At 42.2% G+C, this 72,089-nt stretch overlaps 1 protein-coding gene across 1 annotated transcript; it reads right to left on the reverse strand.

Annotated features, from left to right (window-relative positions):
- Positions 1-10,038: 10,038 nt before the first annotated feature.
- Positions 10,039-28,622, reverse strand: LOC102003877 (chromosome unknown open reading frame, human C16orf47). The gene is given in 5 exon segments (XM_005415398.1): positions 10,039-10,079; positions 10,082-10,242; positions 16,517-16,612; positions 27,206-27,285; positions 28,566-28,622. Coding segments are annotated over 5 exon segments (435 nt in total).
- Between the last annotated feature and the right edge of the window lie 43,467 nt (positions 28,623-72,089).

Raw genomic sequence — 72,089 nt, forward strand, 5'->3', positions numbered from 1 at the left:
AGCAAGGGAGCAGAGGAAAGGAGACAGGAAAGAAGGGAGAAGGAACAAGGCCCGGAGGCCGGGGAGCTGGTGGAAAGACAGGAAGGGAAGGGCGGACAAAAGGCATTTTGTACTCCTAGGGAGGAATAATATAAGCTATTTCACTATATCCTGGAGGTCAATAAACTGGGCTGGGAAATTAAGAACAGGTTCTAATTGAGGGTTAGCAATAAGCCTGAGGAAGTACAAAATCTTCTGCCAGTTTCCAACAAGCTGCCTCTCAGAAATTAAACATCACAAGCCATGATATATATGGTTCATGTCTACCCACACCCATGTTCACATGATAGCCTGTAGAATGAGGTAGCATCCAAGGCGTTGCTTTAATGTGAGTAATTATAATTAAGCAAGAATTACCACAGGCTATAATCACATACACCCACTATGTGAACTAACTGGAAGAGGCAAGGGGGTGAGTCCTGCCACAAATGCATAGGAAAGAATGTTCTAGAAGAGATAACAGGAAATGGGATCAAACAAGAGAGGGGGTAGAATGTGTGCATTTTTGTACTTTAAGCATAGAAGGTTTAGAGCAAGCAGTTGTCCCTATAACCAGGACTCTGTTTTTCAATACTTTCAGTGGGAATGAATTATTGTTATTCATTTGCTAAGGCTATTTGGGTGATGGTTTCATACTGTGGTTGAAGGAAAGTTGGGATTTTATTAGCTAAAGTTGCATTTTAGATATTCTTCATTAATCACCCCTAAGTTATTATAAAAAATTAGGGAGGCTCATTTGGTGATTTTCTGTAAGGATCTAAGCTTTGTCACCTCCTGTGATGGATGGATGGCCTATCATTGGTCATGAGGCAAGTCACAGGCAAAGGGTTGCTATGGTTTCCACTCTGGGATTCTAGGTCCTGCTCTAGCTATTCCAGAAGAATCCACTTTCACAGGAGATGCCTTCTGCCTCTCGCTGTAGGCCCTTTTTTATTGGCCACAAGTTTGGTGTAGGACTTTTCCTTTAGGGAGCCAATGCCTAGAGGTTCAGGACCAACTGCTGAAGAAAGCAGACCTTGAACTTGGTGGCCCCTTATGTCCAAGTCTGTTTGAGGGAGACAACTGGATGTGACTCTAGGGTCTCAGGTCTACTCCTTCCTCCAAGGTTATAAGATCCAGGAGCCCATTAGCCATACCTGGCTTCCTTCAGCAATGCCCACTTCCTTTCAACTAGAATGGGATATTTACAGTTTTGTGGGGAGGGCATCCATTCTCTGGCAAATAGAGTGCTGGATGCCTTGCACCTTTCATTTAGTCCTCAGAAGCACAGGAAGCATTTTTACTTACAATTTTGCAAATGAGGAAACTGAAGCTTACAAACGTAACTTATTTAAGTTCATATCCTTTGTGATAAAGCTCATTCTCAGATCCAGGGCTGCCTGGCTTCAAAGGACTTGTTCTCCTCCTCCCCTCCATCATTGAGCTTCGTTCCTGATGTCCTGAGAGTCTTGGAGACTGCACCTGCATGAACCCGACAATAAAGGCTCAGAGAAGTGAAGATAATTCTCAGGTTGAGAAATGAAATTCTGGGCCTTGAGTTACTTGCCAAATTGTGGCATTGCATGAGGAAAAGGTTGGAGTGTTCAACGGTAGAGCCAGACCCAGACTGGGAAGGTTCTGGTCTCCATCCTGCAGAGGGTACAACTGTGACTTTCTGTACCTAGGATGCAGACCAAGTGCTTATCAAAGATTAATTTGAAAGAAAGAATTCAAGATGTTGGAGTGGGTTGGGTGCTTCTGGCAGTCTTCACTAAAGTACAATCAGAGGCAGGCTGAAGGCCTAGCAGTAAGCGAAGGGACCAGGGCTTTGCTAAGACAGGTCCTCTCCATCTGTGACCTGCGATTTGAAAGGATGAAAGTCCTGAACCCAGGGCCTGCAGGGCTGGGAAAGCCACATTTTCTATTCCAAATCAAGATTAACACAAAGATGAGACTGGAACACAGAAAAAGATGGACCCACTTCCTCCTCAGCTCTCCTGTCCTGTTAAACATTCTCTAAGAAAGGGATATGCAGGTGCTTGGTGAAGTGGGTTAAGGTTGATACAAACTTATAAAATCCTCACCACTCAAGGCAATTGTCTTCATTCCCTTCAAGGAGAGAGTAAAAGCAAGGGAGAGGCCTGAACTCAAGATAGTGCTTTCTAAGTCTGGGTGTGACCCATTAGTAGGTCCACTAAATTGCCAGGCAATTGAATGGATTGTGACTGGCTTTGTTTTCCCTTTACTTTCTTTCTTTCTTTCTTTTTTTTTTTTTTTTAATTCTTTTTTAAAAATGAAATAAAATAGAAAATCACAGCATGTACCACACGCACTGAGGGTAAATGGTGATTATGTGAGATTTGTGATTTGGTTATACATAAGTATATGTTAGTACATACACATGAATAATTACATACTGGGTCATGAAATAAAATTAATTTCTTGTTATGGGTCATAGCCAAAAACATTTTAAGCGAGTAGTCTAGGCAGATAGACAAAGCATAGGTGTTTGGGGCCAGTTTTAAAAGGCATAACCAAGCAAAATCTCTGGTTTTAGTTACTACTCAATAGAACTGTCCAGAAGCAAAAAAGTGAAAAACCAATGAACATTTTGTAAGATGTTTATTGCTAAAGAAACTCCAAGAAATGGTGAGAACAGTGTGAGATTGCTCAAATCTTAGCGCAAACTTGCTAGAGACTGGATGTGTCCCGCTAAACTTCATATGTTGAAATCCTAATCCCCACTGTGAGGGTATTAGGAGGTGGGGCCTTTGGGAGATGATTAATGGGTAATGGCAAAGACTTCATGAATGGAATTGGTATAAAAGAGGCCTGAGAGAGCTCCCTTGCCTCCTCTGCCATATGAGTACACAGTGAAAGGGTGGTCACCTGTGAACCAGGAGACAGGCTCTGTTAGACACCAGATCCTTTGGCAGTTTGGTCTTGTGCTCCAAAACTGTGAAACAAATGCCCGTTGTTTATAAACCACTCAATCAGCAGCCTGAACAGACCAAGATCCTACCAAACCCTCACCAAATGGTGGAGATGAGCTAGAATGCTATTGTTTCAGGGAGTACATCCTTCCAATGCCTCTTTCGCATATGTCTGTGGAGCATGATGGATAAGGATGGTCTTTCCTGTTCTATATTGGATGCCAGGAATTCTTTCTGCTGCCAGGAGTATTAGTTACAGTACCCCTGATCTGTAGGATTTGATATGTCCTATTTTCCATTTTTCCAAACCACTTTTATTGTATACATCCTGTTCTTTCTCTGTTGCGTTGGGTGTATTGGGGTAGATAACATCATTTAATCTCAGGTTAGTGGACCACAAGGAATTACTTCTGGATTTCAAGAAGGATTAGTAATTATAGAAGCCTTTAGGTTTTTTTCCATTTGAGTTGCATGCATTATTATGTGGTCATGAGCGTTTGTGAAAGTGTTTCTATGGAAGATAAGCATGAATGGATGCTGAGTAGCCAAAGGGGTGGATTGTAGTTGACATTTGTTGGTTGCAACCAACATCCAGGTTCCCTTCCCCCATCTTAGCATGTCTGGATTTTCCCTTAAGTAATTAAAACCCCATGTAACCGGTGGACTTTGTGGGCTGCTCCAGCTATGAGCCTTGAAAGACTTCAGCCAGGGAGCACATTTTATTTTCCTGGTTGTAGTCATTCCTTCATGGGCAGGCTTATGTAACACAGGACTTTTGATTCTTCTGGAGCACTCCAGGTTCTTAAGGGCTGTCCCTCGCCTACCCCACCTTTGACTCATTTTGCATCACTAGTTATGGCCACTATGCCACAGGAATATTAAACTGCTTCAAATTCTAAACCCTGTAAATTTATGTGCCTTATTGGGGTTTTGTTTCTCTGCCCTATCCCCTCTACCTTCTTTGCTTCATATCTATGCATCCTTTTGTACCTCTGCTCCCAAATATGGCAGCACTAGCCGCACAAGGATATAGAGCTCTTGCAATGTGACTAGTGCTAGTAAGGAACTGAATTTTCTACTTTATTTAATTTCAATTACAAATTTTAAACCGAAGTAGTATAAAATATGTTTCTGTTAAACACAACTTAATTGCTTTGATGGGACTACATTTTACTTTAACTGTTGAAAATTTGGCATCCAAATTGAGATGTGCTGTAAGTGTAAAATATGTTACTGGATTTCAAAGACTTAGTACAATAAAAAGAATGTCAAATATCTCATTAATAATTTTTATATTGATTGCATAGTGAAATGGTAATATCTTGAGCATATCGGGTTGAGTGAAATACATTATGAAGCTTCTTTGTACCTGTTTGTTTTTACTTTTTAAAGGCGGCTATCAGAAATTTTTGAATTATATAGCTTATACTGTATTTCTAGTGGGAAGTTCTGCACTGAACAATATCAGGTAGCATTTCCTTGAGCAAGTCTTTGTAAGTCATCTAGGGTAAGTGCAATGGCTTCCTAACATCTTTCATGACCCTGTTACATAATTAATTGACATTCTCATCTTTTTTTTTTTGTCTTTTTGAGGCAGGGTCTCGCTATGCAGTTCAGGCTGGCTGTGAGCTCACTTTGTAGCCCAGGCTGGTCTCGAACTTGCAATGATCCTCCTCCCTCAGACATTCTCTTCTTGTGTGTCTCTCCCACTCAGCCACAAGTTTCTCACAGGGCATGGCACAGTCGGTACTTCATAAATACTTATGATATGAATTAATCAATGGCTAGTCACGTAGGTTCCCAACTGTCTTTAAATGTAATTTCACATACAACTACTTTTTAGATTAATTTTCAGTCTTGTGGATTCCTAGAAGTCCAATCTCCTGGCTATATCTCTAGTCTAAACTGTGCAGTGCCCAGCCTGGGGTGCTGTGCAAGGCAACCCTACAGGTAAACCTGTTAGTTCTTCCTCACTTCCTGCTCCTAGAAGACCAGCAGAGGGGTACAGGTCGGGAGTGAGCAGATAAGGGTAAGCTCCGGGAGGAGTGTAAGGGAGAAGGGAGGAAGTGAGGAGCAAGGGAAGCAAGACCGCTCCCTCCTCTTTCTGCAGCAATGTGAGCCCAGCATGGCAGCCAAGCAAACAGTGCTGTGGAAGGGTGGGAAGGAAAGCGGGCTGGCTGTGGTGTGCCACTGGGTGGAGTTAAAATTTATAACAAGGGAGAGGCAGCTGAAGAAAAGAAAGTTTCTTTTAAAAATTCTGCTGAAGCCTAATTAAAAAAAATTCCACTCCCTCATGCTAAGTTTTAAGAGACTACTTTGTCAGAATTATTTTCGGTCTCATGGTAGCAGGCAGGAAGAGAGTCAGATATTCACCAAACTATAAAGAAGGTAGTCCCCAGCCCGTAACACACAGAGGTGGTTCACCCTGCCTTCCTGGCCTGGGTTATGAGGATACAGAATGTGAAGTTGTCAAGGCATAGATCTTTCTGGAAAAATATGCATCATCGGATAGGTTAAAAAAATGGTTGCAGTCTTTTGCAGCTCCTGCTGTCAAGAGATGTGGGTCGGTTTTGGCAGTCCTTGGCTATACCCATGGGACACTAGCAAAGCTGATGCAAGCAGAGGCTTGAAAAGTGCTTGGACACTGGGGTTTGCACTCTTTTGCTGACTTTGGGATCCAGTCAGGCTAGGTTAACTTGCTAGATAAGGCAGCCCTGGTCACCCTTGTGGGTCCCCTTCAGCTGCCGGACATATAAGTGACACCAGTCAGGACCTCCAGGCATCAGCTAGACCTTAAGCTGATTGTAGCCATATAAGCAAGTTTGGTGAGCCTAACAGAAGAACTTCTCAGCTGAGCCCAGCCCAACTTGCCACCAGGAAGGTGAGCTAATAACTGGTCACTGTCTTAAGCATCTGTATTTTGGAATGTATTCTTTTCTTTCCTTTAAAATTTTTTTAACATTATTACACAAAAATTTCAGCTTTAGAGAGCTAGTTAAAAAAACTTCATTGTGGGGCTGGGGATTTAGCTCAGTGGCACAGGGCCTGCCCGGCAAGCGCAAAGTTGTGAGTTCAATACCCGGTACAGGAAAAAAAACCAAAAAAACAAACAAACAAAAAAACAAAAACCTTCATTGTTGTATATCTCATTTTTGTATTTCTGTGACAAAATAAAAACTCTGAAGTTACATAGAAAAAAGTCAAAATATTTTTGTCAAGGGCTGATAGTCCACTGAAAATTTATTCACAATTCCACTGTACATATTTTGCATAATTGTGTGCTCAAAAGTCCTATAAAACGTGGAAGACTTATTACCACTGTCGTTTTCAGTCAACTATACTTCCATTCACAATTTATTTTGTCTCATTTACACCTTTAAACCTGGGCACACTGCTGAACATAGACTGTGGAGGTTCTGAATAGCAAGTGCTCCCCCCACCAAAAAAAAAAAAAAAAAAATCAACACATGAAAAACACAAAACACAAACCCTCTATGGAGTACATTCTTAATGTGGCACCGTGGTCTGAATGTTTGGTCCTCTTGGAATTCATATGTCAAAAAGGAATTTCCCCATATGGTGATATTAAGGGAGGGTCTTTGGGAAGTAGTTAGCTCATGAGAGCTTTGCATTCATGGAGGGAGAGTGGGAGGGGCCAATGCAAGGCATCTGGCTCAAGGACTATAATGCATTTGTAAAAGAGGCCTAAAGGAGCTTGTTTACCCAGGCTTCTATCAGAAGGTACTGGGTTCAAAGTACTGGGTTCAATCCCCAGTACTGCCAGAAAAAAAAAGAGCTCAAATTTTGATTATTCTATTTAAAAGCTGCTTCCCTTCAGCTGCATTATCTTCTCTCTCCCTTGATTCCTCGCCTGTGAAATGGGAATAATAATCGCATCTACTATTAGCAAATATGAGAATTAACCAAATCAACATATATAAGGAAATCAGAATAGTAGCTGCACATAGTAAATTTAGAAGCTTCTTCTGCTAAGTGCTATGTGTGAGAAACGGGTCTCACCAGATACCGAATGTGTTGGTGCTTTGATCTTGGGTTTCCCAGTTCCCAAAAGAGCAAATGTCGGTTGCTTTTAGGTACCTACTTTACGATATTTTTGTATCATCCTGGAATGGACTAAGACCCGGGAAAAACCCCCCTACATATATATTCTAAGAAGAGGAGAAATCCGCATAGATAAGAGTCACTTTACAACTTAACAGAGGAGAGATACTGTCGTTGACTGTTTTAGTGTACCCTTTCAGAATTTGGCAGAGTTGGTGTCTTTGAGAGGCTGCTGTCCGGCTCATAGACGGTACCTCCTTGCTGTGTCTTCACATGGCAAATGGACGGAGTTAGCTCTCGCTCTATACGAGCACTGGTACTATTTATGAGGATCTAATCACCTCCCTAAAGTCTTCTTTCTAACACCATCACATGGAGGATGAAGTCTCAACATTCAAACCACAGCACTGAGGGGTCCTGAGTGTGGGCGTTAGAGCCAGGTGGGTGAAGCCCCATCATTTGCTTGGTGTGATCTTGGGCATCTTTGCTAACATGTTTTGCAGTGAGAACTAAATCTGCTAAGGCAGCACAGCTGAATTAGGATGCTGGAGGAGTTTATCTAGAGACTACTGGATTTTCAAAGCTGTGGCTGGGGTTCAGGGAGTCACAGGGAGAGTTCAGTGCCCTGGGGCCAGGTTACTGCCGGATGTGAAGAGGCAGGGAGAGGGCATATGGAGCAGGTGTGGTCGTGATCTTGCATGAAGAAAGAAAGCTGTTTTGCGGTGATGTGGCTGGGAAAGAGCAAAACTCTGACCTAGCTACTTCCTCTTACCTATTTCTTGCCAGTGCTGGTTATCAGCCTAAGCCAACTGGAAACCACTGGACAGGCAGATTAACCTCCTATGGTGAAAAGCAAGGTGGAGAAGGAGGGAGGGTAGATGGGATAATGGAAAGCAGCTAGCTCAAGGGCTGTTGGGCAGAAGAAAGCACTGTGTGGGTGCATAGCACCCAGCAGTTATTTGCTAAACTTATTGTTAGTAGTGGAGGACACCAATGGCTGTAGGTGGAAGAAGAGGAAATGAACATTTTTGCCAGGGCAACTTCAGGATATTCATAGAGAAGGTATGCTTTGAGTGAGGCTTTGAGTGAGACAGAGAGGAAACAGTAAGGGAAACACTATCATGGAATGTACTATGTGCAGGTACCATTCTGATTGCCTTGTACACAATGATTTGGTTAATTCTCATATTTGCCAATAGTAGATGCTATTATTATTCCCATTTCACAGGTGAAGAATCGAGGGAGAGAGAATATAAGCTGAAGGGAAGCAGCTTTTAAATAGAATAATCAAAACTTGAGCTCTTTTTTTCTGGCAATACTGGGGATTGAACCCACGGCTGTCACACTGAGCTACATTTACATGCCTTTTTATTTTTTATTATGAGACAGGGCCTTGTCAAGTCCCTAGATTGCCCAGGCTGGGCTCAAACTTGTGATCCTCCTGCCTCAGCTTCCTGAAGTGCTGGGATTGCAGGAATGTGCCACCATGCCTGTCAGATTTGAGCTAATTTATCTTTTTTTTTTAGGCAGGATCTCCCTAACCAGTTTAGGCTGGCCTTGAGCTCACTTTGTAGCCCAGGTGGGTCTCGAACTTACAAAAATCCTCCTGCCTCAGCCTTCTGAGTGCTGGGATTACAGGCATGTGCCACCATGCCCGGCTTAAGCTAATTTTAAAGGGAGCATGGGGACCTGGCATTTATTTTTTAGGTATAGAGCTGAAACACACATATAGAGGAAGTAGTGAATCATCTAGGTGGGCTGGAGTGTAGGGTTTGTGCTGGAGGACAATAAGAGACAGTCTTGAGAGAGAGAGCTGAGGACAAGATATTTGAAGGCCACAGTGATAGGCTAAGGAATTTGGCCCCAATTCTGGCAGGCAATGGGGAGCTACTGAGGATTTCAGAGAAGACAAAAGCAGTCACAGCAGAGTGCCAGGAAATGAATCTGTGTGCAGGGTGAGACTAACAAAGCAGGGAGCAAGTAGAAGCCAGGCAACCAGCTAGAGGGTACTGCAGGGGTCCAAGCACTGTGCAATAAAGGCTTCAATGAGGATGACAGCAACTGAGATGGAGGCAAGGGGCACTGGAATTGCACTGCTAGGGGAAGCTCATAGGACTTGGGGACTGATCCGGTGGGCTGTCAGGGTGGCTGGACAAAGAAAAACATGACAAGTAATATAAGATCCTGGTGATATGTGAGTAATTGCATCAGATGCACATTCAGCCACACTTAGTGTGTGCATGTTGTAAAATAAAAAGGTGTTCTCCAGGTACAGCACAAATACCATGAAGTTGCGTCACCTCCATACACCAGAATCGGTTGCAAAATAACAACACATTTCACAATCTGCTCCTGGCAGATTCACTTGCGAGTCTGGAACAGGATGGGGCGAATTTAAGGACTGTCCCCTGGGGTGCTGAGAGGACAAGTGTTGAGGATCCTGTGAGCTTAGTTCTGGAAAACCTGGAAGGCTGTTTGGTTGCCCGGCGACAGTGCTGCCTCCACAGCGGCCCGGGGTTTCCCACAATCCTGGATGCATCTCATTAAAAGGAAAGCAGATGGATGGCTGACACATTTTCTGAAGTGGCATTTTCAGTGCTCCAAGTCCTGCTATCTTATTTATAAGTGGCACTTACAAAATACAAGGGAAAAGGAAAAAAAGGTGGGGAGGAAGAAAGATCTCTGGATCTTAAGCACAGGAGGAGTTGATCTTGACGCTCGGACTTCAGCTTGTCTAAGAGATGGGGGTGCCGAGCCTCCTTGAAATCCGCCTGAAATGAATTAGCCTGAAGTAAAAGTAGGTGTTTATCTCAAGTCATTGCCTCAAATAGCTGACTACCTGTTGGAAGAAGGGTCTGATCGATGCAAACCAGAGCAGCCGTGCGTGAGCTGTTACACAGCGGTTAGTATTGATCAGAGCCAAGGGCTGCCGATAGGAATGTGGAGCGAACTGACAGGCAGAGAAGAGGGAAGGAGGAAACAGCTTTCGCTGGTGGCAGCCGTACAGAGGAAAGCCGATAAAAAGTCAATTCCACTTAACTGAATGGCTGCTAACTAAATATTTTGGGGCCAGAGCCTTCCTAGGTAGCAGCTGCAGCAGCTCTGTTCCGGAACTGAGACATCAAGCCAGCATGGGGCATTGACAGGTGAGATCCAGGGCCCTGGCCATGGATGCAGGAAAAGGGGACTTCTGGCTGGAGGGGTGGATGGCTCCTCCATGACCAGAGTACTGCAGTACAACCTCTGACCATGGAGAGCGGCAAAGGGACAAGGACCAGGCTGGAATCCATGTCACAGTCTCTGATTAATTAGTTCTTTCCAAACTCTGGTGCTTTTGTCCCTTAGTAAGTAAGCACTGCTGAAATGATCTGCTACATGGAAAGCTGACTGATGGAGATGCAGTAGATTACATCGTGAATGTCTTCCAGAGGCCCATGTATTAAAGCTTGGTTCACAGCTTGTGACGTCACTGGGAGGTGGAGACTAGTGGAAGGAAGTTAGGTCACTGGGGGCGTGTCCTTGAAGGGCGTATAGGGACCTTGGCCCCTCGTCTCTATTTGCATGTTGGCCACCAGGAGGCAAGCAACTTTCTACTCCATGTTGTCCTGCCCTAATATGCTGCCTGGCCACAGACCCCAAAGCAAGGGAACCAACTGACCATGGGCTAGAACCTCCAAAACAAACCTTTATTTTCATTTGAAGTTTTTTTGTTTTGTTTTGTTTTGCTTTTGTTTTGTTTTTTGGTTTTTTTCCGGTACTGGGAATCAAACTCATGAACTTGCACTTGCCAGGTAGGCGCTGTGCTGCTGAGCTAAATCCCCAGCCCCTTGAAGTTGTTTTATCTCAGGTACTTCTTACAGTTATGGAAATTTGACTAACACAGTGGATCTTATCAAACACAGAGAAGCTGAACAATGCCATGGAAGGATGTTAGGGACTGGCTTTGGGGGTAACCCTAACCCTACCTCTAAACCTCTTTGAAGCTAGTGAGATGCTACATGCTACATGCAACAGTATAAGGCTGTGAGTTCAGCTTCAGCACAACTTGTTTTTCTGAATTTCTATGCATTTGGCAGGACTGTAAGTCACTTTCTTGAATTAAGTATGACTAAGTAATTCCGCTGATCAATGAAATCTAAGAAGTGAAGTGTGTGTGTGGTGCATTAACTAATGGGCACCTTGTAACACCCAGCTGAACTGAATCAGTGTGGCCCTGGGTGTAGAAGGCCCACCTGATTGTTGCAAACAGCATAAAAGTAGAACTGGAGGAGAAGATGGTGTGCTGTTGATTCTCCTGGAGAAGATTGTCACACTGGCTGTCCTGGTATGAACTTGGCTGTTCTCATCATTGGAAGAACTGGGGTCCTCGCTGTCACTGAGGATGGTGGCAGTTCTTTTCAGAGGAGCTCCCATCCTTACCTCAAGTGTTGCTTCCTGGCTCCAGCACAGACCCCTCAGCCTGCTGCCATAGATCCTTCATCTCACTGGTGCAGACTTTCTAGCTTCTTCCACTGATCTTTGGGCTTTCCCAGTGTAGGTCCTTGATACAGACTTGCATGAGACATTGTTATGGGCTCTAGGCCTCCAGCTGTACTCGTGGAGGACATTGCTGTGGGCCCTAGGTCTTCAGCTGGACTTGTGTGGGACATTGCCATGGGATCCAGGCCCTCAGCTGGATTCTTTGAGTCTCTAATGTGTGGACAGATTTCCTGCACTCTTCTGCATTTGACTCTTTGGGTGAATGTTATAAAATAAATCTATAAATTTTGTGTCCTGTATTAAATATTTCTCTTGCAAACCCCGACTACAACAGTATGCCTTCTAGGTAGATGCATTTGTTTGCTGGTGTACAAATGTACTGATCTTGGCTTGCTATTACTACTCAGGTACTTGATACACATTCTTTGAAGTTCTTTGAGATAGTGTGTCACTATGTAGATCAGGTTAGGTTTGAACTCACTATGTAGCCAAGGTTGGCCTTGAACTCATGGTGAGCCTCCTGCCTTAGCCTACTGAGTTCTGGGATCACAGGTGTGTACCACTACTCCTAGTACTTGTGCTATTACAGAGGAGTGCAATCTTCTGGAATATTACACTTATGCAAAGCAGTGAATTTTGTGTGAGTGAGGAATAAACTTCTATGGTGTGACATTACTGCATTTTGGGGCATATTTGTTACCCAGCATAATGGAAAATTTGGACTGGTACGGGGACTGGGTTTTAGAATCTTGTCTTTAGCAGCTATTAGTAGTTGAGTAGTTTATCCCATTGCTTAATCTATCCAAAACTTGGTTTATTTATGAGGTATAATAAGAAACCATGGTAAATTCTTAAATTTTTAAAAACTATGGTAAAACACACATTGTCATGAATCCCCCCTCAGAATAGTCCCCCATGATTCAAATACATATATCCCATGGTTCTTGCCATTTTCTGAAGCAATTCTGAACATCTTCTTTTGTGTCTTTAGTTGCACTGTTGTGGCAGCCACAATACTCTGACTCAATTCAAAAGATTTACCTTTCATGGTCATTTTTGACTCTGGGGAAGACACAGAAGTCACATGGTGCCAGACTCAGTGAATAAGATGGATGAGGACACACTGGAATGTTTTTATTGGACAGAAGTTGCTGTAAATATTTTGAATTAATTGAGGACATTGAGGCAGCTACAAAAAGACACTCACTAAGAGGACTTCCAGAAATGCTGCAGAAAGTTGTGAGAATGCTGCGATAATTGTTTTCGAAGCAAAGGGGAGCACTTTGAGAGGGATTAATGGAAATGTATTTTTTTTTACTGTAATCAATTTTAAATTTTTATTTAAACATTAACCACATTTTTTTTATCACGTCCTGTATATGAAGCACATAAAAACAGCAACAACAATAAAAGTTACCTTGTATTGAAAGCTTATAAGATGCAGGCATGGCAATGGCTCTGCACATATTAACTTGTGTAATTGTCAAAGCAACCCTATAAAGACTTTATTATGCTCATTCTATGAAAGTGGAATTTGAAGCTCAGAGAATTTGAAAGAATTTTCCTCAGTCACACAGCTTATAATGATAGGCAGAAATTAAAACACAGACCAACCTAGTTTAGAGTATTTTTCTCAATCATTTTCCTATACTGTCTCCACCTAGATGCTTCATAAATAACAGTTCTAGTGTAGCGTTGAGAATAAATTCTCTGACTCACACCCAAGCACATTATATGGGAGGAGAGAGATATGGCTAGAATTCCTTTTGACCTTTTACCATGCCATCCCCTGCCACCTCTTACAAGCCTCTGTAGGGTTTGAGCCTATCTGGACTGTTCCTCTCTAATTATTCCCCAAATCCTGGTTATTTCTAACGTCCCAGATCAATTTTCCATTCATTTGTGATACAAACAAGAGAATTCCTTGTTATCGGAAGAGGCTGTCAGAGAAATTGTTTTGAGGAATTTCTCAAGTACAAAATGGGCATAATAACACCCACCTCACTGCCTTGTTATAGTGGATATTTTTCATTTTTTAAAGCAGCACTTGCTAGGATCTAGACACGATGATTTGTGCTTTTTATATAAAGTTGTAGACAGATAATATGGATGAGGAATCTGAGGCTCAGAGAATTTAAACACATTCCCATAGGCCACCCAGCTAGAAAAAAAGGGTGGAAACTAGTTCAAACTATGACTTCAAAGATTTTTTTCTTATATATCCAATTCTGTGCCTCCTAAAAGTAAAATTAAGGTTTTCTTGGAGTCCAATCTGGTACAAAACAGTAGCTGAGTAAATGATAATACTTATTGTGATTCATTCATAAACATGAATTGAGCATCTGCAATGCAGTAGGGAATGCATTCCAAGAATTCCTTAAGGAATTCTTCAGGGACACTTGAAAACAAGTACAGAAGGAAATCATATCTTGTCCATGCTGCTTTTAAAGATATTTGTGGACTGCCTGCAGTGCCAAATCCTTAGAAAGCACCTAGCAGAGGGAATCCTAGACCAAATGCGTTTTCTGTGTGCCAGGAGCCCTTGGAACAGGGGGATCACCGATAATTGCATCCACATTCAATCTTCCCAAGGGCCCTCAGGATAGTGGCATGAGTTGTGCCACATTGGAAGCTGGCATAGAGACCCAAGGCTGAGCTTTTAGCCTCTATGCCATGCTGTGTATTCCTTATGACCTTAGGCATGGGAGGAGGATGTTTTTCTTTGACCATGATTAGAATTCACCTGAACCTGTCTGTAGGTTCCATCTAGCCTTGTAGGGAGGAGAAAGGTGCCCATCGCTCACCACTGGAACCCCGTGAGATCCTTAGGAGAAGGGTGCGGTGCTGGCAAAACACCTGCTTACTTTGTGCCTGGTGCTGTGCTGGGAATCTTCTCACATCTTCCCCACATACTTCCAAAGTGGCTGTCATGGACCCAGATGACAGATGAGAAAATTGAGTCTGGGGGCTTAAGTGACATCTAGGGTTGGTGCATGTTTTCTCTGAGCCCTTCTGAGATCATTTCACAATTCTACTGAATAGGAGCCCTTCTTCAAAGTCCCTTAATGAGGGGGCCCTCGGTGCTCTCTGCTTGTCAAATGCTCTTTATTGAGAAATGCATTCTATTTATTGATATGTCAATGTACTGATGAGAGCACACACGCATGAGCTAGTGGGGCCACATCTCTATGCTCAAGCTTTTCTCAACCAATATTCTGGGTATGGGCTGAGGGCCGTGCTCAGATTATTTTGAGTTTTTGTACTTAATGCTTGGCAACTTTAATAAACTTCATTCCTTTAGGTAGTAGACTTAATATTTTAAGTATGGTTTTAATTACCGTCCTCTTCATGTTTAAGGCAAAACCAGGAGAAGAAGGCAAAACATCTAACGTTTGAGCTCTGCCAGCAGCTCCACTCTTTCTGAGGACAAGGGCCAGGATTCCAGAACCCAGAAGCAAGGGCTGTCCCTCAGCTGTTTCTCAGGCCCCAGTCACGCAGTGCTTAACCCACTTTGAATTTCACCAGGTTCTCTTCTTCCCACACAGCCTGTAAACATTTATCTTTGGACATTCCCAGAAATGTTTCTTATGGAAGGGATTAGCTGTTAGCGCATTTAACTTCTGAAGGTGAGCTCCTCAAACTTAACTCACGTAATTAAAGTGGAAAATTCCTGGTGGAGGGGGAAAAAACCTTCAGGGAAAATACCATGTTTGGGAAGAGAGCTGGACTCCTGCAGTCTCCAGAGACAGCTCTGTGTTCTGGGTACTTAATTATATTCTATCTCGCTCTGCACTCTGCTTCTTTTATCTTTTCAGGCTTAACTCTGCATCGAGATGATAAGCAACATGCGGGCAGGGATTGTGATGTGGGAGTGGACCAAAGGGTTGTTTTATAGTATCATTTTAAAACATTAGTCATTATTTTTTAGTGCAAAGTATGTAAGAAAAAAAAAGTTTTATAGTGCAGATTAAATGTATCATTTTGAATGTTCTTGCTTTGATTTGTTTATGTTCATGATACTGGTATGCTGCTACTGTTCTATTTTTTGTTTGTTTCTCATGTACTACTCTGTTTAAAATTAAAAAAAAAAAAAAAGAGGCTGTATTTTCCCCAGTTAAAAAAAAATCCTCTTGGAGGCAGATTTGAAAATTCAGTTACAGTACTTCCCCTCCATCTGAGGGGATAGGTATGTTCTGAGACCCCTAGTAGATGCCTACAACTTGGGTAGTATAAACTGCATTTACACTGTGTTTCCCTAGACGTACATACTTCTGATAAAGTTTGGCTTTTAAGTCAGGCACAGTGGCTGGGTATGGCGGCACATGAGCACTCCGGGAAGTTGAGGCGGATTGCAAGTTTGAGCCCAGGGTGGGCAACTTCAGCAATTTAGTGAGACTCAATCTCAAAAATTAAAACTTAATAAAAGGACTAGGGATATGGCTCAGCATGAAGGTCTTGGATTCAATCTCCAATACCACCACCACCACCGAAAAAATTAGGCATAATAAGAGATTAAGAATGATAATATAGTCTAATAATAAAGTAGAGCATTCATAACAACATACTATAATAAAAATTATATGAATGTAATCTCTCAAAAGCATAAAGCCAAATATTAATATTTTCAAAACATGGTTGACATCAGATAACTAGAACCATGGGTAGTGGACCTTGGCTCCAGGTGGGGGATCACTGCAATACAGAGAAGTACAAAATGAAAGATCCTGCTATCTTTGCCTAGTGAATAATAATAGTTTTGGTCCCCTACAAAAATTATTACTGCTAACATTTTTTGGTCATTCTCCCCCATTTTAAAAAATATATATGTGATCTAATCTTAGGGCCACTTAGGGTTTACATATTGCTTATGCTCTTTGCCATAATGCTTGATTTTTCACTGTTGTAGATCCAGACAGTGTAAGTATTTTATGCTTCAGCTATTTCTTTCTTTCAGAAAGATTCTTATTTAAAAATGCAAATGGCAGGGAGCAATATTAAATGTTTGTCATCCTTCCTTCTCCAACTGGAGCCTTGTGCCTGAGCTAAAAGTGCCAGTTCTGGAGTTAGACTGTCTAGATTCCAATCCAGGTTCTGCCCCTTGCTGTCTCTAATGAACCTCCCTGCCTCAGTTTCTCCATCTATAAAGTAGGAGTAATAATCGTACTTGCTCCCTATGGCTGTCTTGAGTGAAAGAGTACATGGGAAGTGCCGAGAACAAGGAAGTACCCAGCATCACAGAGTAGGTCTTGAAAAATATTAGCTATTGTATCTGTAATATGCCATTAATACTGAAATAGATATGATTTTGAAAACTGCCCTTTCTGGGTACCTAATAAATGTCAAACATGGTCCGTCCAACTGCTTTATGTACCATGACTCATAATAATCTTCCATACACTTTCAAGAAGTAGGTTCTTGTAAAAATGATCCATTTTACAGAAGCAGAAACTCAAAAGTACAATGTAACTTGCTAAAGATCATGCAAGTAAGTCTCACAGGCCAGCTGGGCTTGGAGGACGTGTGAGTGTGATTCTTCCTGCTGGGCCAGCTAAACCAGCATAGTTGTTGTTGGTTTTTTCTCTTTAAAATAAAAAAAAGTGGAGCACAGAGGCCTCCAGGCCCAGAGATGTAGTCAAAGTGCAGGCTGACTAGGTAACGGGATGGCACACGTGGGTGGGATGCCTGGCAGAGAGGAAGAAGGCTGGCAGAGGATTCAGGAAAAGCATCAAAAGAGCTCTGTCCCTAATGTGACTCTTGCACAAAGCCAGCACAAGATCTGATTTCCTTTGTGGCCTCCCAGTTGCCTGGGGCAGGGAGTTGCTGGAAGCCACAGGATCCATTCCTCAAACCAGGTATTCCAGTTTTACCCTGGATTCCACCACCTTGGCATCTCACATTACTTCGAAAGCAAGAAAGCGAGTTTCCCCTTCTTTAAAATGGGGATCATAAATCCTAGCTCACAGCCTCATGGGGCTATTGCGCAGCTCAATTGGATCAGCCTGGGCATGTTTAAGTGCTTGGTTAACTGGACACCTTGCACAGAGATGCCAGATATTGTTATTGACTTGCTGCGTACCTGTGAGTTACAAGGGGGTGTACTTGATCCCATGAAACAGATTTAGTGACAACCCCAAAGTGTGCCTCTCTGGGAAAGAGTTTATGGTGCCAGGGATCCTAGTATTGTCTGTAATCAATTCAAGAACAGGTGAAGAGCTGGGGAGCTGTGTGGATGAGGGGTGTATCATTATCTAGGTTCATGATAACAGGTTTGAGGAACACACCGTAATCAGCCCTCTCTTCTCTGTACTTCCACTCCTAGCAATTTGGGGAAACTTGGGGGCTAGGTGGTGTCCTCTCTCACGAGTTGGTGTCTGTCCTGCTTTCTGGTCTGGTCTGCTACAGGGCCACATACCATACAGAGACACAAAGCAATCGACAGCATCCTGGCCCTTTCTTATGGATCCAATATTCTGTGTCTCAGTTGTATTTCAGGCCAACTTTTAGTGAAGTGGATCAATGCCTGAAGCACATAATGTAACATGACTCTTCAAGAGTTTGATTAATTGTGTCATAGTCACAGCCTCGGTTCAGGTTCAACCTTTTAAAAATTTTATTATTGTATAAAGTGATCAATCAGGGAGAGAGAAAAGACAAATGTTCTGCGTTGGCCGTATCTCCCTCTCTTCTTTGTCAGCAAATGTTGCTTTTCTGGTCAGCCCAGCTGTACCATTGGGGAGAAGCTAGGGTTCATGAGGACTCATGGTTTGGCAAATATGATACCAACAGAGAGAAAGTTTAGTGCTCCAAGTGGTAGTCAGGCTGCTCTGATGCTGATCAACTTTGGCCAGTGTGGGGTGGAGGGACATTAAAGAGATTTCTAGTCCTGCATCTCACCCACAGAGACTCAGATGCCATTGGTGTGAGCAAAGTCTGGGTCCCTCAGGGTTTTATTATGAAGCCAAGCATTTTTGTGTTGTGTTATGGCTGCCCAAAACTCATATGTTGAAGTCCTAAGCCCCTGTACCTCGGAATGTGGCTATTTTTGGAGATAGGAATTAAAGAGGTAAATTAAAGTAAAATGAGGTCATATGGGCAGGCCTTAATCCAATAGGACTGGTGTCCCTATAAGGAAAGGAAATTCTCACATATGAAAATCATGTGACATTACTGGAAGAAGACAGTCATGTAGAGGCCTTAAAAGAAACCAACCCTACCAATGTGGACACCTTGGACTTCCAGCCTCCAGAACCGTGAGAAAATAAAGTTGGTTATTTAAGCCACTGAGTTTGTGGTGCTTTCTTATGGCAGTGTGAACAAAAGACACACCCAGGATGGGAATCACTGGTCTGGGGCAAAGTAGCCAATGGCAAGACCTTTAACTGTGAGAAGTTTATTTTGGGGGCTCATCTCTCTCAGTTTCTGTGTTCTTTCTCTTCACAATCTTCTCCTGCATCTGTTCCTGCTGGAGTTTGTTTTTAAAGTTTGAGTTGAAGATTTAAGGTTTTAGTCTTTCTAGAAGGACCTGCATTTTAATGTGGGATTTTTGAAGCTAGATTGCTCCTATTGAGAAGGTAGATGAAATGCATTTCTAAATATCATCATTGTAGCAAGAGTCAGTATTTATGTGCCAAACAGTGTTCTAAGTAGTATCTTTGTTCCTGTCTATCTCTCTATTTTCATTTCCTGAATCTTCCCAGCAGCTTTATGAGGTGTGCTTATATGAGGAAACAGGCACAGAAAGGTTGAGTATCATGTCCATAATCTTACAGACAGTGAATATTAGACCTAGGTTCTGAACCTAGCAAGTTTGACTCCAGACACCATGTGTCAGTCAAATGGCCTCAGTGGTACCTGCTAAGGTCAGAATAGCTTTGGGGTAGCTTTATTTTTTAACAGTAGCTATTGGGACCCCTTCTCAGTAATTTTTCTCTTTCAAATCGCTGAGGCAGTGCACTGTGGGGGATCTTACTGTTCCTACATATAGTCATCCCTCGATTAAGTCTCTTACAGAAAATAGTGTAGTATTTGCATATAACCTAGGCAGTCCTCCCATACACCTTAAATCATTTGTAGATTACTTATAGGGGAAAGATTTATGCAATCTGAAGCAAAACCAGAGTAGATGTGTAGATTACTTATAATACCTAATACAATGCAAGTGGTCTACAAATAGTTGCTACACTATATTATTGAGGAAATACTTCTGCATGTGTTTAGTACAGATGCCTTTTTTCCTGAATATTTTTGATCCGTGATTGATTAAATCCACAGGTGAGGAGCCCATGGGTACAGAGAGCCAATTGGGCTGCTCATCAGCATCAGCCATAGTCATGTGACTTGCTCTGGCTGCCAATAAAATAAGAGAGGAAGTGATGTACTCTATTTCTTAGCACTATTTCTGAGTACACTATTTCTGCTTTGAAAACCATTGTGTGTTCTCTTCTCCCTTCCAGGGTGAGAATGTTTTGAAGGCACTGCAGGGTTCCTCCCCTATCCAGGTCTCAGAATACTGTAAAGACAAAGTGGAAGAGAGATACAACTAACTTGCGAATGAAAAATATATCTTTGTTGAAAGCCATTGAGACTTAATGGTTATTTGGTATTACATCATTACTTAGTAAAAACTGACTGATATCCTCTCTGGATATCAATATATTTAATCTGAAATACCAGGAATACTGTAAGGATAACGTCTTTAAATAATCAATAAGCATATCCTAAATAACCCATAAACTACAATATAATTTAATCCAATCAATCTTTCAAAACAGCTTTCTACCTTCTACAAATACTTTTTTTTGTATCTATCTAGCACCATCTCAAAAGGAAAAGAGAACATAAGCATTTGTCTAGCTCAGTATACTCAGAGTTTGCTCACCAGCCCAACACTTAAAAAGAGAACCGGTAAGAAAGTTCTTAAAAAGAGAACAAGTAGGAAAGGCTGGAGCATACTAGAAGTTATTTTAGGTTTTGAGAGGTCAGATAGACTGCAAGAGGAAAAAGAATGTGTTTTTCAATGCAGATTAGAATTAGAAAAAAAAAAAAAAGATTAGAATTAGACCTTCTCAGTGTTATGGCTTGTGTCTTCATTCCCCCCAAAGGTCATGTGGTCATAGGTAGTGCTTTTCAGAGGTGGCTGGATCTAGGATGTGATGCTGGGATCCAGGATGTGATGCTAGGGTTGATTTATGGGCAATCCTAGGATCGAAGCTGCCCTACCCTGGTGTGAGTGCTATCCAAGGGTGGGCAGCCTGGAAAGGATATAAGGGACAGACAGAGGGTCATTGCTTATCGCTTGTTGCTTGCTACTTTGCTGCCTGCAGCCTGCTATGAACTGTTTCTCCTTTGTGATGCTCATCTAGCATAACATCTTGCCTTGGAGCCAGGCAACTATGAATTGAAATCTCTACAAACTGTGAATTTTCAATAACCTTTCTTCCTTAATCTTGAATGTTGGGTATTTTTTCTCCACAAAGAGAAAAGTAACAAAGTGTACTATCTATTCTATGATTTACACCCTGTGAACACTTTTAGTTTCCAGATGCTCACTAGTCTCTCTGAAAGTTTTCACACTCATGGCCTGTGAGTTGACTGTGGCATGTAGGGGACTGTCATTTGGTCTGTTCTAAATGAAACACTATTCTGAGTACAGGTGTTCAGATCAAATTAACTGCCAGTGTTGAAAGTTTGAGATATTTCACATAAAAATATCAGTATTTTAATCTTTTCTTGTGATACTACAAGTCCTGGTTATTTTGGGCTTGGGGATCATCAGCTAAGTTGAGCAGCAGCTGCCCCTTAAGCTGGACATGCTTGCCATAGTCTTACCTATTCTGATTGCTTCATACAAGACCCATCTCACTTATTTATATTCTCTGTTTAATCCATGTAGGCATTTGAGTTTTCCAGCCTGGGATGAACTAACTCCTTTCTTCCCTAATTTCCTTCTTTCCTTTTCTTTTCCTCTTCCACCTCCTCTTCTTCCTTTGTCTCCTGGTTTTCCTCATTCTCATCTCTTTCTCTTTCTCTCCTTATTTATTTCATAGGAAGGAAGGCATTTTTGGGGAGCCCATTCTTTGCCATTCTGGGAACATAAGTCTCAGTCTTGTTCTTAGTATTTGGAGTGACCTTAATTTGCCAGTCTAGTTCTTCAGGTCCCAAAGAGAGAAACTCTAAACGATGACATTTCTGAGAGTGGAGGAACTAGATGCCTTCCTCTGAGAATCCTATCTATATTTGTCCCCTGGATTCTATAAGGCAAATTTGCATACTTGTGTAACTAGAAGTTCGTGGAGCAGCATAAGTCTCCTGCCCACTAGATAATTCTGTTGCTTAACAAACCATAACATCTTTGATTATATGGCGAATCCTAGCTGTAAATGATTTGAAAATGATTTTATTGTTTTCTGTTACAGAAAATCACATGTAGGAAAATTATGAAACTGTTTTGAAAATTCTTTATCCTCCTAAATGTAAAATCACTAGGTAGTCCAGCAGTTGTACATCCTAAAACATCAGAGCTAACGAGACCTATGTATGCATTGCTGACACCACTCTGGAGAGAACCAGCCAAAGCCTGCTGGATACAGTAAGGCAGCAGGTAGGCATTTTCAAGGCAGTAGCTTGCCGTCCCTTTCCTCTACACTACAATCATTATTACACTATTTTCTCATTGACTAAAGCTTCCCCACCAAGACATAGGGATTGGAAACCCAGAAAAAGGGCCATGCAAGTTGCAGTATGGAGTGAGGACATTAAGATATACAGTGTGGTTCCCGAGCTCAGCAATGAATCATCCCCAGGGTTCTCATGCCAGCGTTCACTTCACTGTAACTTTCTCCTGCTTGCCTTCTAAGGAATTAAAAACAGGCATTTTATTTTGTTTCCGTTTTAGTTTATTTGAAGGTTTTATGATGTCTTAGTTGAGTGGCTCTTGGGACTTCCAAATAAACACTCTCCTTTTAAAAATGGCAAGTTGTTTTTATTTATTTCTTTTAGGTGCCCAGTGACCTTCGGGTATATTAGGCAGCCCTAAATTATAATTAAAATAATAACTGAGGTCCTAAAACAATAATAGATGTTGAATTATACAAACGCCAAATTAGGATGTCCAGAACATCTGTTTGAAGGAAACCAGAGTAAGCATGGAATTTAAAAAGTTATCTTTGTGGCAATATGACCAAAGGAAACTTCTAGCAGCAGTCTTGTTATTATTTTTTGGCTTTGTTTTGCCTTCCTATAAGGCTGCTCAAATTTTGTGTTTACTGGATTTGGGGTATATGGAAGTATCCAGTTCTTTAGTTGACCTTTCTATGATTTTTACAGACAGGAAAGATGAATGAAATGTATTTGTCACCTGAGCATATCCTTTTATTTTCATGATTTCTTGATAATCTCTCATGTCCATGGACATAAGCAGTGGCAGCTGACACTGTGTTCCTCTGGATGCAAAATCCTCAGAGTACCCTCAAGTCCCTCTAAGATGTATATCTGCATTCCTCCATCTGTCATCTTAGCTCATCGTCCTCGCCCAACTGTTCTTAAATTAAATGACTACGTCTAATGGGAGATTTTCTCGTGAAAGCTTATGAGAATTTGTCCAAAGACAAATTAAAACATTGCAATGTAATCACCCAATTCAACTCGCTGCTTGGTTGGCCCCAGTGCCTACATTTACCCGAAGGAATTCATCAACCTTTGTGTGCCCCATACTGAGGAAAGCAACCAGGAAGAAAACTCATTCATGAGAAGTCAGAATCCACCTGCTGATGGGCAGCGGGTCAGGGGATGAGGTGTGCCTTCTCCAGCTGCAAAGAGGCTCATGCGGTATGCCAGGGCTTTATAGAGTAGGATAATAAGTGGAGGGGGTGGGGAGGTGAAAGAAAACTAACATCTAGTTCTAGTACATCAATGCAAGGGGGTTAATCTGAGTATATAAACCCCCTCCTGCTCCCACCCATCACTCTCCATAGGTGAATGGATAAGGGTCCCTGTAACTGTCCTAGGTCTCTAGCCTTGTTGGGACACTTCAACTTGACTGGTAATTGCCCTTTTATTCTTTTAATACCTCATTAGTTGAAGGGGACAGTTTCTTTAGCAATTCTAACAGGAATTTATTTGAAGGAGACAACTGAACAGATGTACCTCTTGCCGAGACGTTCACTGGGAATATTATTTGTACTATAACTGCCTACTATTAGGGAGTTAAATAAACGATGGTACATCCAACACTGGAATGCAACACAGTCATTGAGAAAGAACGTGGAAATCTATAATTCACCGGTAGTGCAAGCTCTGGATAACATGTACATTGCTGATATCAAATAAAACACTTCTATAGGTATAAATGAAAGGTATCTGATAGGATGAAGTCCAGGTTCACAGTATTTCCTTCTGGGAGGTAGAATTTTGGGTGATTTTAATTTTCTTTGTGTCTTTATAAACTGTTTACACTCTTCAAGACATTGCACGTGATCTTTACAATCAGAAAAAAAAAAGCACTTAAAGCTAGGTTCATATTTGAAAACAAAAAGAACAGGCTTGGTCAATGCCACTTAAATTGTCATGCTGGTTTCCTAGAGCCTCCCAGCCCCACAAGGTGCCAAGCACTGAATCCTGGAAAGAAGTTTGTTGGGGTCATGGTGGGAATAGGAAATGGGCTGCCCCGGTGATGCTCCAAGCTTTGATTTCCTAGGCAGCGGCAGTGCAATTTGATCATTGTTTCCACTGGTACGCTTTTCCTGGGATCACTGCTCTCAATTCATCCTCATATCATTTTCATAAGGCAGAGACGGGCAGGGAACATGGAACAAAGTTTGCTAATTAGGGCACCTGAGACATTAGAGGCTGTGGAACCCAAGAGAGACACCACACTGCTGAGACCTGTGTGCTGGCCCTGATCTCTCCTCAGGGCTTCTTCCACTCCCCCAGAGTCCTTCATTTGTAGAAGGAAGACAGAAAAGGGTTAAAAAGAGCCCTTTTAATAACTCAAGAAATGAATATAAAACCTTCTGCATTTTGGTGCTTTGGGATATTCAAGAGTTGGGTTCTAATCAATGTCTGTAGAAAGTGCTCACTAAGAGGAAAGTTTTCAAAACGGAAAGGCCAGGAGTGGTCTGGATTCCTCCTGATACTGCTGCTGAGAAGGTGCCCTGGGGAAGTGGGAAGACAGAGAGACAGTCTCAGCTCTGTTGTCAACTTCTGCAAACAAAGGCATGGGCTAGCTTGATGGGCCTCTGTCCTTTCATACATAAAATGCAGAAAGTGCACGGGGAGAGAAACATCAGCTTTCCACGTCCCAACACACCATTTGCAGGATGTAGTGGCAGAACAGATATGAAAGTTTTCATCTCTCTGACTTCTTTCTGACCTTTTCAAGAAGACTTGATTGCTTCAGTTATAACATATTCTTATAACATTCTATTACTTATGTTCTGTGTCTCAATGTTTCTATCTCCCTAGCCAAGCTGTGAAGAACAAAGTTAAAAATGATTCTGGTTCAACACAATGCCATGTGCAGGACCTAACACAGTAGTTTTCGATGTTTCTTCATTGATTGAATGTCTATTGATGGGTCAAAAGTTCAAATTACCCCACCAATGAGATGGCCACTGTGAGACCTCACATAAATGCAAACTGTGTTCTTACTCTACCATACACAATTTATTATCCATCTTAAAGACCCTCGCACTTTCTAAGATTGTTAGAGTATGTGGAATAACAATAATAATCGGTGACATTTGCACAATCATTTTGTGCCAAGCACTATGCTAATTCATTCAAATAAATTTTCTCATTTAATCCTACCAGCCTCTCTTGAAGGCAGATACTGTTATTATTCCATTTTTCTAGATGGTGATGCTGTGGTTCAGGAGGAAGTTAGCCCATGCACAGAGAAAACCGGTCTGAAGCCCACTTCCACGCCTGTGCTCTTGGCCTCTGTCTTGGTGGGAGTCTGGAGCAGATTTGAACCAAAGAGGAGAGTGGTTGAGTGCCTGTTTATTTTTGTTTTTAACTTAAAATTTATACTGAGCTAGCTTCTTGCAAATGCCCTTTCAGCCAGCCGGTGTTCGGCTTGTAACACTGAACAAGGCCACAGCGAGGGCTCAGACAATATCAATTTGTGTCTGGAGCACTGGCTCCCATGCAGTCCTTCCCTTTGTTTCTTAAATGTTCCCATTTAAAAAAAAAACTTCCCTCTTGGTTTCCTCTTAACCAGAGGAGTGACAGAAACTCGATGCTGACCACTTCATTAGCCGATGACCTTGTCCCTCTGGCCTCTGCCTGCTTGTCCTCCTGGGCAGGTTGCCTTACGTCATAAGTCCTTGTTAAAGGTCAGGACCTTTGAGCCACAGCACTGGCCATGTTGTTTTAATATATATCTAGAGAAATCGGGCCTGTCGGATCACATTAGGTCCTATTTATGGACAGTACACCAGGACTCACGGTGGAGATGAACTGTTACCTTTGAAATACAATCTGGCTAGTTCCCAGTGAGTAAAGAGAGGGGATTATATTCTGTCAGTGAGGCCCTTGTAATCTGTCTCTTCCCTCATTGGCAGGGCCACCCTTCCTCCTGTACAGAGACAAATCCTTATAAACAAGGACAAGGAGCAAGGCTGAAAGGTACGGTAGGTTTCTAAAACCAGACGTGTTCGTTGTACACGAGGGGTACTGCGGTGTGTGGTGAGTAAATGCCACAGGAGCTCCTGGTGAATTGACACATTTCTCCTGCTCGTCTTTGGTGTGGGGATAAAATGCTAAAGTTAATGGTGACTGTTGAGTAAGTACTCCATGGCTAGCTCCAGACTAAGCCTAGTATATGCATTAGCCAGTTTGATACTCATAAAAGCCTGTAGGGCAGGTACTATTGGTATTTCCACTTGATGAAGGGAGAAATTGAGGTTGGGAAAGGTCTGCCTCAAAAACTTGGTACGGACTCCAAATTTGCTTGGAACCATTAGGTTACCACGATTGCACCATGATGCTATTTGGAGTGAGGTTTGGGGTGACGTTTAGAGAGAACCACGGTGTAATTCCTCTCCTAGGGAGGGGTCCCAAAGTGCTCCTTTAACCCAGCAGAAGATTTGTTTAAAAACTGAGTCTGGGAACAAGCCAACCTTTTTCTTTTTTTCTTTCTTTCTTCTCCAGGATTGATTTTAAGTTCATTCCCACATCCCGTGGGAGTCTGGTCAGACAGATCCCTTGACGGAGATTAGAAATAGCTCACATAGCCTATTTTTAAGGAAAATGTGATGTCAGAAAATGAGGCAGAAATGGACACCAGAAAGAGAAGAGAATATACAGCAGGAAATGCTCAAGGGTGAGGAGTGGGAACAGCGGTAACACTGGTGAAGACAGAAGAGGATCCGTAGAGCTGCTTTTTGTTTGTTTGTTTTTTAACCTGGATGGCATCTTCCTGTCACATCCACTTGCTTTTTCCCACAGAAAGCTCAGCCACAAAACGTAAAGGCTTAGGTCCCACAGCGAACCCACCTTTCTAACTAGAGAAATATGGCCAACAAGAGCAGAAACATCCGCTGGCACTTCCTGGGCCCCTCAGGCATAATGGGAAGGTGTCTAGTAACACTGCAATTTCCTTCGAACTGTTTGGTGCCCTTGTCTGGCAGGTTAGCAGGTTAGTCTTTTTGGCTGTGTTAACTCACCCGGTGTAACAATTTCTTTCATTGAGAAACAAGAGAGCTGGAACTCACCTCTCCGATTCCAGCAAAGCTGGACACCATCCAATCGCACAAGGGTAGATTTCTGGAGGCTGTAAATTGTATCTCCCAAGCTAAGGAAGAGAAGAAAGGACAAAAACACTGTTAGGGAGATGTTTGGCCAACGTTTGTAGGACAAGTAGTTAATGGTGAGATGATCTGCCCAGTCCCCTTTTACTTTTTCCTTGGGTGAGATTTCTATCTAGGGTGAGAATTTTTTAAAGTCCTTCCCATGTTGGCCGGAATCACCAGCAAGCTGACATAGCCACCTGTACTCACCTGTGTTACTAGTGCTGTAGAAAAGCACATTCCTCAACTGGAAAAGGAGTTTTTAAGGATGCAACTCAGGGCGGCCAGCTCCAAAATGGCATCTGTTATTGATTAGAAATTATACACTGCTCTAAGATGAACTGAAGAAATACTGGTAGAGGAATCAAGAGGAGAATGAAGAAAACAGAAAGTGAAATCCAGGGTGGATTTCAAGTGACTGCAGCCTCCACACGTCTCCCTAGCCACGACATTTCTGCCTGTCCATCCCAGGGAAAGGATTCAAGCAGTGTTAACTACTGAACGCTTGCTTGCTCTCCATCCCCTTTCCCTGGGTAGCTGCGGTGAGTTGGCTGCCGAGATGGAGCCCTGAACCTATCCATCAAGTCTAAGGAAGAGAGAGTTAGAAAGGCAAACATTATCTGGAATCAATATCTTTACAAATCCAAAGGAAACCCCAGCTCCCGAAGGGTTAAGCTAGGGAAGGAAAAGCCATCAGGCTGTTTAGTGAGCTAATGTTTTTATTGATGGGGGGAGGCCTTTAAGGCCCTAACAGGAAAAGTGGGGAAAGTGGCAGATTGTTTGGCTGGAGAGAAAGAAGGGAAAAAACATTAGACTCCATGCTCTTTCCTACTCCCTACACTTAAAACCCTGAAATCCATCTAATGTAGGAGACGTCCCATAACCCTGAATAATACTCAACCCAAGGTGTTTTTCCTCTCTCTTATCCACGCCCCCCTTCCCAAGTGGAATCCACGTCTTCCCCTAACAACTTTGCTATAATGCACATCTCAGGCTAATGCCTGTACTGCAGAGCACATCTTAATTTAACAACTGTGTTATAAAGCACATCTCAAGCTAACATTCCTAGGATAATCCATATTTCAACCTAACTACCCTGGCATAACACTTCAATCTAATTCCCCCACTGTAAAGTACATTGCAATCTAACACCCTCGTATAATGTACATCTCAGTCCATTATTTTGTATTTTGTAAGCCATATTTTGATATGTCTTTTCCATTAAGTTGCAGAACTGTCTAGAGACAATGGCTATCCCTGTGCTGAAAGCTTCCATGTTTCTTACATCGTCCTTTGTGACAGGCTGCTGATGGATATGCTCCTGAACTTTCACCTTTGCCATCATGGCTTCACCTCCAGCTTGTTTCTGTACTTAGAGCCGTAAGCATCTTGTTGGGAGCAAGGGTGACCATAGACTCCTGCACAATCCTGATGGGCCTTCTCTTGTGCTAACCAGCAGGGTGGGCCAGCTCAAAAGATCAGAGTCTACCTCAGCAGAGGGCCGTGGGAGGTCAATGTCAGGGTCAGGGGTCAGGGTGTAGCGGCTGGCTAATAGAGTGTAAGCTAACACTGTTGTCAAATTGCTGGGCTAAAAGACAATGGTTGCCTCCTGCTGATGACCTTACCCTGAGGGAGGGGGCTATTGGCTTTATTGGAAAACTACCAGTCTCCAGAGGTCATGGTAGTGGCTGATCACAGCTAAAGACTGTTTGAATTTTGATGGAGAGCTGGTTCTCTGGTTGGTCCTCAACTGCAAGGCCTGCAGAGCTGCTTATTGATGGCTGAGTTTTTCACATATGATGGATTTGTCTTCTAAGTCACACACAGCTGGATTGCTGCTCAGTTGTAGAGGTGGACTGTGGTGGCTCTGGGACATAGATTATTCTGGAATTGAGAGCCACTAGAGGCACTGTTGTCACTGACTCCTGGGATGGCACCAATTTCCTGTTGCCAGTGCCATGGAGCTCATTGGCTCTTAAAAGAAAACCAGTCTAAAGTGAATTGAAAATAGATGTAAGATGTCCATCAAGTTCAAAGCATTTACATGAAATTGAAAGAAAGCAGTAAGTATGTTCTGGAAGAGACTTAGTATCCTGATCATCATTGTCTCAGCCTGGAGTTTTTAGCCTATTATATGCAGAAGAAAGAAATCGGATTGCTCTGTCCATCAGTGGCATTTAACCAGGCTAGGGGTGCCATTAAATATTTGAAGAAAAGGAGGTTACTGAAGACTTAGAATTCTACAATTTTCTAACATGATATGAATTCAAGAAAGACAAAAACAAGAGGTACAGCTGGGTGTGGTAGCACACACCTGTAATCCCAATACTCAGGAGGCTGACGCAAGAGAATTGCTGCAAGTCTGAGCCCAGCCTGGGCTACATAGTGAGTTCAAGCCCAGCCTGAACTGCACAGCAAGACCCTGTCTAAACAAAACAAAACAAAAAACAAAACAAAACAAAAAGCAAGAGAGAAAACAATGTATAGAGATAAAAATGATATTTATAAAAGTCATATGGGCCATGGAGGATCACCAGCAAACACAACCCTCTAGTACAGCCTGCTAAGACAGACAAGAAATGCCCAGGAATTGTAAGTGGGAGAACAGTTTATTGAAATTGCAAGGTTACTGCCTTTTGTGTTATGACTTAGGAATCTCAGGTAGAAATGGTAGTACTTGGACTTAACACCTCCAATTTAACAGAGATGATGAAGTATCTGGGAGGAGAAAAAGGAGGCTATGTAGTGAAACTTTTTCCTAGAGAAAAATAGACTAAGGGTGACATTCATGACCTTCCACCATAGTACATGGCAGGAGAAGCAGTGTGGCGTTGGTCATGTCAGTATGGTATGAAAGCATGTGGTCAGACTCTGGCTTTACTCCCTTACTCTAGGTACTACTTCCTCTTTTTAATCCTCAGTTTTCTTCTTTGTTAAAGGGGATCACACCATCTACTTAGTGCCGTTGCAATAGGGATTAATTCAGGTGTAGCAGAGTACCTGGTTCAAAGTTTACATTCAAAACATGCATTTGTTTCCTTTTTCCCTAAACGATGGCATGGGCTTTCTGATGAGGGGTACTAATAAATGTAGGTTCTTAGATGATATGTTTTGTCTTCATGAGCAAGCAAGATAACTATCTATTTTGAAAGTTTAGGCCCAAATGTCATTTGATCAGGGTAGTGACTTAGACCAGAATTTAGTTAAATTATGGCCTGTAGGTTAAATCTGTTCATTTCCTAGGTTTATAAATAAAGTTTTATTGGAATAAAGCCACATTCATTCATACCTATTCTCCATACCTCCTTTTGTACCACATCAGTACCATTAAGTTGTAACAGACAGTGTAGCCCACAAGGTCTCAAATATTTATCATCTTTATGGAAAACATTTGTCACCTTGGACCTACACCAGTCAAACAATTTCTCCCTTTTATTTAAAAGTAAAATCTTACCAGAAAACCCAACATATAAAGCAGGTACAAACAACAAATATTTCTCCAGGCATCTGAACTTTTCCCTGGTTGGCACAAATACTTCATAAATGGTAGAACTTCTGAAGGAATTTCCATAGTTCCTTAAAGCAATTTCAGAACTATGGACTAGATCATCTTTGGATACTCCTTTAATGTGCTGGAAACTCAGTGATCTCTTAAGAGATTACATCAATGGCCTAGAAAACCTGCCTGCTCCTGGAAAATCTCAAGGTTTTTATTTCTAATAAGGGTAGAAAATTGAGTAGGTTACTTAACCTCCCTATGTTTCTATGCCCTCATTTATGGAAACAAGGGTAATGGTGTTTACCTCACAATTTATTATAAAGATTAAATGAGATGTCTATATCTCTATGTATCTCACTCAATATAAGGCATAGTTCTTGGGAAATGTTAGTAATTTTTTTTTTTTTTTTTGGTACCAAGAACTGAACTCAGGACCTTGCGCTTGCCAGGCAGGCATTTGTGCCACTGAGCTATATTTCCAACTTAATGTTAGTAATGTTGATATTTTACTTACATTAATAATTGTCCACACAGCTATTAGTACTATAAATTATTATAAAATTTCATTAAGTATATTAATATCAATACTATTTCATATTAATTACATTAATATAGCACATTAATATTCATACAGATATCAATAACCTTGTCATTATTGCTATTAATGTTTTGAGCCTTCATTTGTGTTGTAGAGATCATTTGCAAATTGTTCTAAATATCCCTTGCAGCGTTTATGCTTATTAGTCACTTGATTCAGTCGGTCACTCATTCAATACACGTCACATGCCAAGGTAACCCGTAATTGAGTGGGAGCCCATGTGCGGTAGCTGTGTAGCTAACCTTCCCCTTGCGCAGTCCTTCTGGTAGTTCGTGTAGGTGTTTATTGCTCTATGTCTTACACAGAGTTCAGAGTGACACCGCTGCTCAAAACAACTTCCTACTGCTCTGTCTCTGACTGCTCCACAATTAAATTTTCAACTATCAGCTTGGTTTCAGTGCCTACAAAGTAATTAGACCTTAAAGGCTCTTTGCCAGTATTTTTATCCTGTCAGTGAATGTGAAAGAAACAATAATTATTATTTAATATTTATTTAATGTGTTCATTGTGATAGGTAGATTTGCAGATGTAACCTGCCTTATTGTTGAACATGACAGCACAGAATTTTCAAGTAAGTCTTAGGAAGGTGGTTGGACAGTTTTAGGAGCCCAGGTTCTCAAATGCCCTCTGACATGTTGGTCAGGTGATTCCTATTTGTTATCTCTAAGTGCATTTTCCATATTTGATGCCAGAGTGCTAGCTGCTGGAGATGACATCTTATGATTTGTTTGTATCGAACAGAAGGAGCTCTTTGGGAAGTTACGTTTTCTACCATTGTCAGTAGACTATCATAATGAACACAGCCACAAACTGCACTGATGAAGGCTTGAGGTCTCTCTGAGTTCATCTTTCCATCCCAAAGACTGGTTCAGGTCAGACTAAGATGCCAAGCTGCCAGCCAGAGTGACAGATGGACAGTATCATCTACTGGCTAAGAATATCCTCCACATATTTGCAGACCACTATGGCCCAGTGATCAAGTACCTATGTGAGCTTTAAAACAAAATAGCTCTGGGTTCATGTCCTAGCTCTGACCCTTACCTGCAAGTTGCCTCAGTTTCCTCATCAATAAGTGAAAATAACAATAACTACCTCACATAGTTTTGCATGTCAAATAAACAAAATACACCACAGTAAATTGTAGTTGCTGTAATTTTCCTTGTATTATTACACTAGAAAAGAAGTAGAACTCACATTTCCTGTTTTTGGCTGGCTTAAGGAATAGCATAACATAAAAATGTATGAAGCAAACTTGAAAATTATCTATCCATCTATATCCAGATAATGTAAGTGAAAAGATTAATTAAAAGCTAAGGTATCAAAGTGAGTCATGGTTGTGATTTGCTTTCACGATTTGATGTAAATAGATTATAAACTCCTGGATGACAGAGGCTGTGCCTGCTCACCTTTGTTATCTCCAGTATTTTCTAACAAAGAACCTTGTATATTTCAACACTCACTATGTGTCAACTGAACTGAACTGGGTGTCTTTAAAAATTGAGTAAAATTCTACAAAAATAGTCCCTGGGACAACTAAAGTGTACATAGATGGGAGACATGCATGCTGCCCAAACCAATAAAGTAATGCAATCAACATTACAAAAATAAACGGAAGTGCTTACATAGAATAGACAAAGGCAAGGGAATATTATTTGGCAATAAAATGGAATGAAACAGGGCTATAATATGGATGACCTTGAAAACATTAGGTTAAGTGAAGGAAGCCAGTCACAAAGGAACACATATCGAATGGTTCCATTTCTATGAAATTCTCACCACACAAAAATTTATAGAGATGTAAAGTAGATTAGTGATTACCTAGGGCTGAAGGGGTTTGTAAGGAGATGAGATTGGGATGAAAATATCTGAATATTAAAGGGAGGATGGCTGCAGAACCCTGTAAATAAGCTAAAAGCTGTTGAATTGTACACTCTAAATGGGTGACTTGCTTGGTATGTAAATTATATCTCAGTAAAGCTATCAATAATTTATACCACAAAGGGCAAACACATAAAGATTTTTTTTGAACAACAGAAGTACAGGTAAAGGTTCCAAGATTATTCAAATACATGCTTTAAGATCTACAAGTTTACTGACTGCAAAGTTTACAGACATTTTAGAAAATATATAAAATACAAAATTAGTACTTTTGTTTGAAAGTACATATAAAGTTGAGCTTCAAACTCTATATCCTCTTTTCTAAAAAGTCTACAGGCAGTTGATTACTTTGAGGTATAGGTTACACACAAAAATTTTAAAATTCACCTACTTTAAGTGTATTTGTATATATTTACAATAAAAAACTAGGAATTTTTTGTTAAAAGAGTTGGGAAGCTACATTACTATGTGCATCTTATGGGAACCATAAGTGATTTTAAAGTTTTCTATTTTTTGTATCTCTATATTTGATAAAATTTCTACAGTGAATTTATATTACTTGAGAAAGAGAAAAATGGTATGAAAATTAAATGCACAACACCAACACAAAGTGAAGGTGGGAGTTGGTTAATGAGGGCAGATGTCTCCGAGGGGAAATAACCGGGAAAGTCTTCCTGGAGGAGAAAAAAATGTCACATGTGGAGACTGTCCAATGGTCAAGAAGCAAGGAGCTCACACATCACCTTAGGAAGGATGTACAAGGTGAGCCAGTTTCAAGCAAGTTGGAAGAAAACCTTGAGGCATTATGGGAGCAATTGAGTCTGATAACAGGATAGAGAGGCTGCCTCCTGCTCAATGGGAAGGAATGTGGCACTTGATTAGTGATGTCCGCCATGAGCGTTAGAGTGCAGAGGCACCACATCCATGCCACATATTTTTCCTTGAGGGGGTCTAGTTGTGTTCAGTCTAGTTTCATTCTTTAAGTTGCCAAGAAATCAAAACACATTTAGGTCTGTTTTTCATGCTAAGGTTTGACAAAGTGGACTTGAAAGTCTAATCTGAATTCTTCTAAATTCCCACAAACATATTCCAATCCCCACATGCTCCAGTTCACTTGATAACACTGGCCTTGCCCGGGGAGCGGGGGCAAACCAAAGAAATATGAACTTTCTATTTCCAGCATTCTGCCAGTTAAGAGACAGAAGAATGCAAAAAGGAGAGGGGCAGAGTAGAGAAAGGAAGGGGGCTGGATCCTCAGCCTCCTTCAGCCCTGTTAATTACTGAAAAGCCCCTCTGTGAGGCATAGATACAGGCTGTTCCCTCTGAGAGACAGCCTTCCCTCTCCCCAAGAGAAGGTATTTTTAGTACATCCTGGGCCCCAAGTAACTATTCATCTGTCCTGAACGATGATGAATTCGTTCAAACAACAAGTCAAGACCCTGGATATCACTCAACTCCAGTCAGTCATAACAGCTGACAAATATAAAATATAACATCTACCCTGCTAGGCTTGCTTTTCGTTTTCTTCAATATGCATATTCAAGAATCTCATTCCATTCCTAACTGTCAGAGATGGTGACAGTTGAGGGGGGTTTTCTAGTTTTATCAAGGAAGATTATTTTTTAACCCAAATTATTTTCCATTGTAAATGTTTAAATCCATATTAAGTCCAGATTAATGCAGGAAGCAGCTTCAAAGGATATTGACTGGGGAGAAGTAATAATAAATGAAATGGTTAAGGATGGGTCCCATCTCAAGGAATATTTTCAGACTTAGAGAAGAAGAAAGTTGTTTGGATTTAAAAGATATCTAAAGAAAATATGTTTCTCAGGGATCGCTGGCTCCTTTCACAGACACCCAAACTTTGTATACAAACTAGAGCCTGTGCACTTTTTTTTTTCCTTTGCATGATTGGAATTAATAATGTAGATAAACCCTAAACAAATCAGGATTAGTGTTAACCGCATCTTGGGGTTTAGGATGCTATACGAAAATGAAAAGAGAGGGAGAAAAAAAAATTTTTTTTAACTGCCTGAGCTACCAGGAGAGGAGGCACGTGAAGGGGCTGGGGGAGGGGAGAAGAGTAATAGAGAGAAGGGAGGACCAGCTGAGCTGGGTAATCAAAGCTCTTCTAATCGCCGCAGCTCTGGAGATGTGTTCAAAGGCTCTTTCCTGACCACAGGCTGAGCAAGGTCACAAGTGAAATGCAGTTGCCGGGAAGGGGGAGGGGTGTCTTGAGATTTTTGGATGGCTTTGCTATCTGGATTTGTTGGGGGAGGTCGGCTGGATGGTCAGATTTTAGCATCTCCTCAGGAAGTGCGTTCAACCTTCTGGTTGTTAGGGAGCCATTCCACCCCTCCTCTCCCACGCCAAACCTGCAAAGGAGTAAAAAAAAAAAAAAAAAAAATGAAACCTGGACGTTTGTTCCCACCTGGAAAGTTTCTCCCAGAGCTCTGAACTCAGGCAGAAGAATAATTTTTTATTCACCCTGGGGTGAATTTTAATGAAGCCATTTGGATTCTTTGATGCGTCTGTGTTGTGGGGGGGGGGGTCATTGAAAATGGCCCCAAACACAATGATTCCAGATCCTGTCCCTTTCTTTTTCCTTACGTGAGCCCTAAAGGCTGCACATGAGGAAGAGAGAGTCTTTTTCCTTTGGTCACTATTATGAGGGCAATTCTCCGTGAATAGAGACCCTGAAGACCTCTCAGTTCTTAGCAAAGAAAGAAGTGTTCTCCACCCCAACTCACATGACCATGGAGATTTCAGCTGTGAATCTAGGACTGAGGCAATCGTAGCATGAATGTCAACATTCTCCTCCCATCTTGGCCCTGAATCTACTTAGCGACTGTCATATTTTTTCACTTCCCTTCGGCCGTGCTGACCTGCAGCCCACGCTAGGACCTGGCATCCATGTGACATGATTTCTCAGCTGGCCTCCCTCTGGCAAATACACAGATCTCAGTTTTGCCCTAATCTTCCAGCAACCAGGCTGGTCTGAGGTTTTTGAGAATTTTGGAGTCTTGAAAGATCCTGTCTCCCATCTGTTTCCTGTTCCGTTTTTCAGCACTTCCTCTTCTCCCTCCTGCACCACTGACTAGGCTCACACAGCCCCTGCACAGACACTGCCTGCAAAATAACAAGAGTCTGTACTGACGACTGAGTGATTCTCCTAGGTTTGCTCTCCGGTCTTCCCCAAGATGCACTAGAATGGAAAGAAATGAATGACTAGGGCCCATTCCTCAGGACGTGATTCTTTTGTAATCTCCCTGGCCATTTGTGCTGACCCTGAAGCAGGTTGGGTACAGAAAAAGCTGTATACATTTTAGGGACTCTTGATAATTACCGTGATAGCTTGAGATGCTGGTAAATAGAAATAAGTTCTGTGGGAAAAACTGTAAGTCAGATACGAAATGTTCAACCTTCAGAAAACCCCATAGTACTAGTAATGGGTGAAGAAGGGGCAGATGTACGTACTAAAGGCTATTTTTTAAAAGCAAAAACTAAGTCTATAGATGTTATGAAGCATGAATTGAATTCCAGCATGAAAATAAAGGACTTTTTTTCTAAGCAGTCACGTATACCCTTAAAAACTGTTCCATGCCACCTACAAACCCAAAACATTATATAATTAAAGGTAAATACAATTAGGCTGCTAGGCATTAGTGGCCAATCTAAAGGATGTTGTCCTATCTAAAACTGGGGGCATCTCCCAGACGCCACAGCTTTTGTTGTCAAAGAGGAAGCTGAATGAAGACATAGCCCTCCCCCGTCTCTCAGCCTTCTGTGTAGCAGGGCTGCCCTTGCGATGAGATTCAGCGTGTTCAAATTGGATGTTAGTGGTGTAATGCAATTTATATCATTATTCACATGCACATTTTAGGTATATTTCATGTTATATACTATATATGCATATGTACATATATATGTGCCAGCAAGCATCTTTGGGGCTTCTAAGTGATCCCACTCACAGCTTACCCTCCTCTCCATGCAAGGCTGGACTGTAGAGCAGGACACAACCAACCCCGTTACGATCTGACCACTGAGAAGCAGGGCCAGCAATGAAGGCTACAGAAAGGCTTACTAGGGGCTGGGGATTTAGCTCAGCGGCACAGCTCCTGCCTGGAAAGCGCAAGGTCATGAGTTCGATTCCCAGTAACTGAAAAAAAAAACCAAACAAACAGAAAGCCTTACTTGTTTGGGAGATGTCTCCTTGAAATACTGGTCACCTTATGGTAGCAGTTCTCTAAAACTCCATTTCAATGTGCCTTGCTGTCTAGTCTTTTATCTTTAGTTATTTTTTCAAACCACAATTTTATTTAGTACCATTATATACTATATATGCATATGATTATGTATGTATGAGTCTTCCCTATCTGTGGTTTCATCTGTAGATTCAAATTTAGTGTAACAATATCATATTGTTACACTCTATTGTTACACAGTAACAATAGTATATGTAATCAAGTATATGTAATCAAGAGATGATTTAAATACACAGGGGCGTATACTAGGTTATATGCAAATGCAGTGCCATTTTATATGAAGGACTGGAGCATCCATAGATTTAGCATCTGAAGGGAGTCTTAGAATCAATCTCCCTTACGTGCTACACAAACACACAGACACACAGACACACACATTGAGCATTTCTAATCAAATATCTGAAATCCAAAATCCAAAGCCTTTTTTTTTTTTGCAGTGTTGGGGATAGAACACAGGGCCTTACACAAGGCTAGGCAAACACTCTACCACTGGGCTGCATCTCTATTCCCAAAACTTTCTGAGCACCAACCTGATGCCATGGGCAGAAAATGCCACACCTGATCTTATGTGACAGGTTGCAGTAACAAAACGCAAATTCACCAAAATATTATATAAAGGAACCTTTCAGTTATGTGTATAATGTGTATGTGAAACATTAAGAAGGTTCATATTTAGACCTCAAGGTATCTCACTATATTTATACAAATAAACTATAATTGGAAAAAAACATCTGAAATTCAAAACACGTCTGATGCTAAGCTTATTTTTTGGTAACACAAAACTTTGACTCATTATAAGAGCTACTCAATAGGTAGGTGGGTAACTCCTAGTTAACAAAATGATTTGGGGTACTAAAAGAAAATTGTGGTTTGAAAAAATAACTAAAGATAAAAGACTAGACAGCAAGGCACATTGAAATGGAGTTTTAGAGAACTGCTACCATAAGCTGACCAGTATTTCAAGGAGACATCTCCCAAACAAGTAAGGCTTTCTGTTTGTTTGTTTTTTTTTTTCAGTTACTGGGAATCGAACTCATGACCTTGCGCTTTCCAGGCAGGAGCTGTGCCGCTGAGCTAAATCCCCAGCCCCTAGTAAGCCTTTCTGTAGCCTTCATTGCTGGCCCTGCTTCTCAGTGGTCAGATCGTAACGGGGTTGGTTGTGTCCTGCTCTACAGTCCAGCCTTGCATGGAGAGGAGGGTAAGCTGTGAGTGGGATCACTTAGAAGCCCCAAAGATGCTTGCTGGTCCCTCTAGTTCCCTCTCCTTATTCAACAGAGGACATGTATTAGCTTGAAGCTTATTTGGGTGGATAGTGATTGTTAAGTCCTGGGTTTCTATGACAGTTGTCCCCTCCAGTGCCCTCCACCACTGTCATAGCTTACATCTGCTGAGCTGTCAGACAAAGACTTTCACTGTGGGACTGTGGTCTCTGTGACTTAGACACTAGTACTCATCACAGGTTAACTTTATTCTTGGTGTTGATAAATGTGGAAAAACTGTCCTGGATGATTTAGTGATGTTTGGTAAAGAAATAGCCAGCCGACAATAGAGATTTTATCAGGAAGAGATAACAATGACACCGCTTTCCTGCTCCCCTTTAAAAAAGGCACAGATTTGCCATCCCTTAGCAGTTGTTCTTTGTTTCCCATCTTTACATAATTGAAATGGAGAAAGTTCTCAAAACTCAAACAGTGGTAATTAAATCTGAATTGGATGGGATATTTATAATTTTGAATTCTGAGAGGAAAAAACTGTGTAATGTTGTTGTCCAAATGACCCTAGTCATTAAGATTCCTATGGCATTATTTAGTTAGTTGGGTTTTTATAACTCCATGAGGTTTGCTGTGGGCTGCAGAGGAAGCCACTGGCCTCACAAGGAGGGGAGTGTTTTAGAGAAGAGCTGCCCCAGAATGGGAGAAGCAGCCCCTTAAATTCCCACTAATAATTCGCATTAGCCTTTCTGGATTCCTGCAGATCAAGTAACTGAGACGAGCTGAGGAAAATGAGCAGAAATAACTGCTTTTGCGAGGCCAATGGAAACCATGTCCAGATCCAGGAAAAGAAAAGTGAGACAGGAAAGGGAGGGTCACATTTTTGGAGGAAATCATGCGGTATTTCGGTAATCCTTTGTTGATGACAAAAAATTAACAGCACATTAATTATGTCCTAAGAATGGGGCGTTGCTGGGTTGCATCTTGGGTCTTTCCAACGCTGGCTAGCCATCAAGCGTTTCCTACCCTGTGGACTGGAAACTTGGGCTCCTGTACACACACTGTGAGCCCCTCTACCGACTCCAAATCTGTCCCAAGCAGGGACTCTGGAGATAGGGTGCTACTTTATAAGCCAAATAATCACAACCAGATAGTTTAGGATCTTTATAAGCCTGGTAGTATTCCACCCTTGTGAAGCAATCAAACTGGATATGCCAAGAAAGACTTCTTACTGTCTCTCTTTTCTTTCTCCTTCTCTCTTTCCATCTCTCTCCTTCTTTGAAAAAAATTTTCATCAATTAAATATATTTGTGGATTTCTTTCATAATAGTTCCAATGTTCACATTCAGACATATATGACACAAGTCCAACCCTGACCCTATCTTTCTAAATGCTTTAAGCAGAGTTAAGCAGTCGATTTTGCAGGGACACACTATCTCAGATGTGCAAGCCCAAGGGATGAAAAATGGTCACACACTTTCCCCCCATTTTAGCTGCTCTTGGCCAGTATCTTCTCATGGACAATGGTCTGGCCGTGGAGTTTTCTTTGGCTGGTAGAGCAATAGCGAATGTGACATAAGCCAAAACTGGAAAGGTGTTCTGGCATTGTGGCTTGCAGTCCTCTGAACCCTCAGCCACCATGTGAAGGATGACAACCACTTCAGCTGACATCAAACATAATAACGTGAGCTATGGAAGTGAGGGCCATAATAACGTGAGCTATGGAAGTGAGGGCCATAATAACGTGAGCTATGGAAGTGAGGACAGCTGGGCTGTCCACCCAGCTCAGTCAAACTAACCCAGCAGAACTGTGCAGCTTCCCCACAAAACTGTGAGCAGTGACCTATTGTTTTAAGTGACTACACTTTGGGGTGGTTTGCGATATGGCAAAAGTTGCATAACAAACCATAACGAAAGCTTGCTGTTTTTCCCCTTTAACTCTATTACCAGAATTATCTATGGATATCTGATTATAAACTGTTACACAATGACAATAACCCATTTCTGGTTGGGAATGTGACCAAGTGTTCCTGAGTAGTCAGTGTGGTTCTTTGCAAATATCACCCCTGGTGTATCTGTGTTCCCAGGAAGTAGTGTTTTACTCCGACTGTCTTGAGGAAAGTCCTAAGGGAGAGACTACAAACAGGGATTGACAGGTATGGCTTTCTATCCTCTTCCTATCTTCCCTACTCCAGGGTCATTTCTTCTCATCTCTGAGCCTGGGTAAATCCTTTCTTTCATCTGCATGTCCTGTACTGCTGCTATCACAATCTCCTTCCTTAACTGCTTCTTTTAAGTTAGCATCTCTTTTATCATGGGTATAAGAAAGAAGAGATATTAGGACTGCCTTGTCCTGATGTTGCTTACTCTTTCAGAGGGAAGGCTTTGGAGTGGGACAACTCCAGATCTACCAAATGTTTACCTTACTATTCTTGGTTCCTCTTCTGTTGTGTTCTTATCCCATTATTTATGTGTCATCTCATTCTGAAAATGCTCACTGTGACTTATCACCAGATGAATCCTTTTGCAGCTCTGACCTTGGTCTACTCATACTCCTGTTCAAAAGTTCTCAGTGGGTCCCCGTATCTAGAAAGTTTCAGTCTCTTGCCAGCCACTGAGGGCCGTCCACAATTTGGCCAGACTCTGTTTTACCAGTTGGGCTTCTTACTCCACATGAACACACCATCACCAGCTACTCTCAGACAACTCTCCTTCACTGCCCCAGATTCTTCCATTTTCCTATTTACAATCATAGTCCTCTTTTAAGGTTAGGCCTACATAACCCCTCTCCTCCATTAAATCTTCGGCAATCACCTCTCAGGGAGCTGTTTTGGTTTTCTGAATTCCATGCACTCTCAGATGCTCGTGTGTTATCGATCGCATTCTGCGTGCATAGTCAGTTATTATTATTCTTGTGCTTTGCAAGTCCTCCAGACTTGATAATGTTCTCCTTACCGGAGGAACTTCTCTTCACGTTACCCAAAGTGCCTAGCAGAGTGTCGTGCATCAGGATGGTACTTAAGGAACGCCTGGCAGTGCCTTGGTCTCTGGTCTTTGACAGCTATGTTTCTCAGTGTGCTTCTTTAATTCCTGTACGAGGATCACTTGGGGTGTTTGTTAACCACTATCTCCTGAGCTGTTCCTCAGGCCACTGAATCTGCCTTTCTGCTGGGAAGACTCAGGAATCTGCATGGCATCCCAGGTGACTCTTAGGTTAATAAAAATTTAAGAATCCCCCTTTTACTACAGGTCCTCAAGTGAGTAAATGGAATCCTCATCTGGCTCGGTAGAATTCTTTTTTTACGCAAAACCTTGAGATTTTAGATGCAGAGATTTAGAATCCAGAGCTATGATTTTCACCTGGCAATGTGCTCCTGGGAAGAAGGGTTTGAAAAGGCAGATTTAAGATAATAATAATATGGTTCATATTTGAGAACAGCCTCGCATTGTTCTTATGGGACTATTGCCCAATATAAATCAAACTACAATATACAAATTTACAGAGTGCAAACTAAAATATACAAACCATAAAAAGTGGAGCATGACCAAATCTCAGTTGGTATGATGTCTGAAGAACCGATTAATGACAGGCCTCATAACCAGATGCTTTTATTCTTTCCTATATCCCTTACACACAAGGCAAAGTGCAGCACATAGTAGACCCTCAACCATATTTTTTGGGCCCTCAAAATATATTTGTAAATCAGAATAATTCTTATAGTTATTTGGGGTTTGTGAAAGAAGGTTATATATGCATAATCCCAATAAATAGATTTAAGCATTATCGACATGTGAATTTAACTGATAACTAATCTGCTTTTAAGGGCCATCTGCACATTTTGTGTAGTTCCTAAACTATACATTTCTAACTCATATCAAGTTAAAAACACATATATTATAAATTAAGTTTTGACGGAGATGGCTGAGTTAATTTGCTTTCTAAAAAAGGCAATGTTTTTTTTTTTAAAAACAGCAGTTTCCCTATCAGAAAATTTACCCCTTAAAATACACAACTCAGTGGATTTTAATATTCCAAAGAGTTGGGTAACCATTACCTACTATTAGAACATTTTCATCATCTTTCAAAGAAACTATGTGGCCATGAACAATTACTCCTCAATCCTTTCTACCTTTTTTCAACCTCTGGCAACCAGTAATTTACTTTCTAAATCTATGTCTTTGCCTATTCTGGACATTTCCTGTAAATAGATTAATACAATACGGTTTTGGTGTGTCTGGCTTCTTTCACTTAGAGCTTGAAAGTTCACCTGTGTTATAGCACACATGAGCACTTCATTGCTTTTTATGGCTGAACAATATTCCATTGTGTGGATATATACTACAATTTGCTTATCCATGTTCCAGATTTGTTGGATATTTGGTTTGTTTCCACTTTTGGTTATTATGAATAATGGCACTATAAAATTTGTGTGTAAGCTTCTGTAGAAACGTAAGTTTTCAATTTTTGCAGATATCTATACCTAATAGTAGAATTCTAGGGCATAGCTGTGATTTGACTGCTACTACAGCTATTATTGGATGCTAATAACTATGGAATATTTTTACCTGAGCCTTAGACTAAGTTATTCATATATATACATATACATATGCATATACATGGTCTCTTTTAGCCCTCACAAAATTCCCATTTCATAGAAGTGCAGGCTGAGGCTTAGAGAGGGTGAATGACTTCTCAAAAAGCTCAGGTTGGAATTTAAGTTTAACTCCAGGCCTTGCTGCTTTTAGCCATTATTCTCTCTGCCCCTTGAGTGTCATATTTCTACCGATAAAACTATTTATTTTCAGATGAATCTAACTGGGAAATAATATTGTAAATTCAAGGATAATAATGAAAGAGTTGCCTCTAAAGAATGAAGGTCCTTTGTGAATTCAGAGTTGTAACTGTGTCCTTAGGAAAGAGTCAGGCTACCCGTGTTCCTGAACTTATTTGGTGTGACTCATACACAGAGCTCAGATTCCAGCAACATGTGGTCTTCAGGTGTTTTCCATAGTTTTCCCCCCAGGATTTGACAGTGATTGGTGGGCAGTGTTCTTCTGCACTCATGTCTTTGACACAGAGACGGCTGTCTCTCATTTATGGGGACAGCACAACTCTTTTTCCTGATTTAACTCTTTAGGAGACTGTACCTGGCTTGACTGCCAGAGTTCATATATTCACAATAAATATGCAATTTTCCCTTGAGACAGTTTAATCCAACAAGCGTGTACTGAGCCAGATTCTGGGTTCTTGAGAAATGAGGGGTGGGGCCTTCTGAACATCTAACAATGGCTCTCATCTTTGAGGGTCTGACAATCTAACTGGGTAGAGGAAAAGGCACCGGCAAAAGGGCTCAATGATAGACCAGGCTATAGATTAGATCTTGCAAACTATGGCCTATAGCAAATATGACCTGCCATTTGCTTTTGTAAATAAAGTTTTATGGAAACAAGGCCAATTACATTCACCAATGTATTGTCTAGAGTCCTTGTTTACCACAATAGGACTGTTGAATGGTGGTGACAGGGATAACACGGTCTGAAAAGCCTACAATATTTGCTCTCTGGTCCTTTATGGAGAAAGTCTGCAAATTCCTGGAAAGAAATGATTAAATGCCAAAACAAGTGGAAAAGACACGGTCAGTGAACTGAAAGTTGGAGTGAACATTTACTACAATGTTTGTGTTTGTATGTGTGAGGTGGCTTGTTAGTGGAAATGAAGCTTAATCTGGGCATCAGAGAGGAGTAGAATTTGGGCAAGGAGGTGAGAGAGGTGGAGTATTTCAATGGTATTTAGCAGTATCTGTACAAATAGAAAGTACTGTCACTAATTTCAAGACAGCTTATGTAACTGAAGCTATGTGTTTAATACTAACAATGATTTTATTTCCGCTCCTTCCTTTCTTCTTTTCTTTCTTTCTTTTTTCTCCCTTCCTCCCTCTCCTTCTTTTTTCTCCCTTCCTCTATCCTGTTCGTTTTCTTTCTTTCTTTCTTTCTTTCTTTCTTTCTTTCTTTCTTTCTTTCTTTCTTTCTTTCTTTCTTTCTTTCTCTCTTTCTCTCTTTCTCTCTTTCTCTCTTTCTCTCTTTTTCTCTCTTTCTCTCTTTCTCTCTTTCTCTCTTTCTTTCTGAGATAGGGTTTTACAGTGTAATCCAGACCAGCTTTGAAATTGTCATGTAGATGTGGCTGGCCTCAAACTCTCAATCCTCCTGCCCCAGCCTCCCAAGTGCTGAGGTTACAGGCACTCCCATGCCTGGCTCCACTTTTACTTTCTTGCTTGCCACAGTCTTCGAAGTTCAGCACAGTGGTGAATTACCCCAATTTGGCAATGAAGGTCAGAGAGGTCATATGAGGGCATTGTTGGTGGTGATGGAACTGCTGAGGCCACACTGCAAGTGTAGCAAAATTCTGGCTTGTATAGGGTGCTCCTATGAGAATGGTATCATTTCTATGTGTCATAAAAGAATAAAAATTTTGAATTTAAGTCTTTTTAATTAACTTTTACACCAATGCTTCCTAAATTTCCATGTCCTTAAATAATAGTAGACCATGAGAGGTTGTATCATACATGAATTGACTATGAATTTTGATGTTGATTTTGTTTAAATCCTGCCAAGTGAAATCTAAAGATGCAGATATGCTGATCACTCACCATCTTGAGAGCTTATGCATTGTAGATCTTTGAAGAACCAGTTCATCTCAAAGCAAAAAACAATATGGCTGATACTCTGTAGCAGATTTGGAATCCACACTATCTACTTGGCCAACATCCACTGAAATCTTTCATGGGGAAGCACTTTTATTAACCATTTATATGTTTAATCCATACACTGACCCCAAGAGATAGGTACTATTATATCTCTATTAAACAGACGAGGCAAATCAGTCATTAAACACTAAGTAAAAATGCTGGAGGTCAGATACCTGTCTGAGTCTGGATCCAGGTAGTTAGGCTTTAGAGCATGGACTCTTATCCACTACACTGTTCTATACTGCCACTCATTGATAAACAGGGGGTTGTGAAACTTTGAATCATGCTCAAGAAGATTGTACCCAAGGAATAGCATAGAAAATGACCAGACTTTTCAGTGTGGCTACTGGCAGATTTAGGAGGCTGTGTGCACAGACCCGAAAAGATCCTAACAGTTTCTCTGTTCTGCAGATATCTCTGAAGGAAGACAGAAAAAGCAGGAGGAATGCAAGGACCAAGCTGGAATTACCCTAGCCCAGAGGCAAAACATGGTAACATCTCAGATGACAAATGGATCTAAGTTCTTATCTGGGGACAAAGGTGGGAAGGCTGAAATGCAGAAAGGTTTTCATAGGCCTGCAGAAAGGTCTGCACAACTATGCTGAAGCCTCTGGATTCTCAGCATACCACCCTTTACCCCACTCCCATAAGCAACATGCAAACCCAGTCGCACCCTGCCTGCCGCCTACCCTGTGGCGGCACATATCTCTGCTTTGGTTTCTTTCTGGAGTTGTAGAGATACCGGACATTGACAGAAAAAAATGGCAGATGTGCATCCATGGCAAACGCAAGCTGTGCAGCTGTACAGTGGGATGAAGCACCTCTCTCTGAACGGCATAATTTAGCACATTATTTTAAGTCACTCAGAGAGTGGCAAACGCTTGAGTTTTCCTGTCCTCCTCCACGACCAGAGCAAGAACCCAAATGTGGGGTAGTTGTATGCATTTCATGATCTCATCTGAGCAATTTTTTTGAACCATTACTTATAAAGACTTAAGTTTTTGTTTGTTCGTTTGGATTTTTTTGGGTGGTGCTGGGCCTGGAACCCTGGGTCTTGGATGTGCTAGGCCAGTGCTCTACAACCGAGCAGCACCTCCTCTCCTAAAAGTAAGTTTTGAAAATTGAAAAACCTACTTGAGGTATCAAAGAAAATGAAGCCATGAGTAAGGGAAAGCCATGCAAGAGAACTAGCCAATTCCCAACAATAACGTGGATAGTGGAGTTGGAGGTAATTATATTTTGTACTAAATTGAGGAATAATATAGAAGAGTACAGTTCAATTCAGAATGCCTGGAATACATTAAGACTGTGGGCCTAATAACAGGCTTATGTAATTTAATGAGCACAAGTATAAATTATAAAGCCAGGAAGATAAACTAAGAAACAGGACTATTTCTGCAGGGCTTGGGATGATATTTTCAGATATTTGGCAGATACACTCCCCAAATTATGGGGAATAGAGAAGGTTTCACTGAAACTAAATAAGTTATTCTCACTCCTGTGCAGCAAATTTTAAGGCTGTATCTCAACATCACACTCTGCTTGAGTCTCCTATTAGAAAATGAAGGTGGACATACTGAAATGGTCAGAAACCCACGCCAGAAGTCAGTGCGACGTGGATGTGCACGGGGCTTCCTAGCCCATGTTATGAACAGCCTGCTGCATGGCCGTCGAAGGAAATGCTACAGAGTTGAGTCCAGAGAAACAGAGACACATCAGAAGGTAGCAGGGAGTAGTTGTATTGAAAATTTGTAGGATGATTGCTAAGTGTAGCAAACTCAAGGCTGGCAGAATTGGGATAAGCTTTCTTGATGCCCTTGGGAATTTCCGGCGTGGCAAAGCCACCAAAAGAATAGTCAACCCAGTTAAACCAGAGCAGAGCAGAAAAGTTCTGGGCTTGGGTAAGAGCAGCACGAGGTGGTGGAAGGGGAGGGGTTCCACGGAAATGACATGGTGCCTGACTTTCTTTTTAGTTAATTTCCTGAGTGCTCCTCTGACTAGGGGGAAAGTCAAAGATGTTTTCTCTTTGAAATATTTGAAAAAGCTATTTTCAGCTGTTTTTTAGGAAGGGAGGAACTAGAGCATTCCTCTCTCAAACCACAAGAAACCTTCATGAATATGGCTAGAAATTGAAAGTAAATTTGTTATTATGCTGCTTAAGTGATTTAGGCCTTTTGGGGTCACCTGAGAAGCCTTCAGAGGAGGGCATCTTGATGGGATCAAAATGGCATCAGAAAGCCAGGCCTTAGGACGCTGGGTATCTTAATGAAATTGACAAATGAACACAAGGTACAAACACCCTCATTGTGGTTTCAGCATTTAAAGGACACCCATGAATTAGAAGAGTTTAATAAATTAGCTCCAAACTGTAACCACAGCCCCATGCCCATCAGAAGAGCTTCCAATAGCTGTCCCATTCTCTGCTTTATAAAGATTGCAACACGAGGGTCTGGGGCTGTTGCAGGCCCTACTGTTTTGTTGTTGTTCTTCCTGCTAAGTTGGGGAAAAGAAAAACTGGTTTTGTAATTATGTTGGCCTTGAGTATTTACCTGATAAACAACACTGAGTAATGAGATTGGAAAATCTCTTACAATTTTTGGCACATGATTTGGTTACAGTCTCCATATGGCAAGAAGGCTTGGGGAGAAAAACCTTCCATTCTGCAACCATCGCCCTCCCCCCAACCACATATTTAATCCATGCGCTTATGTCAAACTTAATTACGGGACTTTTGGCATAAAATAACAGTCCACATCCTCAGAGAGAAGAACTTAAGCAGTTAATATGTGCGATTGAGTGAAATTGCTTTGCTGAATGTTTATGAGTAACTCAAGAGCAGTGAAATGTGCTGATATTTTAACCATTTCAGGGCTGAACTTGTGCCAAGAGGCTGTAAAATAGGAAAAAAAAAAAAAGCCTTTTTTCTCCCGATCTGCTGTGTATCATATTTCTTAAAAGTGAGAGGGTTGGGTAAGACAATTTTATGGCACTTTCACAAATAGGTTTGTGGAGAAAAACAATAAAGCTAGAACAATTATGGAACTTGTCGCCATCTCAGGAAACTACAGGGATTCAACCAAGGAGCAATGAATTTAAACCCATGTCTGTTTCTGAAGAAAATTTCGTGTATATCAGTGCTCCTCACCAGGGACAATAATTTCTGCTTTTGGGGTATTTTTTTCCTACTCCTTCAAATCTTTTCAGACATTTCTCTTTCCCATTTATCCTCAGCCTAACATGAATGGTTTTAACATGTAGAGATTTCTGACCCTAGCATAACATGATGTTTCCCACTACCATCTTTAATGAAATAAAACTCCTTCCTGTGTTAAACTTTCTTTTCTCTAAATTGTTCACAGCAAGGAACCTCTTTTAAAAAAGTCATCTTCTTGGTTTCCTTCCTTATCGCATGTTCTTTCTTAAACCAGTGAGCTTTGGAACTACTTCTGAATTCACTTCTTTCCATTACGTTTCAGAGAAACTTCTCTATAGCCACTTACCCCGTAAATGCCAGCCTTAAAACATCACTGTTTTGGAAGCATTTTTGTACTTAAACATCTCACAAGGACCAAATTCTCTTCTCTGTCTTTGGACCCACCCCCTCTAGAATTTCAGGTTGTATCCAGTACTTGCCCCAAGGATGATGGAGTCCACCTGCATCATCTTCAGCCACAGAACCATTCTGTGGATTGTTTCACGTTCTCTAAATGCTCCCCTGGGCTTTCGAAATTCTGCCCATTCTTTTCTCCTCACCCTCCTCCCTTCAAAGCCTCTTCCTTGTCCTACTTCTATGAACCCTCTCATTCTGCTGACAGACATCTTCCCTTTCTATTTAAAAATGCTCCTGAAAATGGATTTTTGCCCTTATTGGCTTTGCCAAAGTTCACTTGAGTTATATTTTATAATTATTTTCAGAGCTACTGTTCAGTTAAGCACACTAGAACGCCATCCTTGAGGAAGATGTGATGAGTTTATGGAACTGAAACTGGAGGATATTTGTGAACATAACTGGTAGAGTGGGGTCCACAGAAGACAATAAAAGTTCATTTGTTCACCAACCCTTTCATTCATTCCATGCATATGGAGCACCTAATACATAAAATTATTACATGGTAATGATATTTGGATCATGTTAGGCCCTGAGGAATAAGACACAAGAGACCTGTATTTGCTAAAATAGTCACAGGGAGCTGCACAGCCTGCTCTGAACGCTTCCTAAGGTCAAGCTGTGCACTAAGAGCTTCACCCACAACAAATACACAGTTTAGAAGTGAGGTATCATTACCTCCTTGTATTTTTTTCATGGAGATTATACATATTCAGGCTCGAAAGTCATGCCCCCAAACTCTTCTGGCCTCAAAGTAAAATACTTAAGCAACAGCAATACTCAGTACTTTGGAAATACACGGACTCTTGATGAAAATGGACAATAGATATTCTTTGTCTACCTTGTATTCAGCCTTCAGATCCTAGATTAAAGCTTTGTATTAGGGTGAGCTTTTCCTGACCCATCCAGGTTTAAATTAGGTCTCCGCATCTCCGTTGCACCTTCTTTTATAGCCTGTGCTTTTCCTTTACAGCACTTATTACAGTTGGTGGTGATGTACTTTTTGTGAAAGTATCCCTTTAATGTCTCTCTCCCTTGGGACACAGTAAGCTCCACAAAAACAAGGAGCACCATGTTCATTTTGTTCAACACTCCATACCCAGTCTCTGGCACCAGGGATGGCCCCGAACCAGTGCTCAGTAACATTTGTTAAACGATTTTCAGTGTTGTGATGTCGATTGCAAAAGTGCCGAAGGTCTGTTAGTCATTTATTTTTACTTTGGAATCAGCTGTATAACTTTTGAAGGCTCATTCCCTTGCTAATTACTTCTACACAGCTTATGACTGGAGTATTTTTTGGTGTCCACTGGACTGCCAGAAAGAAAGGGACAGAAGTAGCTGGTTGCTTTTGTCCCCAGGATAGCTTTGCTGATGGAATGGGAGAAGAAACGCTGAGCTAGAAAAGGTCAAATATTTGATGAGTCTGGGAGGTGGGAAAAGCTGGATATGGGAAGAGAATGACCTCAGTGTCTTCCTGTCTTTACTTCCTGTCTCCCCAGGAAGTGTCAGTCAGAGGTTTTCAGGAAAGGGTGTTGTCATGGCAACCTGAGTTGGCTCTTCCCCCTGCAGGCTGTACTGGGACAAGTGCCCTCATGTGCCCCCACTGGTGGAAGAGGGCAGTCAGATGCATCATGGAAAAAGCAGAGCAGACAGCGTCTGCAACTACAGAACCACCTACAGTATGCGGCAAGGACTCCAGCCCAGAATGCAGTGAAGCCTGTTCCTGAACGAATTAAAATTTAATCTGCTAAAGCCATTTTCTTGATAATTTGGGAACCCTCTCTTGACTTCAGCAAGTTACAAAGAGCCTCTAAAATAGAGGATGCTATAGTTTTGCACTTTTATCTTTCTGTATTAGATTTTATAACAAAAAAGGAGTTTTTAAAAAGGGACTCTAGATACAGTAGCAATATAATTTATCATCCAAACTGGGACACTTTGGAGAGTGAAAAGAAGGGCTATTAATAATTACACTGGGACAAAAGATATAAACTGGGCTGTTCCCAGCAAATTGGGATGCACAGTCAGGAAAGTTGTAAGGTCAGCGCAGATCAAATGCATCTATTGGGTTCTATGTCCCAGGAAGCCAGGGCTGGGGCTGGGTAACCCTCACGCTTCAGATAGTGTTTGGTATACAGTAAGTGCTCAAACTTCTAACTGAGTTAAATCCGTGGTTGTCCTGGGTAAATTTTCTGAGCAGAACACAGGAAAGGCAGAACAAATATTTTTACAGACAGTATGGAAGTACAACGGGGAATCAAAAGGTAGGCAGGAACTGCTCTTGGAGGCATATACCTGTAATCCCACCACGCTGGAAAGCTGAGACAGGAGAATCACAATCGTGAACCCAGTTTGTGTACGCTAGCAACTTAGTGACACTCTGTCTCAAAAATATAATAAATAAATAAATACACAAGTGCTGGTGAGATAACTCATCGCGAAGGCCCTGGGTTCAGTCCTCTTACCACAAAAAGAAAAGTAGGCAGGTACACAATGCCCAAGTGTATGTGTATTCCATGTTTACTCATTCCCAAATGTTAGCGGTTAATTGCCATCTGTTGACATGCCCCCAAGGGAAATGTTAAGCACTTCTCCACATTTGCATATGCATTCTCTGGCAACAGATTTTGCTGCCTCTTATTTATGGCCCTTCATGTCCTCAAACATACTGAAACACCCCACATTTCATAACGTATACATATATGGGCACTACTCTTTAGGGTCTGACGGGCAAAAATGGTCTCCTCAGAATTCCATTCTGGGTCAGTCAGAGAGGCTGGCTACAGACTGGGGCCTGCCCTGACCGGACTCCTCAGGCCACACTGGTTCCCACCCCTCCTCCTTTGCCTGATGGGTGCTGCAGGAAGGGTGAAATGGTCCATTGACCTCTGTGGAGCAAAAGGGCATGTCCAGCCTTTTTAGAGGTTGTGCACTCCCTGAGTGACACCACGGCAAGGAAAGCCTCCCACAGCAAGGGTGGCCAGCCAGCATGGAGCACCGGGCTGAGGCCTGAATGCGGCTTCTCTCCTACTTTTCACCTTGCCCTGGAACTGACCATTCCCTGCCTGCCTTCCTCCTGCCTGCTTCATCCTCTTCCCATGTCTTGGGAGAGATCTATCTCCTCTGACAGACTCAAGATTCCAGGCCGAACTTTCCCATGCCACCGTCCCTCAAAATAGCCTGCGCCGGGTTGTATTTATAGCCGTGTGAGACTCTAATGGGCCAATTTGTTTGAATTTCCACTGCTTTTGTGTTGAACTTACCCCTCACCCGTGGGCAGTCTCTTCAGGCCTTTATTGATGGGGTGTGTTAGGGTGGCGGGGGCCATGTTCAAGATGGTAGCTGTATAGAGTGCGGGGGCTGTTTTGCATATTTACTGTTCTTTAAAGCCAGTTTTTTTGAGAGAGAGAAAGAGACAGAGAAAGAGGTTTCTGTAAGTAGCCCGGACAATGAGAACAAGACCGGCTGTATGCCGAGCACGGGATCCCGGCCAAAACACATATCATTAGCTTGGACCAGCTATAAGCAAGGAAATGAGAAACATATGTTGGAGAGCAAGGTTAGGAGTGAAGGACTATGGGTCAATGACAGTCGTCCTAAAACTTTTCCCTTGTTCTTCAGCTGTGGCCTGGTGGTGTCAAATGTCATTTTGACTGCCTTGATTTCTCATGGTGGGGCTGCCTGTGTGACTTTTTTTTTTCTTCTTCCCCGCACTGTTTCCCGATGGGACTTTTATTTGGGAGAGGGGAGGCAAAAGACAACAGGCAGAGAAGGGTTTGTGTGATAGTTTTTCTCAGTTCTGGGAAAATGACAACCTTGTTTCCCCGCGATGCTCTTTCCAGTTCCTCACTTTCCCTGAAATAATCGTTGCCTCTCTGTTTGGGATTTGGATTCGGTTTGCGAGAAGAAAAGGTGGAAGGCTTTTAGAGTAGTTCTCACTGTTTTTTCTGAAATATAATTAGATGCGCCTCATTACCTCACACTGAAGGACTTTTGTACTTTCTGAGCTCCGTCTCCTGAGATCTTTGATGGGCCACGGCTTGTCGTATCCACTTGCATGTGATCATATTAGCAGTTATTTTTCCGCTCCACACATTCGCCTCTCTCTGCCCACCCTCCCCGAGGTATCTGGAGTTGATTTTGCCGGTCTGAAGGCCACACCCAGGGAGTGTGTTTGGTCCTAGATGTGATGACGGGTCCATATTCCATTGGCCCATCTCGGTTTCTCTTTTCTCCACTGCATTCCTTTTCCTTAAAGTTTTTCTGGACACGTTACTAACAAGGCTCTGCTCTCTTCACTCCGAGGCCAAGACCCCTGTTCTCCATAAAGCCCAGATGAACAACTGTATTCATGAAACCAGAGGCAGTCCCCAGAGAGCGTGCTGTGGCTACTGTGCTGAAACTGACCACAGTGGCCTAGAAAATTCACCAGGCCCAGATGCCGAAGTTTGGCCAAAGCCATAATATGGCCGCAGTTATGCCCAGCTGTACCCAGTAAGGAAGTGAGGGCACAGGGGTAAGTTCTAGCAGCAAAGAAGGAAAGGAAAATGCTCCCACATAACTCCTCCCTGACCTTCATTCCTTTAAGATGTGAGAATGGTGTTGGGGTGATGTTTTAAATAATGAAAACATTTGGGCCCTGTTTATGTTTTGCTTCCTTCTTTGGGCCTTGTTCTGAAAATAAACTTGTCTTTTAGTTTATGGACTGTGTCAGTCTCCTGAAGGCCTTGGGCAGAGTGGGTGGTTGGCTTGAGGTTGACTGGACCTGTGTCCCTCAGGTGAGCCGTCTTTGCTTCTTTGTCCTTATATGCCTGTGTCTACTGTCCACTGTTTCTTTTCTCTAACTGCAGGGTAGCAGGTCTGTTTTCTTTGCACGGAGACTTCCCTGGCCCTAGGAGGAAGCTTTAACTACTGAGTCAAAGTGCTTGACAGATCAGCAGAAATGTGTGTGTGTGCGTGTGTGTGTGTGTGTGTGTGTGTGTGTGTGTGTATCCATCCACTTAACCAAAACAAAAGTGGGGGGAATAAAGGGAGCTGACCTACAGATGGAAGCAATGCATATGTAAGGCTCATATTGACAGAAAGGCAGGATCCGGGTGAAGTGCCTGAAAATCTCCCCATTTCAGGGAGACTAGTTCACAGATCTCTCTTCCTTTCCTCTCTTTAGTGGCAGGTGGACCTGGCATTAGGTCGGAGTCTGTGTATTTTCTTTCTGCGTCCTCACTGGTTGTCTGCCTTTCAAGTCTCAAGCTACCCAAGACGGGCTGCTGACTCACTATTGCCACTATCTCCCGCACCCTAACCTTCCTGGCCCAGTCATCATGACCTTCCTGGGACCCACCGTGTCTTCCCTGTGGATTTTCCACTTCCTCTGGTCCCATTGCAGTCTACTTGTCAGTGAGGGGCCATGGGGACCCTTCAAACACCCCGATCAGATTAAGCCCATTTCCCTGCTGAAAGCCTGGCTGTTTCTCCCACTTGATTTTCATTCATTTTCCTTTGCTTTTCTGTTCCAGCCATGCGAGCCTCATTTTCCTCACCATGAGAGTAAAGGATGATAACGATGCCTTCCACAGGGGTGGGAGAGGTCAGTGCATAAACACACACATGGTACCTTAACCAGCATCTGCCCATGATAGGTACTTAATAAACGGAAGTGCTGTTAACATTTACTTCCTTGAATTTCCCAAGGACTTTCCCGCTTCAAGGTCTTATAAAGGCCCCTGGTCACTTCTCTTTCCTTTCTGCATGACTGTTTCTTATCCCTCAAGTTTAAATGTTAACCCATTTGAGGTCTTCTCCAACTAGTCTATCACACAGATCCCCAACCTTTTAATGCCCATTCTCATTATTTTCTTCCACACTGACCTATTTATTTCTTCCATAGCAGTTTTTCCAACTTGGGATGACATATTATTTGTTAACCTGGGAGCAGGGCTGCATCTAATATCTTCATCTAGCACAAGAGATATTTGCAGAATGAATGCATGCAAGAGAGAGGATATAATTCTTTATTTTCCTTCTTTCCCCTACCCACCTTGTCTATGGCACTTGCTTCTCTCCCAGTCCTGTATTTATTTATTCTCTCATCCTTTTGCCATTATTGATCCTGATCTCTTGGCAATGGAAAATCTAAATCATCCAGGCGCTCTTCCTATCACTTGCTTCTTTCTTGCTCATAGGCCAGCTTCTCCTTAGAGAGGCTCACATTTTCATTTATATGTAAATGATAAATAATAGAATATGTAATGTCCAAAGTGAGCTCAATGACTAATAACTCCTCATCTGCCAAGTTAGAAGAGTTTGGGGATGAATTAACTCATCATCTCCCATTAAGAGATCAATGTCTATGCAATTACTCCATGAATATCCAAGAACAGGTATCTTACAGCTCTACCCGAAAGACTAAAGTGATGCAGGAGCTCGGGTGGAGGAGAAATCACAGTCCCCACTTTTTATCTGTATCACCACCCATTACGTGTGCTCATTTGTATTATGTTGAAGCTGAGCAATGTGAGCTAAGAAGGATAATTTGCCCTGTCCTCATGAATCTCTTGCTCCTGCTCTCTGTCTCAGTCTCATAGCCAAGAACACCAAGATGGAAAATGCCCTCGACTGAATTTTTTATTATTTATTGATTGATAGCCCTTTTTCTCCCTTAAGCCTCCATGCACTTTGCTAATTACTTCTCTGGAAATCATTTCACTTTCCTATTCACCAGAACGCTGCCACCTTTGGGAAAGAATGTGGCAGTGTGATAGAACGGGGACCTGACAACTGCTGAGCGCACAGAGAAAGGGCATCTTACTGAAGTTCTGGGCCAGCCCCTCCCTGCAACCCAAACTCACTCTGGAAGTGATGGTGCAAGAGGCTTGCATCAGAGTGATTCTTTTCATCCACAGAACAAGCATAAAGATAACTGTCTTCATCATTCTATTTTTGTACCCACCTGGATTTGTACCGTCAACACGACTGAGTCATGGAAGAAAGTCTATCTCACGGCACATTTGAGGACCTAGGTCTCATAATGTGATGCGAAGGTGAAATCTATGTATTCCCCTGATTACAGTGTTCAATGATTTGAGTTATTAGGAAAAGTCTAAATAATCATTAATTCCTTTAAAAAGAAGAAAAGATCTATTACCAACACACAAGAGACTCTACTGGTTTGTAGATGTTTAAGTGGGTAGCATTTCAATGGGTTTTATTGAAATGAATTTTCTAAAATTTCATAGTGGGAAGAAAGAGACTGCCAATTTTAAAGGTAAAGGAGAAAGTGTTTCTTTAATGTGATATATATATCATCATAATGGCACCTTCAATTTGGAGATTACCTTTATTTGAAAACATGTGACACATTCTGTATGCAGTACTGTGAACATCAAGAGTACAGGCATCCTTACTTTAAAGATGGAAAGAACGGATTCACAGATGTGATCTTCCCTCCCAAAACAGAACAGTGGCATAGAGCCAACCTGCTACATGACCATGCCAGAGTTCCCGTGTCTCCACAGATCTCAGACTAGACCAAACGAATTTTTGGTGTTAGACTTGAATCAAAGAGGCAGCCAAGTTCTATTTTACTCAACAAATAAAGCAAATGTTGATTGAGTGTCTAGTGTGTCTAACGAATAAGAAAGGCTGGGGCCTTGTTCTCAAGAAATTTACAACTTAGTGGAGGAGACAGACATATAAACTAACTTTAATGTAAAGCACCATTAAATATAGCCCTGAGTGAGATGTGTTGGCAGTTAGTTACAGAGGCACCGCGGGAGAAGAGCTGCTTTGGAGAGCAGATGCCTGTGACAGCCTTAAGTGAGAAAGAGAAAGACCCAGAATCAGGGTCTTCCCTTGAGGCACCAGGAGACTCCTCTCACTGCTAGGCACGTCTTTCTGATTCTGAGGGCCAGTCTGCCCATCTGTAGCTGCTACTTTATGCTTCTAGCTTCACCCTCTGGATCAATGAACATACCAACCTTTACATTTCTAGGTCTAGGTTACATTTCTCTCCTATTTCCCAGTGTCCCTCCCTGAAAGACTCCTTTGCCGTTTCCTATGTGAGAATCAAGGGACCACTTTCTTTAACTCATTCACCCCTGGTATTTTTCTGAAATCCTTTACTCTGAGGATCTCCTTTTGACAAAATCCACTTTATCCATGCTCACCCTTGAATCTGACACTGACAATTCAACACAATATACTAAGTATACGTTGACCAGTAACTCAAATTTTTCCTTTTGTTGTCCATTCATTCGTCTATTTATTTTTCTATCTACTTGTCCACCCATCCATCCACCCACCCATCCATCCATCCATCCCTCTGATACTTAAATAAGCTTCTGTGATATGAGGCACTGTTCTAAATAACATAGGGGACAAAACAATGAAAAACTTCTGTGAAAGGCACATCTCTGAGGTAATGGTTGGAGAGAACCATCCTCATACCAATACAAACTAAGATTTCATTAATATTTTTGGTAGCCATGGGATACACCATAACCGTGTACTAAACTTGTGAACACCTAAAATTCTAGCATATCCCCACAGAACTTATGCTTATACAGATTGTCCTGGCTTGATGGCTTGTGGTACTTGACTTTTGGAATCAAAACTCAATACTTTACATGGATTTTATCCTTTGAAATTTCAGCCTATCGTTATAGTTCATTGAGATCTTCTGGGGAGCTAGACCCCATCCTGCAACATCAAGCCTTTCTTTTGAAAATTCTAAACCTACAAGGAACACAGGTAGCCCAGAACCTTGGGGGATGCAGAGTCAGCTTTGACTCCATCAAGCTTTGTGACTAATAAGTCCTTACTTTTTTTATCATGACCCTCAAGGAGCTCATAAAATTTTTTGGTCAAATATGTAGCTCAAAGGATATTATCAGTTTTAAACAAGTGCATTAATAAAAATCAGAACTGAGTAGCAGGCCTTACCCAGAAATGTGTTTGCAGAGGACTCCATCTGCCAACATAGAAGGAGCCCTGTCACCCTAGAAGGTTTAAGGAGGGTCTCCCTGCTCAGCACAGAGACACTAAATCAGTGGATTAAGTCTTCAGTTCGTCTTTGAGGTTAGAGAACATACCAGTGTCCTTTATAAGCATCTTGGATTTCCACTTTTTAAATGAAATCCATTGGGTCCTATCAGTCTGTGGTTTGTCTGCTCTGGTTTTAGAAAACTGGAGATGGGATTGTATTGCGATTGGTTAGAGCATTCTGCCCTCCGGAAGGGGGAACCCGCTGACCCTTGACCACAGCCTTGTCATACAGACGGTGTCAGAGGCGGCCCAATTACCTAAGAGGACTGAGAAAAATCAAATAGAGGCTGGGCACAATGAGGGGAAAAAACACGCAGCAGGTCCAGCGTTAGTTCCACTGCTTGAATTACCACTATGTCAATAGAAGGTGATAAATCAAGGGAGATATTTACTGATTAAAATTACAGACTCCTACGGGAAACTGTATAAACAGATTGAAGAACAAAGCCTGCAGGGACTGAGCCCAGCCGAATCTATCGAGGGTTTGGCCAGTTGTTTCAGAGTCCAGCCAACTGTTGGACCCAGAGGTCACAGAGAGAGCAAGTTGCTATACAGAATTCAGACTTGCTAGACACTGATCCAAATATTTGTAGGGAATATTTAAAGGCATGTTGGGAAGAAATTCAGGACTCAGATCCATTCACAAGGGAAACTCATTTCATTCTTCTTGTTCCTCTCCTTCTTCTTTCTTTTGCTCTAAGCCTGATCTAGACTCACTAGAAGGATCCAGAATGCCTCCTCTTCATACCTTGCCTGAGGCTGCAAATGCCAAATGCTGAAGGGTAGATATAGGAGTCATGAGTGGGCACCAAGCCAATCTTGTATGAGGTGGGGGGTTTGTAACTATTTCCAAAAGGCTTGGCGTGCCACCTCGCCCTGTCCAGCCTTTTGGCACACCCGTGTCGGTGTTCCTAGGGGATACCAGATCTGTGCTCTGCCATCCTGGTCTCTCCAGGGGCACTGCATGGCTACTGACCTTCTGCTTCTTTATATAGAATTTTTTCTGAGCAAGGAAAGACTTTGGGGGCATGTCTGGAATAATTTGTATGTGGAAGGCATTAGAAGCAAAGCTGCAGTTACATTTTTTGGAGTCCTGTGAATTTCCTTTAGCCAGCTCTGCCTGGGGGACTGGGACCATCACCCAGAAATGCTCCAATCTGATAAGGAACAGCATGAGCTTATGTGTGACAGACAGAGGGAAGCCTGCAGCAGGCTGTATGACATTCCTACCAGCTCCGTTACCTAGGAGTGGTCATGGAGTTACGTTTTAACCGTTGTAATCTAAATTCTGTTGTTTCTTCTTTTGTGCTCTTGGCTAAGGATATGGAATCATCACTAGAAAGGAATTGAGAAAAACACCAAGTGCTCTACCTCTGAGCTATAGCCCCGAACTGTGTCATTTTTCAATGGCACCAAGGCAAAGAATGAATTGACCTTTCCCTGGGTGTTGGGAGGAAGAGGAGAAGAAGAAGATCCCAAGAGCATCGAGAAGTTCAGACTTTGCCTTTTGAAAGACAGCTGTGGGTAACAAAGTGCCTGTATAATTACCCTGGCTTGCTCTCCGGTTCTTTCCGCTAGGTTATTGTGAAGTGAGGTGTGGGTCTTTGTTTGTTTTTCCTCCCTGAAGGAACACATCAAGTGGTCCCTGCCTGGGTGAATTCCTTGTGCAGAGTGTCACTGAGCCCATTTCTTGTTATCATACCCTGGAGGTAGTGGAGATGACAGGGCATATGTCATACACCATCTGAAGTTCTGGAAAACTCTGACTTGTCCTTTTATTACATTTTTCCTTAAAGGAAGTCATGTTTACAGCTGCACATGCCTCTCTGCCTGCTGTGAGCTCCTCTGAATGATTTCCAGTGTGTGCACTCATCTCCCAGTGGAAGTCCCCACGGTGGATAGGAGACATTTGTAATGATTTTCTGAGCTGGAGAGGTGAGGTTTGTGCCTGCAAACTGCTGAATGTTATGATCTTGTTCTCTGCTTGCTGAAAAATCTCTCTTCGCCCTGGAATATCGTGGCCCGGAGCCCTTCCAATGAAAACCAGTTGTGAAACTGGCAGCAATTTAGACCTTATGCCAGCACACAAAGCCATAAGCAGCAGGGCCTCAGGGATGCAGGCCATGTGTCTGTGAGAGACCTGGTTTGTGTTCGTAGCTGTGACCACACAGGCCCTTTGACCTATGGCTTCTTGTCTCTCTTGGTGGAATATGGGCTCCTGTGTGTGTCCTGACCCTCCCTTGTGACTGAACCTAGGCCTTGTCTCACCTCTGGGGGAGTCTTGGGTTGCTACATGTTCAGCAGGGCCACCAACAAGGGCCTGGTGGTTCCTTGGTGTTCTCCACTGGCCAGCAATGGACATTTTGGGGTAGTGGCCAAAACTTTCAGAGAGACTGAGAGGAGACATCTCATCAGCAAGAAGAACTAACAATGAGATCTTTGCAGACAATATGAATCCAAGCCTAGAAAACCAAGTAAAAGTTTTATAGACCTTTTGGTTTTTGTGGTACTGGGACTTGAACCCACGGCCTTTGCACTAACAAGAGGAGATAGTGGAAATACCAAACAACAGAAAAACAAGTCAAGGATGAGCCAAGTAAGAGTCCTCCTCGTGTTATAACCCTGCTACTTCTTGACTAGGCAGTGCCCTACTTCTCTTCAAGGGAAGATGAAGCTCAAGTGGGCTTGGTCAGAGGGAGGGGCAGAGGGTGAGCCTGGGGTGGGTGGGGTAGAGAGTCAAAACAGGACTCTTCCTGGGGACACTTTTCCTAGCATTCTAGCCTCTCTGGTGTGGGGGTCCTTTCTTGTAGGGCTCTACAACATCCCAAACTATCTAATATTTTTTATTAAAAAGTGAAATCCACTTGTAAGGATGAGGAAGCCCAAGAATTCAATATCTGTGAATCATTCTTGGGAGAAAAAGCATTCAAACTTACATCTAAACATGTTCCTGCTTCCTAAATTGAATTCAGATATTCACCAGGTTATCTTGACAAGCACTGATTGATTATCTGCTACATGTGGTTGTAGAAAGCAAGGCTGGAAAATTTGGTGGGGCCAGGACTCAGAAGATGGTGTACACAAAATTAAGGAATTTATGCTCTCTCTTATAGGCAGTTGATGTTTGGTAGCAAAGGGGTAACCTGAGCAGACCTGTGCCTTAGAAAGGCCATATTCAAATGATATTGAGGGCATGGGTGATTGCTGACATATGTTGAACACTCCCTATGTGCCAGGAAGGAGGCTGATTGTTTCTTTGTACTTGTTCACCTTTCAAATCTCCACATACCCGTATGAACTAACCCCTATGATTAACAAATCTCATCCTCATTTTACAGATTGAGCTCAGGGAGGTTGAGAAACTTGCCCAAGGTCACACAGCCTGCAAGTGGCAGAGCGAGGCTTTGAACCCACATTGAACCGACTCAAGAGCCCACACTTGGAATTACTCTAGAGTAAACCTAATATCTATGCTTCATCAAGGATTATTAAGCAAGTGTTGTGAGCAAACTCCAGTTAACTTAGAAAAGTTGCTCTAATGAATTTTTGTAACATTGAAAGTACTGGCTATTTAAAGTATCCTGACAAAATAAATAAACACACAGGACAAAACCACTAAAGATGGGACACGACCTAGCCACACAGTAGGTCCATCTACTCCACCAGTTCAGCACCTCAGGTCTGTCAAACCATGGCGAAGTGACTTGGGCAACTGCCCCTCCCTCGTATCCTAGCCCTTCTCGGTTGCAAATGGTAGACAATAATATCTGCTTTTATAAGATTAACTGAAACGATATAAATTGCCCAATAAGAGTGCTAAGCATATGATAAGTGCTCAATAAATGTTTTGTTCCCAGAAAAAAAAATTAGAAGAACACTTAACTCCTATTGAGTATTTTATTCAAAGAGTTGGCCTTTTCTTCATGAAAAAAATATTATTTAATAGGGATTACTTTTTGATGTTCCATGTATCCTGTATTTAAAAACATCAGCCATTTCCTCTGGTGACAGAGTTGCTACATAAGTTAAAAAAAAAAGACAGAGAGAAACAATGCCCATTATATTATCTTCAAGCTTGTATTATGTAGGTATTAAATGTGAACTCAAAGGTCGTCACACTTGGAAAATATTTCCATCTGTAGCGATTCTCCAGTCTGTCGGTTCAATTAAGCCTGAGAATTTAAATTATCTCTCTAACTCTAAAAATATGTATAGATACTTTTGAAAGTGGAAACTATTTCAGTGCTTAGAAGAAATTCTGTGGGAGTGAATGTGCTCAGAGCTTTCAGGCCAGCCGGGCTGACCCTTCCAGATCTCTGCCCGGTGTGGAAAGACCGTAGACATCAGATCAAATCACATCAAAACAGACAGCCTTTCTCTCAGGAAGCACTTTTGGAAAAGATGTGGAGGGACGGACAAGTTGTGTATGAAAAAAACATACACACTCTGTGGGAAACCTATTTGTCTAAAAACATTAAATTAGAAACTTCTTAGATGACAGCATTTCTTCCTTTCTCTCTCTCATTTCCAGTTCACTCTTATCTGAATTCTGTCAGCTCTCAAACTGACATTTTCCTGTGCTGATCTTTTCTCAGATAGTAAAGAGGGATTTTTAAAAAAAAAATTTATTGGGCAGATGCAAACAGCAAACCAGCCTACAGAGAAACGTCAAGGACAGTTTGGAGTCCTAATCCCTGACCCCCTGCCCTCTCCTAACTAGCTATTGACATTGAACTTAACAGAGCTCCAATGTTGAGATGAGATAATGTTTTGGCGGGAAAGAGAAAGAGCTGCGGTGCGAAGCATGGGGGGCTGGGGGCCTTCGGAAGTGGATGAATTGTTGGCCTGTGAGTCAAACTTCAGGCTTTTAAAAGTTCAGTTTTGCTTAGAGGATCCAATAAAGAAAATAGGCTTTGTCCTTTAGACCAGTAACGAACAGCGTGGGTGATTCTGTTTGGGTGATAGCTATGTGTCCTCCTTGGATGATCCTGTGCATGTGAAGTTGTGATGTTTTCATGATTCTGGGCATAGAAAAATGGTTGTGTGTTTTCTGCATTCGTCCACAGAGTCTATTTTCACCTCATCCATGTGGTGCAACCAAGTGGGTTTTACAATGTGTGGATCTGGAATTTTTAGCAGGAATATCCAGCAGGACTCTCTCCGCCATTTCAGAACAGAAAAAGGAAAAAGAACACTGCCTGAATTCAGGTTGGGTCCCTTTGCTCTCTGGATCCTATGAGTTTTAACTTCTGTTTACCCTCATGAAGGGATGCTCCTACCTGCAATTGTGAATTTGTCTCGCTCCCTGTCCAGCTGGGAACAGAGACAAAGAGACAAAGAGACAAAGAGAGAAAGAGACAAAGAGAGAAATGGTTTTCTAGAAAACTTGGGCTGCACTATTGTGGAGCCATCTGTCCTTATTTTTTATCATTCGGTCCTGTGTATTCCTTTTTTTTTTTGTACGGGGAATCGAACTCAGGACCTTGCGCTTGCAAAGCAGGTGCTTGTGCCACTGAGCTATATCCTCGGTGGTCTTGCATATTCTTCAATGAAGTCCTGACATATCTGAACATGTTTCCACCATTTTGCTGCCGGTTGGAAACATAGCTTGGTTGATTGCTGGCCAACCCAGAAGAAAACTTTAGAGAGAAATTGTTGGAACCCCAAGAGTAAGGTTTATCTTGCTTCAAAATGAATTCTGAAACACCTGGTTTCTCTCCTCTCCTCTCCTCTCCTCTCCTCTCCTCTCCTCTTCCCTGTTTTCCTTTCCTCTCCTCTCCCCTTCTTTTCTCTCCTCGGCCTTTCTATCCGCTCCACTTTCCTTCCCTTCTCTTCCTTAATGGTTATTTCTTTGCAGACAGGCCTGTGCCCAAATGCTTTCAGAAGTCAGTATATTACTCTGCTGAACAGAAAGGGAGTCAGGTGTTGTGGTGCACGCCTGTAATGCCAGCACTCAGGAGGCTGGGGCAGGAAGACCCTGAGAGTTTGGGGCTACATAGTGAGTTCAAGGCTTGGGCTACATAGTGAGTTCAAGGCCAGCCTGGACTGCATAGTGAGACCCTATCTCAATAAAACAAACAAACAAACAAACAAACAAACAGTGTCCTATAATTTGAAGTTTGGAGGTCATGTGTGAAACAAAAAGGGAAGATATTCTCTAATGTCTGTACCATCTAGAAGTTTCTGGTTTATTCTGGGCCAAGCTCAGGGAGTCCAAACCTTTCTGGGCATAGTAAAGGCCAGTAATCAGCTAGGGGGAATTCTAATCACATGATGGTGGTTCAGTGGGGTGGGCAGATGCCCCAGACTCTACTTCCTTTATATTCATTGCTTGAGACATTTGAAATTAGGCCTGACATAGCACGAACAGATGTACTACAGGGAATGAGCCTGCACTGGGCCCTAGGGAATGATCTAGAAGACTTAATAAGTCTTTTCCATCTTTAATTTTCACGGTTCTATATATGCTGGCTGTGTATACAGTGGCAGGTTGATTCTCAGGCAGGCTGATTAGCTTTGAAAGTATGTGATGGGGGAGATTTTGTTTCCTGTAGCTGTGCTCCTTGACTTAGGCTTTAGTAGTTACCTGACTCCTGAGAGCAGCCCCTTCAACGTCTCCTTTCACCTCCCCGTGGCAGACAGCAGACAAATACAGGGTTGTGTTGGGCTTCCTCCCTGAGCACACTAACCAGGGACCATATACTCTTGTCTCTGTGCTTGGGGGCTCTTGGTGGGCCCCTCGTATGGGACAAGCAAGGGAGGCATGGAGGGGATGGAAGTGGGTGCGCTACCATCTTGTGTCTACTCTGAAAGGAGCCTAGTGTTTGGGTCAGTGGTAACCCTTTCTAGGCAGACGTCTTCTTACTTCTTGATAAGATGGGATGAGCACTCATGACCACGACCAGATAAGGATCTGAGGTCAAGGAAATAAGACTGACCTCAAATAATTCACCTGTGAACTCCATATGAAGAAGTTGCTGACCTGTTGTGTGATGGTGCGATTTCATATCATACAGCTGATGAATTCATTTTGGAAATGACTATTTTGAGGAAAACTTGCTGTTTTTCTTTTGGCAATTGTCACTGGCTCCCCAAACTCCCACTCCCATCATAACGCAAGGAAACAATTAGAGGCAAAAAAAAAAAAAGACAGTTATATTTAGAGAGAGGGGACGGGTCCTAGGAGTTTCCAAATTTTCTTCAGGCTCACCCATTGATTGCCTTTTTTTGGATGTGGGAAATAAGAACAGTCTCAGTTTTTCCATCTATAAAACAGGGATCTTAATTACTGCTTGTATCACAAGAAAATGTTATGAGAATGAACCAGCTAAGATTTTTACAGTGGTCTAGAGACAAACTATATCAGAGCGGTGCAAAGGATCTTTCACAATGGTTAAAAGTGTACCTAAGAAGGGGACCCAGGTATCTATCTATTTTGCATTCTCCAGTCCCAGGGTGAAACAGACAGAAAAACAATTTGTGGCTGACAAAATGCCAGGACTAGCAGCTTGCTTTGAACTGTATTATCCAGATAGAGGGGCCAGTTCCTAATGAATCAAATACCACAGTCACTCATGGAACCAGGGCTACAGGTAAAGAAGGATTAGGTGCAAATGAGGGGGCCGATGGACACGAGGAACGAAGGACAGAAGAAGATAAAGTGAAGAGCAGCTGGGTTTGTTTTCTTGTGAAGGGTTTGAGTTGGCATAATCACTGGCCAGCAGAAGGGTGCCGCTTCCCTGAAGGCCCACTTTTAGTGTGGCGTCCCCTCAAAAAGACCTAGATCCACGGCTAGGAAAGGACTTTGCTTTCCTCATGGCTGTTTGGTGGCTCTGCCCAGCCTGAATGTCATGGTCAGAGCTGTGAGTAGGCAAGGACCCCTCCTGTGAGAGCAATGTCATCAGGATTCTGCAAGCCTCCTACGTAACCCCTCTTAAAAATCGGAAAATGAAACAAGACATATTTCTGAGGTTGTCAGCAGGTAGATCCACTGGTTCATGGTAAGTAATCTCTCTGGGAGGAAGTCTTGGCTCTGATGTCTGTGTTGAACGATCCGTGGCTCCCCTCGGCCGCCCTGGTGCAGGGCCGTTCGCTGGGCGAGGAGGCGGTGATGATATTGCTTCTAACAACCAGACTGAAGTGTAGCCTCGGGCTGTCTTGCATAGCCCCCTCCAAACAGCCTCTAATTAATTTTTATCCTGCCATCCCAATGAGTCCCGGGAGTGCGGCAGCCCAACAACAGAAAGCCCTCATCAAATCGTCTGGAGGAAGCTTTGACGTAACACTTGCAGATTTTAGATCTCCAAAAGAGATGGCTGCACAAGAAAATGAGAAAACCTCCTCCCTTTTAGCTTCCTCCACCCTACTTGATTCCCCGCAAACTCAGCTTCTCATCTTTTCTTTCCCAGTGGCCAGAAGTCAGATCTTTCTCTAACTCTTTCCCACCCATAGCTCTGTCAGAGAGAACCCTGGAGCTGTATTTTTTTGTGCAGCTGGTTGGAGGTGAAACCCAAATTCTCTGGGATCTGAGGCCAGATACCTGCATAGGGCTACAGAGGGGACACCAGGGACCCTGGAACTACAGGAAGGGGAGAAGTCTGATGGCCTCTCTGGCTTGAAGCCACACTGCGGCTGGGCCTATTTTGCTGTGAAACACTCTTTAGTAGACCTCACATTGTGGAAGCAGGGGGAAGGTTTTGCAAAGAGGAATCTTACCCACTGAGCACATTAAAGCTGCGGCATCCCTGGGCTCTTCTCCTTGGAAGGCGCAGGCGGCAGAGACTCAGTCGAAATGACTGGCTCTTAGTGATGGGGGTCCATGCAAAACCCCTGAAAGCTCCCACTCAGATTGCTGTCCTTTTTATTCCCAGGAGGTTTGGGAAGAGGGGGGGCCCAGCTCCTTTCAGCTGGCACATGAGCTGCCCTTGTTATCTTCCCTCCAGATAAGGGTATGGTGCTGCTCCTTGGTCTCAGATCTCCCTGATCTGCTCCGCAAACACCTTATCCCACTGCCCTTTCAAAGCCTTCGCAGCCCTCCTGAGTCTACTCACGGGACTTCTCTTAGGACCTCGCAATGAATTAAAATTTAGCAATAGTGACTGTTTGAAATGATGCATTCAATGAATTAAAATTTAGCAATAGTGACTATTTGAAATGATGCATTCAAAGGTGCTGAAACCCAAACCTTCCAATGCCGGGCTTCCTGGGCTTTCAAGACAAACAGATTGAGTGACTACTCCTTTTCAGAGGACCCAACAGAGGAGACTGATCCAGTGCCAGCCACGGGGGTGTTAATTTCATGATTCCTGGGTGCCAAAGAAATTTCCTTGGGACCCGCTTGACTCCGCACCTCCTGAGAAACGGGGTCATTGTTTCTAATGAGTTTGCGCAGTCTGGCTCCTTTAGAAGAGTTAATCGCAGAATCACAGGCCTAGAAAAGAGCTCTTTGACAGCTCCTCTGTTCCAGGTCCAAGGAGTGAGAGCTGATCCTATTTTTGAAGACGCCCATGGAGCCCCGCTCCAGTGACTAATCGTTCCTAATTGTCCTCTTTAATTTTAACCTCACGCGCTAGTGCTTTAAACAGCAGATTTCCGTTTGTGCCTGTCCTCGGAGTAGGTAGAAAGCATTGCTCATCATAGGAACAGGCCACTCACTTCCTCCTCTGCTTTTTCCTGTCTCCTTGGATGGTAGCACGGCCTGGTGGCAATAAGAAAATGGTGGGGAGGGGACGCATCTCAGGCCGAAGTATGTATTTTGAAACTTGCTAACTATGCTATGAAACTTCAGTTTCCCTTACTGCGCAACTGAAGAGATAATAGCTGCCTTGTTGGATTGTTTTGAGGATTAAGTGAGATAATGAAAAGAAAGTGCTTTGCATTTGCCCAGAGTGGTACTGGGGTGGTGCCTATGATAGGCCCCCAAATGAAAAGATGTCCCCTAGCTGGCTCTGGTGGTACATGTCCATAATCCCAGCTACTCTAGAGGGAAGCTGAGACAAGTTCAAGGCAGTCTGGGCGACTTAGTGAGACCCTGTTGCAAAATAAAAAATAATGCTGAGGATGTACCTCAGTGCCAGCATGTTTGCCTAGCGTGTGGAAAGCTCAGGGTGCCATCCCCAGTCCAAAAAGAAAAAAGAAAAAAAAAAAGATCCCCCTTGCATGCAGAGTTGTCTGCACATGGAATTCTAGACCCTGTCTCTAAATTTAGCTTCCACCGTCTCCCCTCCCTGGGGATCTAGCCTTCCCCGCCAATGGACTCTTGGAAGACACTCAAGCCACACCCAAAGCAAAGCGCAGGGAAGGTGCAAGCTCTCTGGGCCTCGGAGTTCTCATTGGTACAGTAAGTGCTATGATTCCTCCATGTTTCTCTACTGGGGAGCAGCAAGTGACAGGCGAGGAAAGGCTGGGAACTACCCAGTGGAAAGTGCGAGTCAAACTTGAGGTGGGAAGATCCTGAGGGCTCAAGACCAACCCACCACTCCCATCCTGGGACCATGCCTGCCCTCCTGGCTCCCAGGAACATCTGGGAATTCTCCTGCATTACCAACATCCTGGGAGTGAGACTGAGTTGGGCAAAGCTCAGATTTATTTTCTTATTTATTTTTTAGTGTTCACATTTCCTTGGACTGTTTGTTCTTTCTTGTTTTGAAAGGGACAAGTTCTACCCTTCAGTCGAGGCGCAGCATAGCATAGAGGGCAAAATGGTTAGTAAAACCCATGGTCTGCGGGGCCAGACCCCAGTTACGTACAACTCTGCCACATTTGCATTTACACCTGTGTCCTTGGGAAGCTGCCTGCCTCTCTGCCTCAGCATCCTCACTTGTACAATGGTGATGGTAAGAGTCCCCATCTGATGCGTATTAAGTGAATACACATCCTGTACTGAGAAGAGAGCCCTGGCACAAAGGGGAACGCTCAGCAAATATTATTATTATTAATCAAAATTTTCTGATCCACTCAGTGAGGAAGCCTAACCAAGAGATTCCTGATTCAGTCTCAAAAGACCTCACTAAGTCAAAATCCTCTTGTTCAGAGGGTTCTTAAGTTTCTAGGGTCCATGACTTGTTGAAAGAAATGATTAATGTGGTAGAACCTCTGCAGAAATGTTAACATATGCCCCAAATTTCACTTATATTTTCAGCACATTCGTGGAATCATCAGAATCCCTAGACCCTTTCAGTATTTTTTTTTATGTTTTGAGACAGGGCCTCACTCTGTAGTTCAGGCTGACCTTGAACTCACTATGTAGCCCATGCTGGCCTCAGACTTGCTACAGTTCTGCTGCCTCAGTGTCCCAAGTGCTGGGATCACAGACGTGTGCTACCATGCCCAGCAGAGGCCCTAGAACCTGATGAGGAATTTTTATGTTACTGTCTTCTTATTTATTAGGTCATTGGGACCATCCAAGTGCAGCTTTGGATGTACTAAGGATAAATATTTGATCAGAAAATTTTATTATGGTTATTGACTGGAGGTCCACAAAGGAAAGAAAATGTATGCTATAACTGAACCTAAGTAGACGCTGTAAATCTCTTGATGCACTTGATGCATGTCTGCATCCAATGCAACCTGGTCAAAGAGAACTGTGGAGAAATATTTTCTCCACCCCTACTCCCATGGCAACTGCAAAAATGGCCAGGGGTCATCTTGTTGAGAATTCCCTATTTTAGAGAAATGGAAGGTCAAAGTCATGAACCTCAGTTCACAGAGTTTTAAAAAAAATTCCAAGTTATATATGGAACTAGCATTTACAGCTGGGGTTTGGGAGAATTTAACAAACGAATAATAGCAAATATACCCTTTCATATGATTATACCCTGCATGACTTCACTGGTATTTGGTAGGAAGTAAGGGTTGGGCTCATAAGAGTTTAATTTTCAGGTTAGACAGAAGCATATTTCAAATCCTCTGATATACCCACTTAACAAATACCACCTTTTCCACCTTCTCGATGTATTTCTCTATTCCTATACCATTGCTCTGTAAAATTAATTTGTTACCCAGCAGTACCTTAAATCACTTTTCTACGAAGCCGTGGGTATGGTTTGGAAGAGGAAGAAAGAAGGGACTCCTTGTTTTTTGTTTTTTGTTTCACTATCAAAGGCTGATAATTCAGGAAAAAACTGGTTAAGGCTATAGATAAATGTCAAAGTGATTTAGTATTTTCTTTGGGAAAGAATACTTTTTAAAAAAATTAAGTACAGAGAGGATTACAAAACTGCAAAACAGAGTTGAGTGTCTTTACATCTGGTAAAAAGGGTTAGAGAGAGAAAAATAAAATGGGAAAGGTAAGTGAAAGAGTCCAGGACAGTAGGCAGCATAGCAGGGAGGAAAAGAAAATCTCCTCTCTGTGGGAGAAGGGTGGTGGGCGGAAGAGGGATGTTTGGTGAGGGCAGATGGACCTGTGTTGAGGAGCCGAGGAGAACACAGTAATTGCTGTTTTCTTTCCACGTGTATTTGTTTTGCATGCCCTTCACTGCCCAGTGAATGTGACTTAAACATACTAAGCACTTAACAGATCAATGAAACAGAAACAAAGAGAATGTGTAAAGTACCAGAAGCTTTGAAATTAATTTTGATTTAGAAACATTCTTTATGTAGACTGTGATCTTATTATTATCAGCTGCCATCTGATTCCTTGAAGAACTGCTTTTTTTGTTTTTTGTTTTACAGATCTTCATCTCCTTTAATCTTCGGCTTCAGAAGCTCTACACCAAATGAGATAACTAAAGCTTCCTGTATGAGGCAGCAGTGTGGTCTGGGGAGGATTACCCTTAAGATTCTTGTAGGAGTATGAAGAATCCTGTCCTTTGGGGGTTCAGAGCCTCTGTAGACCTGGGCCTCTAGTTACACATCTTGATGTTTGGGACCATGATAGAACCTGATGACCATATATTTGTGGACTATAGACAATTACTTAAACTTCTGTGGAAAATAATTTCTGAATTGGGGAATGAAAACATAGAATTGCAAAGAAACAAAGAGATATTAATTTTTAAAAGATCAACATTCAGCAGAAGTATCAATCCTGGCTAGAGAAAAAGTACTATCCTGGTGTGATGGAATGAGACGTGAGCAGAATACTGAACTGGAATCACATAGCTTTTGAATGAAAATGGCTCATATTTGGATGACTGGCTTATATACCCTTATAATTACATCTAGTCCAAAGGCATGCATTGATATGTGTAGGTGGCCCTTAAAATATTTCATTCACCAGAAAGCGGCTTAGAGAGAACTCTACCCTGCTATTTCAGTGGTGTTTGAAATAACTGCAAAAGGTCACATGTCATGAATAATAGACACAGAGCAACACTTCTTGAATAAACACGGAGCTGAGACCTCAGTGATGGTAGGTTTTTCTGGAGGGTAGTGGAAGTAGGACACTGGTATTAATATGGTGACCCCTAGTGTCTCATGGTGGTAGCACGACTTGGAATCACACCAGCACCCTGCCCTAAGTAGGGCCTCCCTACAATCTTCTGCCTGAAGGAGTTATTGCCCATCATGAGTATTTACGTCATTAAAACCATCATGTTAAGCAAAACCCTCTTCAACTATAATGCATTTTCTTCACAATATCCATTTCCAACTCCTGCTGAATAGAACTGAGTCTTGACATGGTTTTTTTCTTATAATGTGTGGCCTCCTGTCTAAGCATTTCAAAGATCAAGACACATCAATTCATTACTGTGGTTGGGATGTCATAGGCAATGGATAATGGCATCAATGAATGGATGGTTGGAGGAGGTGGGTATTGCTGCATCCATGGCCAACATGGAACTAGGAGCAAGTAGAGGACAAGCAAACAACGTGGGAGGGTGAGGGCACAGGTACCATGTCTGTCATCTGTTAAGACTTTTCACTTTGTACCCTTGTCCAGAAACTGGTGCATATGATGAACTAAGAACAAGCAATTAGATTCTAAGCAATCAGATTCTATTTGTTTATACAAGGAGGTAAG

This window comes from Chinchilla lanigera, unplaced genomic scaffold (genome assembly GCF_000276665.1).
Source record: "Chinchilla lanigera isolate Chin_1 unplaced genomic scaffold, ChiLan1.0 scaffold00083, whole genome shotgun sequence".
In the NCBI taxonomy this organism is placed as follows: domain Eukaryota; kingdom Metazoa; phylum Chordata; class Mammalia; order Rodentia; family Chinchillidae; genus Chinchilla; species Chinchilla lanigera.